The sequence below is a fragment of the Lactuca serriola genome, chromosome 4 (assembly GCF_051521515.1).
Source record: "Lactuca serriola cultivar US96UC23 chromosome 4, Lser_US96UC23_V15, whole genome shotgun sequence".
Classification (NCBI taxonomy): domain Eukaryota; kingdom Viridiplantae; phylum Streptophyta; class Magnoliopsida; order Asterales; family Asteraceae; genus Lactuca; species Lactuca serriola.
Genome location: NC_136411.1, coordinates 247,791,305 through 247,863,393, shown reverse-complemented (window position 1 = coordinate 247,863,393; position 72,089 = coordinate 247,791,305). Strand labels below are relative to the sequence as shown.

Genomic DNA, 72,089 nt, shown 5'->3' with positions numbered 1-72,089 from the left:
CATGAAGTAGTATCTCACATTATGTTATCCCTAAATCTTGTTATAGTATACTTGTTATAGTAATAATATTCTATGTATAATATTCTTTGTTATAGTATTCTTTGTATAGTATTCTCTGTTATAGTATTCTCTGTCTAGTATTCTCTGTCATAGTATGTAATAGTATCTCTTTATATAGCATGCAATAAATTGGTATAGACTCATGAATGAACTGACACCTGTGTGATTCCTTGTACTAGGAATAGTAAGTAGTATCTCCTACCTATACCTATTATAGTTACTAATAATGTATGTATATGACTAAATGAAGGTATGCCTTTGCTACCCAAAGGTACTAAACTGACTGATAGAACTTTTATGTCTACATACGTATACATAATATGTAACTAATGTTTAGACGACCTTATGACAAATAACTGATACCCTAAGTCCTTTAAACATTACTTACATAACTATACATATATATGTTGGGTTTTGAGCATTCTAACACTCCTATGGTGTACATGCAACCCTATAAACCTTGGATCTATGTTTTCTCTATAATACATGCAAAAAAGAACTTTCCAAGGCTTTAATCCTAACTAGCATATTATGAAGTTCTTATACTACAAAGTACTTGTTAGATGACATACCTTTTTATGTAGCTTGATGTCTTCAAGATTTAAGAGCTTAGCCCCAATAGTGTGGAAGCCTCAAATGGAATCACAAATCACCAAAACACCTTGGAAGACTTTAGAGAATATGGATACTTGGTTCTCTCTAGTGAAATTGGCTAGCCCTTCTTAGTGTACCACACACTAGTGCCAATTTCACCAACCAAGGACATCTTTATATAGTATGGAGGATTAGGGTTAAACCCTGATACCCATGACCTTTCATTTCCTAGGATCCATGGGTTAAACACTCCATGGAATATCCATGAAAGCTTAGCCCAACCTAAATGAACTTGGCCCATTCCATATATATAAGAGTCCATATTTAATTAGTTCCTTTTGATCACTTAATTAATTATAAATTAATTCTTGATCAATACTAATTAAATAATATGATTCCATATTAATATATTAGAACTTATAATATATTAATATTAATCATAAACATACTATTCTCAAAAGATTATCCATATAAATTGTGTCGGTGAAGTGCAACCCAAATGGACCATGTCGGGTCGGGTCAAGTACATACCAAATATAGTTATGGACTTAGACATTAATCCAACAGTCTCCCACTTGGATAAGTCTAAAACTATTATTGCGTATGACTTCAAATCTAACTGGCAATCGTAGCTCTTAAAGCCGCTGTCGAACTCTGATCTTGTCAACGAACTTGTCCATTAGATAAAGGATCATATATTCCTCCATTCTAGATATCATATGGACTGAGACATGGATTAAAATCATTCTCTCTATCCATTTGTTGTTTCCCGATTTCCGATTTATGACGACTGACTAATTGAACAAATCAAATCAGTCCTGGCCCGGCCGAGCACTTCCATTTGTCATCATCAAATCATCGAGGGGCCCACAGATATCGCTTTTACCCCGAAGGTAAAAGGAATGGAGAAACTTCGACTCATATGGCTTGTTCTACTACTTGTTGAATCATACACAAAGACACGTTTTATAGCACCGAGTTACCAAATGCATTTTCGTGCAATCAATGTACAACCAACTCATAGTAACAACTCATATCTCTAGGTTTGAAGAATATAAGATATTATCGTCTCATGATCACTCGTGATAAAATCCATGAAGTGATTCCAATGAGCACGGGTTGAATCCAATACTCAGAACTTATGAGCACTCATGAGTGTTGTAGCCCTTTGTCCAACACCTTAGACCTCTACAAGCCAACCCATGACAGTCTTAATTCATATCTACTTCCAACATATGACCGACTGTGGATAGTTTGAATAACTTAGTCATTCTGGAAGAATAACCTAGTTTATTCGAGAAGTCAAAACATGCAAAATGAAACACAAGAATAATAGAATCCAATATGGTATCAAAACCTATGAACATAAATAAAACACCTTTTATTTATCACCATATGATTACACATTATTCATGTATACTGTTTCAGCTATCAACTTTATTCTTGAATTTAAAACAATAGTAGTCCCATGCTCGAAGCATGTACACTATGTTTTCTAAACACTAGTCATGCCACACACCAAGTATGCATACTATGTTTGTCTATGATCTTTACTTTGTGATATAAATCAATTGAACATAACTCCAATGATTCTCTTTTCACACCCCCAAATCCTTACTGCAAATGCAAGAATTCCATATTCATGCCATTTACTGAAATCTGTTAGATTCTAAACTTATATGCATTGATCCTCTTGTAATGATTATGCACAAAGTTAGAAAGACTTGACAACAATCATTACAGAGTATTCCAAAGGAGATCAGCTCCTTGGAAACATCCTTCTTGCATTAAGTTTCCTAATCTTACACAGATTGAATAATTTCTAACTTTGAAACATTTCCATATTCCATTTTGACTATCACTTCTGAACAGGAGTTGCCTCCTTACAAATTATGTCGATATGGTCCTTTCAAAATTATCACTATACTTCCAACTGTCCTTGAGCACCCAATCTTTGGTAAACCTTAGATTGTCCTTGACAATTGTTTAATCCTTTTAGTCATATCCAGTTCTAAACCTTTTCCCTTCTTAATTCCCCAGGCATTTGGAAAATTTTAGAAAGGATGAATATAGCACATGTAATCGATCCTATATCCGAAGTATATGGGAATCGATTCATGATGTCTCACATAAAGACTAAACCAGTCTTTTGCTATAACATTTCCATTTCAATTTGCCAAGTTCTCATAATTCAGATTATGAAAAGGGATGCCGTAATCATAATCAAATTTTAGAACTCAACTAATGGACCCATATACAGAATTTCCTTATGTTGAGCCATTCCAACATGAAATTCATATATATATCCTTGACTAAATGATTAAAACCTCATGATCTAAGCTTATAGATTTGAGATGAAGTATAATTTCCTCTCCCTTAATTATAGCAAAACAACTCTTTCCCAATTGAAACCTTTTGTTTTCTATAATTAACATTGCTAACTTGCAGTACTTTATCATAATTATCATGCTCCCACTAACATGATGATTATTAGCATAACACTTATGCTCCCACTAGCTTTGACATGTACTCAGAAATCAGCTGACTTTCTTACCAAAGTTCAGATTTCTGATACTAGATTGATAAAACTTTATCAAAATCATACACCTTACCTTAGATAGCACACTTGTGTGTCTAAACAATTATGAAGAGGGATGTCTTAATCATAATGGTTAGACCTTTTTGCCACTTCTCACAAGTCCAGGTTAGTGTGCCGGTAAACCACACACGCTCCACTAACGACTTTGAGAATGCAAATATCACAATTGCTATCTAGCTAAAATCTACTTAGTGAAAGTGTTTCCTCACCATCATTTTCATGAATCGAAGAGAAACCTTATGACACTTAGATTTAATGGTGTATGTGTTCTTATCCATGTGAATTGTCAAAACCATAGACACAAGACAAGGATAATGACAAATACAAACTCATATGGACTGAACTCAATCTTAATTTCTTGCCACCTGGCAGCTCATGGGCCTGCCATTGCTTCCAAGTAGTTGTGCAACAAATTGAGAACTCTAAGAACTCATATGCAAAGCCAACTTTAACTGGAATGGGCACAGAATATGTCAACACGATAGGTTATAAACCTCAAGTCGTGTGCTAGTGAAGAACTTCAGGTTTATTCTTGATTAGTTCTTGAGACTTTCAAGACCTTTAAGACTCCTACTGTCCTCTTGACATATAAGATGCCCTTGTCAAACATCCAAGAGATAGTGCGGATTCTAATCAAGACAAACACTTCACACAATTGGCCTTAGTTGGTCTTTGTTTTATCCAAAACATCACAACTCACCAATTTCAAATGTACAAGAGTTTTAAACCTTCTTTAAGACATGTCACTCAAGTTACAATCTTAGAGTATAACTCTAAGAATTGTTTTTGGAACGAAGTATGAATCATCTTCTTGATTTAACCACTTCAACAATTCAAGTTCCTCTTCTTAGCTATAAGAAGGCTCTTAGAGGATGAATTGTGATAAGGTCTCTAAATCATTAAGATGATCACAAAACTAATACGAAAGTACTCTCTCCCATCTTTTCAGATTTGAGAAACTTTTATCCTTCTACCTAATTTGATTCTTCTTATTCGCTCTGCCATACATTGGAACCTTTTCCAATGTCTTAGAATCACACTTAAGCTTGTAAGTATAACCATATTTACTGAGCTATAGTAAATTATGACGAATAATCTTATCGATCTTTTGTGGTGGACTTAATCAGTGCACAAGACTGTGTACTCGATCCCTTAGTCCTTCACTTGACTCACACATCCATGTGAACAAGTAATTAGTCTTAATTTTCCAATACTTGAAAGTTCTCATTCATCATGCTATACAACTTGCATGATTCCAAGTTCCGGTCCAATTGAAACTTGGGTGATGAGAATCTTTCCTTATTTGGTAAATTTAGACATTACCACAAATGAAAGAATCAATTTCATACTTCCACTCTTGCTATTAATGGAATCTTATAAGCAACAAAAATTTCCACAGATGCCATTGTAAGGATATTTTAAAATAAATAAAATCAAAAATTTTCCTTTTATTTTAAAAACTTTGCGGAAGAACTTGTCCTTACAATCCATATGAAAACTTGTTGTTATCTATTCCTAAGCAATATCTCATAACTCCTAAGAAGTAGCTCAAGAATTCGATCTTCAAACTATGCGATAGAAATCCATCTACGCCATCAGATTCAACATATTCTTTCTTTAAGTTTCTTCACTTTTCTTTGATTCTTAAAACATCACCATGTGACCCAGTCACATCATGTATCAGGAATCTCAGAATAGAAACTTAGCAGAGTTAGATAGTGGAATTTACCTGTAGTAGAGTCAAACTTATTGACTTTAACATCCTTAGGTAAATTTGGCAGCTTCACAACCAATGCCCCTTCCTTTGGAAATATAAACATATGGACCCTTTGATAATGGTACAAGGGACTATCACAGACTTAGCTTTTCTCTTTACCATTTGGTCAACCGAGTTGACTATGGCCGATCCCTTTACCATTGGGAAGAGAATGCTTTTCTGGATTTCCTGTGTCACTATTGTCAATGTCCATCAAGTTTTAAGGAAGTTTATTTTAACAAATAGATAAGATCATTAAGGGTCTTGTCATAGTCTGTTTCATAGGTGTCCCAAAGGAACTCACTATGTGACTTAGAAAGTGATTGAACCACCAACTTTCTCAAGACTTTGACACCCAACTCTCCCGGCTTGTCAATATGTGACTACATCTCCAAGATGTGATCACACCTAGACCTTGCCTTGCCAATAGGGCTTGAGTGACCTTGAACTTGTGGGTTAGGGAGAATAATTGGAGGAGGTGAAAGAAGTATGATTTCCATGAGACATCATCTTCATTTAGGAAAGCTTGTTTCAAGAGATTTAGGAAGATCATAAATGTCTAAACCAGACATCTTTTGGGAGATATTCAAGATAGTTGATCTTAAGTCCTTAATATAACACCCAATATGAAATATTAAGGCTAGGACCCAACAAACTATTTTATAACTTAGAAGAGGGATGCCGTAATCCAAGATATAAAATATTTGAAGGTAGGTGAATGACGATTCACCAATTTCCACCAAGATAAACGAAATGTATTATTAGGTTTTAATTGGTTTTGAAACTCCTAGATCTATTGAGATTCATTGAACTGTTCAATGGCATGTTTCAATCTTGAGTGTGCCCTTCAGGTTTTGTGACTGGGATGCCGAGGATCACAAAACAAGGTGTGAAGTAACCATGCAAATTACTTGGTACCCTTAAGTGTTTACCCCTCAATCGATGTGCCGGTTAACCACACACGTTCCACCGATACTATGATAAACATTAAGTTACCCTTTGCCTACCTTGTTAAATACGAGTTAGTGTGCCGGTTAACCACACACGCTCCACTAACCGACTTAAACAAAGTGCAAAGTGTAATTTCATGGATTAGCACCTTATTCACATTTTCCTAAGTAACTAAGATTGGGTATTTATAAGAGTTTAGTTACTTAGTATTTATCATTAATACTTTTAATGAAGGGAGAATTATAGTCCTGTCAAACCCGTTCGGCTAACGACCCTCCACCAGTCAAGCAAGCGGTGGGTGAGAGTGGACACCCATTAAGTTGCCATTTTATGGCAACAACCTTATACCCACCTTATTGACCGGCTTCGTGAATGAGGCCTACTAGCGGTAAGACTGACTTTACTTTTATACATATATATATATATATATATATATATATATATATATATATTATTAACTTATAATATTATAAAGTATAAGGGTTGAATTTTAATTCTTTAAAATTCTAAGGGCTAACATGGAATTAAAGTATTCATAAGTGAAAACTTTTCAAATTCCAAAACTTGAGGGCAAGTTTTGAAACTATTTAAAACTAATTAATTCCATAACTTATGTGTTTAAAGTAGTTTTAATCCAAAAACTCTTCAAGTTCCATAACTTGAGGACAAGTTATGGAAGACTTTAAACTAATAAAAGAATTAACTTTTCTTTATTTTATAACTTATGGAATTAATTAAGGTTACACTTTTTTTAATTTATTATTTAATGAAGAGACTCTTGGTCATCCATAACTTGAGGACAAGTTATGGAGTCATAAAACAATTTAATGAGGAAAAAGACTCTTCATTTTGTAACCTATGACAACTTTTATGAGTTTTCAGATTCATAAATGTGACTTATAAGTTACATAAACACATTTTATGAACTTCTTTTAGATTAATTTGGATTAAAACCAACTATCACATAATTTTATTCATTAATCTAAATTCACTCATAAAACAAGGTAACACAAAAAACTTTTGGTGATCCATAACTTATTCTTAAGTTATGGAATCCTTTAAAACATTAACACCAAATTTTGTAACTCCATAAAAACTTTGAATCAACTTTTGGTGATCCACTGTTGTGTTTTGAGCATTCTAACACTCCTATGGTGTACATGCAACCCTATAAACCTTGGATCTATGTTTTCTCTATAATACATGCAAATATGAACTTTCCAAGGCTTTAATCCTAACTAGCATATTATGAAGTTCTTATACTACAAAGTACTAGTTAGATGACATACCTTTTGATGTAGCTTGATGTCTTCAAGATTTAAGAGCTTAGCCCCAATAGTGTGGAAGCCTCAAATGGAATCACAAATCACCAAAACACCTTGGAAGACTTTAGAGAATATGGATACTTGGTTCTCTTTAGTGAAATTGGCTAGCCCTTCTTAGTGTACCACACACTAGTGCCAATTTCACCAACCAAGGACATCTTTATATAGTATGGAGGATTAGGGTTAAACCCTAATACCCATGACCTTTCATTTCCTAGGATCCATGGGTTAAACACTCTATGGAATATCCATGAAAGCTTAGCCCAACCTAAATGAACTTGGCCCATTCCATATATATAAGAGTCCATATTTAATTAGTTCCTTTTGATCACTTAATTAATTATAAATTAATTCTTGATCAATACTAATTAAATAATATGATTCCATATTAATATATTAGAACTTATAATATATTAATATTAATCATAAACATACTATTCTCAAAAGATTATCCATATAAATTGTGTCGGTGAAGTGCAACCCAAATGGACCATGCCGGGTCGGGTCAAGTACATACCAAATATAGTTATGGACTTAGACATTAATCCAACAATATAGGCATGCATTTGACAATATAAAAGTTTAAAAGAAGTTTTGTAAAACATTTGAAGAGTTTAGTAATAAAACCGATGACTTGATGTCAATAGATAAAACGATTTAAAAGCAGTTTGTTTGATATAAACAGTTTAAAGCATAAGAAATCCTTTGTTTGAAACACAATTATGACAGAATTTGTAAGGTAATATTTAGTATAGAAAGCAAGTTTGATAAAGATTTTAACATGTAAAAGCATTTGGAAATCATTTTGAAGTAGTTTACTGAGCAAAACAGTTTAAAGCATAATAAATCCATTTGTGTACTAGTTATTAATCACATGTGATTGATATAATAACTAGTACGATTCAACTTCTATTCCCCCCCTACGAAAGCATTTCAAGACATTTAAAAGGTTAATTAAGGTATGAACTCACCTGTAGTAAGTGGTTTGGATGAACGGATGGTATAAGATGCTAAGTGTCAAGTGAAGACTTGAGCACACACACGAATCCTATTTAACATATATTGACACATATATGTCACCAATTAGTCAATTAACAACTACTTACTCAAATAAAGACATCCTAAAATATGGATAACACTTTGGTTCAAGTGCTAGGAGTACATTAGGGTTGCATCTAAGGAGTGTAGGGCTTCTCAAAGGAGTTTATGGTCCAAATGGTAACAACTCATGAGTTTATGGCCCATGGTCATTTCCCCATGAGTTTACAATCGTAAACTCATGGTATTAAGTGCCATTTCGTGTCTTGAGGCCTTATAAGTTATAAAGAAGAATCCTTACTTCAAGTCTAAGCCTTAGGAAGTCATGATGGCACAATTTCACCTCATTATAGAGTTTACGGCCCATAGACCATTCATCATGTTTTTACGGCCGTAAACTCTATGTATTCATGGTCTTTTTTATGTTTAAGGTACCTATTTCAATGGTGGTTGGTTCTAGGATAAGTTCTAGTCACGAGGAAGGAAAATAGGGCATCATTGCACACAAATAGGGAGTTTACGGCCTTGGGAGATCCTTGGCCGTAAAATCTCTTCCAACCCACAAATCTTGATGTTTCTAAGGTCAATACAAGATCATTCTAGTGTATAACAAGCTAGGATAAGTGTACTTACAATCTAGGAGCTTGATTGGGTGTTTAAGGTCCAAGAACACTAGTGTGTGTTCTTGGTGTTTTGAAGAACACTTGAAGATCTAAGTAAACATGAAGAATTCATGGATGAAATAGAGTATAACAACTAGATTAAAGGTTATAAACACAAATCAAACAAAGAAACACTTACATTTTGGAAGATTTGGAAGAAGAATTGGATGATACTTGAGAGAGAAAATGGTTCTAGACTTGAAAAAGTGATAAAATGACTAAGTGTCACTTATATAGTCTTTAGGGTTTACGGCCCTAATACCATTTTGGCCGTAAACTCAAAACTCTTGGAGTTTAGGAACTTAAATGCTGCACACTTTACCCTAAAGTATCCTCTCTCCAGTTATCTCTTGCAGTACTAGGCTTTAGAACACTCAAACTGGCTCCAAAAAGCTTAAAAGTTAGCAGAAACAGTTTTGACTTCAATTAAAGTGTTTGACTGAACATGATATAAAATTTCGGGTTGTCACATCATCCCCCCGGTAGAGGGAATTTCGTCCTGAAATTAGAGTTTAAGCAAGGAAGTAGCTACGAACAATCAAGTAAAAAGGGATGAGGATATTTCAGTTTCACTGATCCTCGCGCTCCCATGTGAATTCCGGTCCTTGCTTGGCGTTCCAGCGAACCTTCACCAATGGGATGCGGCTTTGCTTCATCCGCTTGACCTCTCGGTCCATGGTCACTATGGTTCTTCCACGTAGGTGAGGCTCTCGTTGAACTCGATCTTGTCGAGTGGGATTACAAGAGTCTCGTCGGACAGACACTTTTTCAAGTTCGAGACGTAGAAGGTAGAATGTATGTTGTTAAGTTCGCGGGGTAGGTTGAGTCGTAGATGCTTCTATGCTCTTTCTTACTACGAGGGTATATAAGTAGGTCATTTATAAGGACAATGACGAACTGATCCAAGTAAGGATAACATGCGCTATTCATCAAGTTCATGAATCCTACGGGCGCATTGGTCTTATCCGAGAGGTATCACTACAGACTCGTAGCGTCTGTATCGAGTTCGGAAGGGTGTCCTCGGGACATCCTCATCTGACACTCGTAACTGGCAATACTTGGATCTCAGATCCATCTTCGAAAAGTAATTAGTTCCTTGCGGTTGGTCAAACAATCTACCTATGCGTGGCAGAAGGTAACAATCCCTAATGGAAATCTTGTCGAGGTCTCCATTTATCGATACACATACTAACTAATTCGTCTTTCTTCTTGACGAACCAGACCGGAGTTCCCCAGGGTGAGAAGCTCGGTCTTATAGAGCCATTGCTGAGCAGTTCGTTATGTTGAACAGACAGTTCCTGTATCTCTGTAGGTGCTAGGCTATCGGGCGATTTGATTACAGGGGTAACATTTGATTGGATTCTAAGTTTATTCGCATGACAGCACGATCACTCGATGTCTTGAGCAGTCTCCGTCCTGAAGTTCATTTTAGGAGTCATATTTGGTTCATCAATCGCAGCTTCGTGTATACAAGTCGTATATAATTTAAGATTGAAAAGGAAGTCGAATAAATGATTCTTCTTTAAGCTCACATCCAAACAAGGAAAAGAAGTTAAAGTGGAATCATCAATTCTAAGGCTGTAGAACCTTGATTATATACCACCCTTGCGTATACTGTCTTCAGCGATAGATCAACCGTATGGGTCTTCGGGTTGAACTTGACATACTGTACGAGTGGTACTCCTGGGAGGTTTGCTGAGGTATCTTTGGGAAGGACACGAATCATAAGGTACTCTATGCATGAGTACCTCAGAGTTCTGGAATGACGGCTTCGCTAGGATGGTGGTTACGGAGAAAGAGATGTACGCACGAAACTGGTATTGTGAGGATCGAATTGACTCAACTCAAATGACAATGTCGGACTACTCGGAATTACTGGCGTTTAGACTATTTTAAGATTGTGTTACAAAACAAAGCGGTGCAACCTATGAAAGAGTTTTAGTACTATAGTTTTATCTACGATACTACAACTGTGAACAAGATATACTACTAAAAGCAAGTACAAGCAGCACGAGAGTCCCTAACATTGATGGGGTCTCGCAAAAGATAAAGCTCTAGTTGCACTAGTATTCATAAGTTTAAAAGTCTAACATTGATGCCACAGAACACACCATAATTTCAACGTGGATCCGGAGTAGTCTCTCCTGCAGCGGTGATCCTTAGTATCTTCCCGTCTGCGCCAAAGTTCTTTGATATTGGACAATCCTTCCTGAGGTGTCCTATCTCACCGCATTGGTGACATATCTGGCTTGCACCAGCATCGGTGGTGGAACTGATGTGTTTGATCAGAGTTATGTGGACACGGTTGCTTTCGTTGTTCTTCCTTTTCGAACAATTCCTTTTAAAGTGTCCAATTTCACCACAACCATAGCCAGCCTGGTTAACTCCGATGTCAGTGACTTGAGTGATGGGTCGTTTCGGTGCTCCACAGGTACGAGCATGGTGCCCTATTTTGTGGCAATTGCAGCATTGCATTTCATGGCAAGCCCCATTATGATGAAAACTACACTTGTTACACTTTGGGAGTTTTCCCTCGTATGGTCTAATCGGTGCTGAAATGGCAAGGGTTGTCACTTGTTGTTGTTGCATGGCAAGTCTTTGGGATCGCTTGCGCTCCTTTTGGGCTTGACGCTTTCGTTTCCTTTTCTCGATTTTACGACTTTGCAAGTTTGTAACTGTTATCATTTGTTGGCTTCCTGGATTGATACAATGATGGGAGTTGTCAACCCCTTTACCAGTTGTGTTTGCATTTCCAGAGCTGAGGTTTGCAAGGATAGTTGTCACGACAGTTGTTACCGCGACTTGGAATGTAGCGGCGTCGATATGAAGGATAGGGGTTTCGTTGCTCGGTTGACTATTTTTGGATGACATGATTCTGTTATATGAAAGAAAAGGAGTTCATGAGTGATTATGGTTGAACCTAGACGTAGTCCTATTATTCATGTAAAGAGTAGAAGTATGTTCTAGAGGGTTTGACCTACATCCATATGATGCAGTCCTAGTACAGAGTAGAAGTAAGTTCATAGAATGGTCACAAGATGTTTGCCGTCTAAACTAGGGTACCATTGGTTGGTGGATACATGATCCAAACTTTGAAAAAGAATTGGAAATGATCCCGAAGCTAAATTAACATAGTCCAATAACTTGACTAGAGTGAGTTTCAGATAGACCCCAACGATAGTATGATGTTAGTATTTGAACAAAGAGTGACACAGAAATTAGGCAACTGTCAATATCATTGATGTTCATGATGTAATAAGTTTGGGAAAATTGACCTTGTAAGAGGTCTTACATCATATTCGGAGTAGAAAAGTTTTGACAACATAAAGGCCTAACTAAAAGTACTTACGGTACTGGGGTAGTTACATAGAAAAGTGCTACATAGGGCATAGACCGGAACACGATTCCTTATAACAAGGAAAGAAAGTAAAGCATCTCCTACTGGTGACGGTCATCCCTCTGGTGAACCCTTAGTTCAGCCAGCTGACGCTCCATATCCAACATGTGCCTTTCGTACACCCTCTGGCATACTCAGAGCTCTATGACTTCGGCTCGAGTTTCTGCTAGTGCTTGCAGCAGGGTCTCATGGTCTCTCTCAGATCTCTCACGAGCATTTTCAAGGAGATTGGTGCGGATGTTGTGCATTCTTGCATCGGCATCAACCTCCGTGACACGATTGAGAGCTGTCCTGCCCTGGATTTCGTTTCAGGCAATTCTACGGACCAGGATTAGCAGAACTCTATCTGCTGAGCTTCCTTCGCTTATGTTATAGAAACTTTGGTCTCCATTGAATGGCATGGGCTGATTCTGCTCTTCGCTCCATGTCTCCAAACATTCTACCCAAGGAGGCGCCGGGCCTTGAAAAGTCGGACGAGGGCTAGGATTTGGAATGGGAGCTATTGGGGGTAGGTTCTCAACCTATGGCTCGGAGTTAGCACCATCCGAAAAGCCTTCAACATGGTGATCTTCCACAAATATTGAATGATCATCTTCTGGCTCTTCTTCAAACCATCCATCATTTCCTTCGTTCGGGAAGTACGATTCGTCGTGGGGATGGGGTCCAGCCATGTTATCTACGCGAGAATTGGGGTAACGAAATAATTATTAGACGTACTAACTAGATAATTATAAGATAATCTTCATCAGTTACTTCATTATTTTTAAAGTGCATACCAGTTATATGTAATCAACACAGGATAGGCCGTCGAATAAGTGACCTTAACTCCAAATTCACAAGGAACAGGGGGTAAAGCAAAATTTCACAGATTCTAAGTCTATAACATCCTAGTTACATATAACCTTAGTGTATCCACTTAGCAACTATTGACCTATTAATGAACATCTTTAGTTCTCAACTAAGTAATTTATAGTAACACAAAATACTCCTAATGTCTTCATTGTGGTAGTGTTGGTAAGTTTTTAGACTTGTTGCCCTATCACAACCATTCTTGGGCATATGCTAATCACTCCCTGGACCAGCATAGTTGATCAGGCTATGCCACTCCCAGGACTGACCATACATCCCCGAGCTTACTTGTGATATCCAACAATCGTAATACTTTTGTTTTTGTCATTGTGACACTGATTTTAGTATGAATGCAGACATGTATACTTAATTAAATATTTTATTATTTAAAAGTATCAACTCTTGGTCAGAGTAATTTTAATCCCATTGTATTTATAGAATGTACATCTTTTATGGGTTGATATACTCAATTCACTATAAACAATGCTCTGATACCAATCTATGACACCCAAAAACCAAGAACGGCGGAAACGTTCTGGGGCGGAGGACGTCATGTACAGTATCACAACAGTGTAAAGTAGTAAACAAGCAACCTAGGTTTTAAATAGCGTAAAGCGCCTGAAAGAGCTTTGGGCCTTGGGAGTAAAAGTGCTAAGCGCCAAGCGAGAGCGCCATCTTAGAGCACACGAAGCGCCCGTTATTAAAAAAATTAAAATATAGAAATTATATATACTTACAAAAAACATATCCTTCATATTGCATAAGGCATCAATTTCAAAAGTCAAAAGTCAATTTCAAAAGTTAAAAGTAGCATCAGGCATGATGATCAAAAAAGGCAGAACTTAAGTCCTAAATTCCTAATCCTTAATCATAAAAACTAAAAATACGCGAAACGGTCATCATCATCGTCAACTTGGACACCATCATCTCCTCCACAATCACTTCCGATATCCTCTTCCACCTCTTCATCCACCAAACTAAATCCAGATCGTTGACTAGATTCTGGAGATTTTCCCTTATCAATAACCGATGGCCCAACTCCGTCATTTTTCACTCTCGATCTAGTTAGATAACTAGGCTCATAAGCACCATATGCGTGAGCCACATCTCTCCAAGTAAGATCTTCACCAACAAATACTATATCATCATCATTCTCCTCTTCAAGTCTTCCCATCAACCACTCATTACTTTCATCAGTCTCTTGTAAAAGAATAGGATCCATCTCCTTATGTTTAACTCGACCAAGGGAAGTGGCTTGTTGCTGAGGTATTGGTTGGAGCATCTGTCATTGAGATTCAAGATTTGAGCGCAGTATAATTTCAAGCATCAGGGGCTGCCGTTACGTTGGGATTCAGGAAGTGTCATTTGGTCTTTATAAGTTGTGTGGTATTTTGGGGTTCAACTAGTTATGGAGCACTAGCATTGGTGAGCACTGGTTGCCATCAGATCGAATGTTAAAAAGAAAGAGGGGTTTGGGAATCCTTCAATTCTTATGTGTTATGAAGACGTAGTCGAATTTAAGTGGGGGAGAATCAATCAAGTATTTAGGAGCAGAAATAAGAGTGAATCTAGGAGGAGTCCGCATCCCCTTCAGGGAGGAAGTCAGTCGAGTGGCCGTCTAGGTTGAGGTTTGTGTGAGTTGGGAGTTCGGAAGACATTCCAACATTTGGTTCACGTTTTTCCTTGGCATCAGATAGCAGGTTTTGGGGACCAGGTTAGAGCTCCAGTTAGGACTCAAGTTCAGTTGAGTGTTAGGTCGAGTGTGTGTTCGATGTGGGATGGATATAGTTGGATTGGTGGTAGGACCTAGGTTGGCATATAGTACTAGAATGCTGTAAATATGCAGGTGTAGCCGTAGCATTCACAAGGTTGGCAGATAGTGCTAGAGTGTTGTAAGACTGCAGGGGGAGCCGTAGCATTCATTAGCGGTCAGATAGTGTGGAAAGTGTTGTAAGACTGCGGGGGTAGCCATAACATTCACTAGCGGTTAGATAGTATGGAAAGAGGTTTAGGACTACGGGGGTAGCCATAACATTCATTAGAGGTCAGATAGTGTAGGAAGTGTTGTGAGACTGCGGGATGACCCATAGCATTCACAAATTCTTTTAGATAATTAGGTTAGGGTGGGCTAGTTCGCAAGATTATGGGTAGATCATAGCATTAACTTTTCGTATTAGATTTGATGGCGACAGGTAGTCGGACTGTTATGATCAGGAAGATCAAAAGGAATAATGGAGCCATGAGTGGTAATATGGTTAGGCCAGATTTGGGTAGCTGAAGTCCTCTTCGGAAGTCGCGTGGGGTGATTGTGAGGTCACTCTTGACTCAGAAACCGAACATGAATTCAGTATTCCAGATAAGTTGGGGACCATGGTGGTCTCGGTTACCTTTGGAAAGCTGATAGGAGGTAGCGTAATGTTACATGAAGTAGTAGTAATATGGGGATTCATAGGTGTGGAGTAACTTATGGATCGAAAGTGTTAAGTGAGTTGCAGTTTGGATTTAATAATATAAGAGTAATAGATTTGACCCTGTTGCGAAGCTCTCATTTGAGTCTAACCGTTGCAGGGAGGGATCTTCTACTCAAAGGATTATTTAAGCCTTGGCCAAGTATAAGTGATTTGTAGGGATAATTAGGTCTGTGATTCTGTTTCCCATTGGGAACCCCCCCAGTTATCAAAAGTTGAATGGTTAGTTGAGAGATAAGTGGACTGGGTTCAACAATAATGATTTTGTACAGGGAGTCAGACCATCTCGATACTACAGATTTCAGATTGAGTAATGTGATCATAATGCGAGGAATTCGTCCATCTTCGGGTCATAGAACCTTGTGAGGGTTGGTTTTGATTTCCTTATGAAGGTTGGGGTTATGCTCGGGATTGTGGCCATGTCGTTCAAGATGTCTGACGTGTAAGGAATGGTAAGGAATGATTTCGAGGATGAAATCTAACTTAAGTGTGGGAGAGTTGTAACACTCTGTTTGAAATTAAATAAAATAAGTAAATAAATAATAAATTCTAAAACCCTGAGATGTAAATTATATTCTATTTTATATTAATGTAGCCAAAATTAATAATAATTTAGCAAGGTGTTGGCTTCGGGTAGTTAAACATCATAATTTTGGAATTGGGGATTTCAAAGTGTATGCCCGGACTGGTTTTGTAAAGATTTTCAGAGGCCAGGGAGTGTTTGGTAAGTAATGGACTTAAAATCTAAAGATTTTGGAGGCTAAGGGGCTTAATGGTAATATATGGACTTAAGTTGAAAATAATTTGTAGAGGAGTGGCTATTTGGTTAAATTTGGACTTAATTTGAAAGAAAAAGGATAAGGAGCGACCGATTGTGCCATTATGGGATGAAGTTTCATGTGACTCGGGGTTTATAACCCGTCATCCCTGGTAACCCTAAGCCTAAAACTATTCACAACCGCCACCCACCTTATATCCCCTATCCTCCGGCCGCCGCCTCCTTGTTTGTCGAAGCCGGAAACCGTCGAAGAACATCGGAGCATCGAAGCCAACCACCGCAACTAACCTACGGCCAAACATATGCTAGCACCATTAACGGAGGAACTTCCAGGACCAAAGACGACCGTGAGTGGCTGTCGCCACCCTTGATCTGACATTCTACTCTTCTGACTCCATACGCAACCGCAACATGACAGTTGCCGGTGTTACCCGACTGCCCTTGTTACTTTCCGACCCGTAGCTGCTGCCGCCGCGGTTACTGCCGATGAAGAAGAAGATCGCAGCTGTCGTTAATTCAGTCGTGAAGGATGTTGTTGCTCATCTTGGGTCGCGTCTCTTCTCCGCCATCCACAATTGCAGCGCCGCCAACCACAAGCGCTGCTTCCGTTTGTAAGCTCAGCCCACTGCCTTCGCCGTACGCCACCAGTGGTGGTGGTGTTCCTGTTTCGGGAGAAACGTGTGTGTGTTTCTACTATTAGTGTGTGTGTGTTTTAGTTTGTGGGCATTTGTTAGCTTGGCCGGACTTCATGAGAAAAGCCATCACCACCACCGTGAGGTGGTGGTTGTCACCTCTAACCAGTGCTTTCTGCCACAAGGGTGGCCGAGTGTGGGTGTGTGTGTTATTTTGTGTGTGTGTGTGTGTGTTCATTTGGATATTGTTGTATAGTTATATTTAGTGGCCGAAATAATCAAGGAAATTCATAACCACGACTGTGAGGTGGTGGTTGTCGCCTTCTGCCGCTACCATCCGTCGTGTTGGGTGGCGGTGCACATTGTGAGATCGGATTGCTAGTTTAGATGCTTAGACATGATTTGGATTAGAATCATAACCACCACCACGAGGTGGTGCCTGCCGCCGTGAGCCGCCGTCGACCACCACCGCCCGAGGTGGCAGTGGGTGGTGCCCGACTTAATTAACATTAATTAACCTAAAAACTTCACAAATGGACTAATTGGAATGAGATTGGGTTGGAAACCCTAATTAGGGTTTAGAAAACCCTAATTGTGTATATGTTAAATTTGGGATTTTCGGGACCTGCATGTTTGGACCATCAGATTGGAATTATGGATTAATCTCGACCACATTGTATGGTTGACCTTGTAGAGTAATGGACTTAATTGATTAAGTCCTTAATGGGTTAAGAGAGAACACTTAACCCTAATCGTCATTTTATGTGAAAACCCTAATTTTGTTTGGGTGTTGAGTTGGGCCTTTCTGTTGGGCTTTGGTTATTGGGCTATTGATGGGCCATCCAAGAACAAGTATATGGACTAGAATATTTGCATAGGCTTTTGGTTAAGGCCCATGTGAGGGGTTTGGGCCCAATTTGGAAAATTGGGTCGTAAATGGGCCATAACTGGGCCTTGATGACTATGAGATATCGGACCATCGGAATGCCAAATGTTTGGACTAGAGTAAATGGCCTTGGGCCTTAAGGTAAGACCATGTAGAGGTCTAGGGCCAATTTGGAAAATTGAGTCATATGTTGGGCTTTGGTCTATTGTTTGACTTTTAGACCTTTGGAGTGTGAGTTTGGGCCTTGGGCTTGAATCAAGCTAGGTTAGGGGTAAAGAAGTCTTTTTACCCCAAGCATGGACTTATGGTTATGTATTGGAACCCAATTATTAATTGGGTGTTGTTTTGATGTTGACAGTTCAGGAACCTGTCATCGAGGAGCTAGAGTTTTGTCTGCGGGACTTCAGCAGTGTGAGGTGAGTTACCTTCCTGTAAAAGTGGGTCGAATGCACCAATGTCGGACCACTAGTAGTTGAATATAGTTGAGATGATTGTCTTTGTGATAATTGTCTGGTATGCCACTATCTGTTATTCTTTATGTGCTAGTATGCTATGATATTATGTGATAATGGTAGGAGAGGTGAAATAGTCCCCGTAATCGGTCGAAAGGACCGAAGGGGTAGGCCAACACCCAGATATGCTAGGCAGTATGTGATTTATGTGTATATGCTATGATATTATGTGGTAGTGGTAGGGGTGAAATAGTCCCCAGTTACTAGTTGAAAGAGACCAAATGGGTAGGCCAGCACCCTGATATGCTAGACGGTTACCGGTTAAAAGAGACCGAAAGGGTAGGCCAGCACCCTGATATGCTAGGCGGTTACCAGTTGAAAGAGACCGAAGGGGTAGGCCAACAGCCGAATATGCTAGGCAGTATGTGTATTGTATGGTATGTGGTATGATAGGGGAACTCACTAAGGTTCGTGCTTATAGTTTTCAGTTTTGGTTTCAGGTACTTTTTCATCAAAAGGAAAGGAGCCGACTTGATCGCAGCGCATAACACTATTATTTTCACATTACGAGATCCTCGGGGAATTGCACTTTGATATTTTTTTACTATGACATGTTATGGTTTTGATTTTTGACACTTAGGTTTGAGTATGATTTGAATGACACTGATGATGTTTTTAGCCTACTGTTTTTATAACTTACCTAATTAAAAATGAAATTTTCGGATTTAAATTTTGGGATGTTACAAGTTGGTATCAGAGCCCTGGTTTGAGGTATTCGGACACACTCTCGGGTGTGTCTGACTCAAATCTACGGTTTAAAATATTTTTACAAGAAAATAATTTTTCTAAAATTAAACTTAAGAGTTTTTGACAAAGAACAAGAGGTGTGATGTGTGCAATCAACAGAGCTCAAGTAAGTTTTCCCCAAGATACCCATACATGTTTTATTATGATATGAAGTGTGAATATGTGAACTACATGCTAGATTAGGGCTAAGGATCTAGGAAGGATGTCTTGTAATCCTACTATATGTGCTTATTGAACTACATGCTAGTATTGATTAGTTAGTGATAGGATGGCCTGTTTAGGTTATGCCTGATTGTTTGAGCTTTTGGAATTGCCTGTTAGTATGGTTCAGATAGTTGAATAGAATGGTTTGATTGGAGTATGCTGGTTAGTTTGTTTTTCCGTTGTCCGAATGCTGCTTGCTTTGTGCTTTGTGGGACTCTTAGAAATGTGAGTTAGCTACTAAGTGAATATGATAGGTCACATGTGGCACACGCTGGATAATCTCAGAGTGACGGACTTGGCCCTACTGTGCAACTCTCATTTGAGTCCAACCGTTTTAGGATCGAGTCTTTTACTCAAAGGATTATCTGATCTCTGTTACACGTGGCTATATTAATGAGGTAGCTAGTTGACATTAATGGGAATCCTTCAGTCACTGAGGACTAGGTGAGTTAGGGAACCTAGGAAAGCCTAGGAAATGCTTTAGTGGGATAGTAGTGTGGTTTAGTGGGTACATCAGTTGAGGAAGTGACTTGGAGGATTCGGGAGATTTGCTGAGGAAAGTATGGATAGGTGTGGAAAGTAGTATTGGGCCCTTACTACTAAATGCATATGATCCACACTCGAATCAGTGAGAGTCTTGGAGAATCTGAGAAGCTTCAGGGAGGAGAGTTCTTGGATATGTTTTGATCATCTGTTTGTGGTTTTTCAGTCCGGAGATGAGCACGTAGGGAGGTTGTTCTGATTCAGGGGCGAGTGCTGAGCCAATTAGCAAGAAGTTACGAGCGTTCATCTCATCGAAGATTACCGGCGATATTGTGGGGCAAACCCCTGTGATCTTTGGTTCAGTCAAGGATAGGATTTTGGAGCTATTGGATCACTGTGGAGGTCTCGCGAGCACTACGAGAAGAGTTACCCGACATCATTGGGCGTGTCACTGATAGAGTGCTCTCCAGAATCGAGGGGCGAGCCTCAGTTATACATGCGGTTGATAGGTAGGTCACGGTAACCTGGGAGAAAGAGGTTAGTTTAGATATGCAGTTGGGGAAGAGGAAGCAGACTCTAGTTAGGCTCACCAATCTGATAAGTTTGACACTACCATAGCTGATGCCAATGACCCGAGGGGTCGTGGTAGTTACGCAAAGGAAGAAAGGGTACGTGAGGATGTACGCAGAAGGTCTAACTGTGGCAGGTGTGGGTGGAAACCCTAAATCCGGATTTCTAGGTAGCATATTTTAATTATTTATATCGAGTTAAGAATAGAGACTCGACGAGTAGAATCGCGACTTGGTGACGTGTTTAATGAAGGGAATCGACGAGTCGAAGAGTCGACTCGACGAGTCCGTGCTGTGGATAGAAACCCTAAATCCTCGGGCATGTGCCCTATTTAAAGGATCTTATGGCCCTCATTTGCGGCCACCTTCACCCTTGAGAGGACCAGAGCACTAGAGAGAATAGTAAGAGAGAGAGAGAGAGGAAGCCATTTTCATCATCTCTAGTGTAATTTTGAAAGGAAGAAGGAAGGAGGACAAGCTAGGCGGACTAAGGAACTTAGATTTACTACTATTCTATCAGTAGGTGCTACTAGAGGTATGGATCTATGCTCAATCTCGTGTTTATGGTGATCTACTTGAATCTAGGGTTTTCTTATCCCTTCTTTAGCTTGGATTCGAAGCTTATGAGGTCCCAAGGTGGAATGCTTCTTAGATCTGGACCTTAAGAGGTCTAGAGAGTCCCAACCATCCTGCTTTATGTTGTTCCATTGTAGATATAAACCTAGGTTGCCATTTTAGAAGCTATTTCACCAAAAGAAGCATTATGGACGTTGCATGAGTGTAAAGATTTGGACTTTACGTGATTATAAAGTATGGTAAGGTCAGATCTATAGGTTAGAGAAACAGATCTGACCTCAGAAGGTCATTTGTAATGACCCAAAATACAACCCAATTTTTTTTTGTTTTAATATTACTAAAAATCGAATCATCGAGTATCATATATAATAAAACCATGAAATAAGTAAATCAAATGTCATAGTAACTGTGTCAAAACAAAACTGTATCAATAATAACAATAACCGAAATAAACTCCCAGGATAAAACTGAAGCTGTGGTGTGTGAGATGCCATCATCCCGAGATCTTCCCTTTGCTAGCGGAAGTACCTGAAACCAAAACTAAAAACTGTAAGCACGAAGCTTAGTGAGTCTCCCTAGACTACCACATACCATACAATAACATATAAACACATATTAGGCCTTTCCCACTGCATCGGAATGAAGTCCGGAAACTGCATCAGACTGAAGACCGGAACTGACTGGGACCCCGTCCCCTGTATCGGACCGAAGTCGGGAACTAACTGCATCGGACCGAAGTCCGGAAATGACTGGGACCCCGTCCCCTGCATCGGACCAAAGTCCGGAACTGACTGGGACCCCGTCCCCCGCATCGGACCGAAGTCCAGAAACTAACTGAACATAGCATAAACATATCAACTAGCATGAACACATACACTGCATATTGCGTCGGACCAGAGTGCGGCACACATAACACAAAACATGCTTGAATCACAAAGACATCAAACACTCTAACTACTGCATCGGACCGAGGTTCAGAACTAACTGAACAACATAACATAATCATAGCATATAATATGAACACATATACTGCATACTGCATCAGACCATAGTCCGGAACACATAACTCATACCATGTCTGTATCACAAAGACACCAAGCATACTGAACTACTGCATCAGACTGTAGTCCGAAACTACTGCTAACTAAACGGGCTAGCATTGTGGCCGTAGACTCGTTCCTACTGGAAGGAAACTCGCCTCACACTGCTGAAGTCCCGTAGACTCAATCCCACACTACTGAAGTCCTGCAGACTCGACCCCAGCTGCTAGATGACAGATTCCCGATCTGTCAACATCAAAATAACGCCCAATTAATAATTGGGTTCCACTACATAACTATAATTACATACTTTAGATAATTACTACATTACCCCAAGCTTGGCTTACCCAAGCCCAAGGTCCAATCCATAGCCCCAAAGTCAACTAGGGATCAAAGCCCAACATATGGCCCAATTTTCCAAATTGGGCCCAAACCTCTACATGGGCTTCCCTTAAGGCCCAATTGTCCAGTCCAGTCCATCATGTCTCATTCTAAGGGCCCAATATCATACAACCCTCTAGGCCCAAACTACGGCCCAATTTCCAAATTGGGCCTTACCCTAAAGCTCAATTAATTACCCTAGTCCATTTGTTTATTCTTGGATGGCCACCCATTAATAACCCAATCATAAGGCCCAATAATATACCCAAGTGAAATTAGGGTTTCTCATAAAATAATAATTAGGGTTAAGTGTTTCTCACTTAACCCATTAAGGGCTTAACCCACTAAGGACTTAATCCATTAAGTCCATTATTGCTTAGATTAATTTCTGCCAATGATTATTATTTAATATTTCACTTATTAAATAATTCTTGTGTGTGTCCTGATAATTTCTCAAATATTAAGATTTTCTCAATTAGCTCATTAAGGACTTAATCCATTAAGTTCTTTACTCTACTAGATAAATGGCATGGAATAGTTTGGGCTTAATTCACAATCCAATCCCAATGGCCCAAAAGTGGGCCCAATAAGTCTAAGGCCCAATACTCATAATTAGGGGTTTTCACTCAAACATGGCCCAATAGGCCCGAAACCAATATCTAAGCCTATTAGGGTTTGCTAGCGGGGCACCACCCACTACCACCTCGGGTAGTGGTGGTTGATGGCGGCTCACGGCGGCGGCCACCACCTTAAGGTGGTGGTTTGGTTCATTTTCATTATTCCAAATTCAAGTTACATTTTATAAAGCTAATCTCAATTAACCATACACACACACACACACTAAACTAATCACACACACATCACGCACTAACAATGGGAATACAACCCCACACATGATTCTCATTTGCACTATGGACCCAACCACCCACCTGGTGGCTCACGGTGGTCCGGCAGCAGCAGTAACGTCCAACAGCAACAATAGTGGCACAACGACGTGGGAAAGCGGTGGAAGGAGGCGGAGAGGGGCATTGCAGATCGACTGGCACATGGGAGCAGTGGGCTAATTGGCTGCCAACGGAAAAGATCAGCAGCAACAACGGATAGCGGACCTATGGCGGCGGATGGGCTCACCATCGATCTTCTGATCACTCACGCCTCTTACAGCAACAAAACCCCACTCGGTCATCGGTCTTGGTGGCTATCATGGCAAACACGTCGTTACCGGCAGCAGGGCTGCGACGGCAGCAACCCACGGCGAAGCAGCAACGATTGAAGTCATTCCCATGGTTGCAGCGGCTGGGGACCTTTGCTCCGACTTGGTCTCCAACAAAGCTCTCGGTCAGAAAGGTGGGGCAAGGCTATTGGCTTCGGTGGTCCTACTCGTCGGCGACTGATCGGAGAAACAAGGGGGAAGGGTCGGTGATGGCGGCTGGAGGAATGGAGACATAAGGGAGGTGCAACCGATCTCCATTCGGGTTAGGGTTTTACACCCATGATGTTTGGGTTATATACAGGCTCATGAAACTTTGCCCCAAATGACAAATTAAACCCCTCATTTCTTTCAACTAATCCATATTTTACACTTTTAACCCTGCCTTCAGAAATCATTGCAAACTGAATCCAAAACTTACCTTTTAAGCCCTGATCCCATAAATTTCTTTCATAATAGATCCCTAAATCACCAATAAACCCTTAAGCCTTCAAATCTTTTCAATTTAAGTCCCGAATTTACACTTCAAACCCCTGACTTTTAAAATTCTTCACAGTTTAGTTCGGTACTTTCATTTGTTATTTTATTTAAATAACCGAGGCGTTACAACTCTCCCCCACTTAAATTAGATTTCGTCCTCGAAATCATTCCTTACTATTCCCTACCTGCTCACTTCTCAAGTAACATGGTCACCATCCTGAGCACACCCTAGGCTTCCCAGGGTAGCCATGACCAATCTTTGTAAATCCCTAAAATCCTCAGGCGAACAAATACCTCGCAACAAGATTACATGTACTCTGTCTGAAATTTGCTATCTCTAGATGATCTGAATCCCTAATAGACCACCCATACTGATTCATTACAGATGAAACCCGTGGTGGGTAACTTAGCATTACTCAGCAATCTATTACACTTACCATACCTGAGATCCTCAGTTACGATTACCGCTGGAGACCCAAAACTGTCTGAAACACTGATCTGCCTGAAAACACTGAACTGCCTGAAACACTGACTGCCCGAAACACTGAGCTGCCTGAAACACTGAACTGCCTGAACACTGAACTGCCTGAATCACTGTACTGCCTGAACACTGAATTGCCTGAAACAACATGCTGCTACATGGCTGCTTTCCAACATCTATCGAGACCTTCCTGGTCTCAATTCATTCCTCAGTCATCTGAAATGCCGGACTGAACTGCCTGAATCACTGTACTGCCTGAACACTGAATTGCCTGAAACAACATGCTGCTACATGGCTGCTTTCCAACATCTATCGAGACCTTCCTGGTCTCAATTCATTCCTCAGTCATCTGAAATGCCGGGTTCCAGCCCGGCTACGGAGCCAAAGGACTCCCTATTTAGTCGCCTCGCATGACTTCTTAACAAAATCCTTCTCTGGAACTAGTTGCCACTGGTTATCATGTCACTGAGGCTCTAACAACCTCCTGATCCAACCGATCGGGTCCCTGCGTCGAATCCTGACGTCACCAAACCCAAGGCTAAAAGTGATTGCTACATGACCATTGGTAGCCGTATGTCATAAATGACCTTAAGCAGTCCACTGCTTCCTTGCTCTCATAGATGTAGCGGTGCTTCTACAGTCTTATCTCTGGCTTCAGCAAATCTAACCCATCCAGATAATTCCGAAATCCAATCCATGGACTTCCATATCCTTACTTCTACACCCGAACTGGTGGGTACTACTGTTCCTTCCGCGTCCTAACAACGCGCTCATGCTATCTACCAACCAAGTGAATGCTACGACTACACCCGCAGACTTACAACACTCTATCACTATCTGGCTACTATTGAATGCTACGGCTACACCCGCAAACTTACAACACTTTGACACTATCTGACTGTTAGTGAATGCTACGGCTACACCCGCAGACTTACAACACTCTGACACTATCTCATTCGTTGATTGCTAATCCGAACACATCCGACATCAAGCATACACGCGACCTAACATCCAAAACTGGACCCATGTCCTGACTGGAATCCCCAAACCAATTCCCTAAGGCTTGCTGGCAAACATTCTGAGAACATGATCTCATCATTGGCAAGATTTTTTGATCTTCTATCTCACACTATCCTCAAATCATACAACCGCTTGGGCTTTCTTCCTTCCTGACAATTATGCGAAACTTATCCCATCTTCATAACCGCTCTTGCTTCGGAATCCTTGGGTGATTCTCCCCCACTTTGATTCAGCTAATGCCCTACTGCAGTCAAAACTAGAAAAATTCTCAATTTTTCCTACCCTACCATGACCAATATGCTAGAACTCATGCTTATCCTTGCTAGGGTTTCGACACCAGCTAATCCAAAAGATCACACAACTTCTAAAAAATCCTAATAAATCTCCGGTAATAACCCGCTAAACCCAGGAAACTCCGAATCTCAATTGCAGACATCGGAATCTCCCACTGCATCACGGCCTCTATCTTGGCCGGATCGACTAGAATATCCTTCTGATTAATAGGGTACCCAAGAAATTGCACCCCGCGCAACTAGTTGTGGTGAGTAAAGTAAGAAGGCTGATTTCAAGAAGGTGATTACTATTCTCTCAAAGTTCCAAAGTTTGTGGTGATTTGTGATTTCCATTTGAGACATCAGGACTATTGGTGCTAGGCTCTAAAACTCCAAGCAATCATCTACGACTACAAGGTAAGTAATTCTACTAGCTTTATTTGATTCAAGTGCCCCATGCCATGCTAGGTAGGATAAGAACCTTGGAAAAATAATTATTTGCATGTATCATAGTCAAACATAGATCCAAGGGTTATAGGGTTGCATGTACACCATATGAGTGTTAGAATGCTCAAAACCCATCAGTGGTATCAGAGCCTAGGCTTGTTTACTTGATACTTGATGCAAATAGCTTAAAAATCGAATTTTTTGTTTACTGCCGTATGAACTCGCCGAGTCCATGAAGAAATGCATGCTACTCGTTGATTCTGTTCATGCACTCGATGTAGAGGCTGGAGTGTCCAATTTTTAGAGTTTTGTTGCTGGAAATGGACTAGAAACATTACCCTAAACTGTTTTGGTGTTATAAAACTTGTTTTAGATGGTGTAATGTTTATGCTAATCCATTTACAATGGCTATTATCAAAAATTACAAGTTTTATGAGTAATTTATGATTCTTGGAATGTTCATATTCATGTTCTTGAACTTATGAAGATTAGATGATCATAGGAATTGTTTGTAACCTACTTGGTAGTTTAATTCTTGATCATTATGTGTTTTAATGGAGTCCATAACTTGTCCTCAAGTTATGGAAATCCAAAGGTCACACTTTAATAAAGTCCATTAAAAGAACACAAGAGTTAGAAAAATGAAGAGTCTTCATTTTAATACTCAATTAAATTCATAAGTTATAAGAAATGAAAAGTTTTTAAAGTTTACAAAACCTGCCCTCAAGTTTTGGAACAAGTAAATTCATGATTAAAACTTTAGTCCCAACCCTTAGAATTTTAAAAGTTAAATTTCAACCCTTATACTTTATAATATTATAAGTTAATAATATATATATATATATATATATATATATATATATATATATATATATAAGATCAAGTCGTCTTACCGCTAGTACGCCTCATTCACGAAGCCGTTCTATAAGGGGGTATAAGGTTGTTGCCTATAAAATGGCAACTTAATGGGTGTCCACTCTCACCCACCGCTTCCTTGATCGGTGGAGGGTCGTTAGCCGAATGGGTAGGACAAGGATTTATAAATTCTCATTAAAAGTATAATGATAATACTAAAGTAACTAAACATTATTAAATTCCCAATCTTAGTTATTTTAGGAAAATGTGAATAAGGTGCTAATCCATGAAATTACACTTTACACTTTGTTTAAGTCATTAGTGGAGCGTGTGTGGTTAACCGACACACTAACTTGAACTTAACAAGGTAGGTAAAGGGTGACTTAATGTTTATCATAGTATCGATGAAGCGTGTGTGGTTAACCGGCACATCGATTGAGGGGTGATACATTAAGGGTACCAAGTAATTTGCATGGTTACTTCACACCTTGTTTTGTGATCCTCGGCATCCCAGTCACAAAATTTGAAGGACACACTCGAGATTGAAACATGCCATTGAAGAAAGTTCAATGAATCTCAAAGAATCTAGGAGTTTCTAAACCAATTAAAACCTAATTAAATATTTCGGTTTTCATAGTGGAAATTGGTGAATCGTCATTCGCCTACCTTCAAATATCTTATAGCTTAGATTACGGCATCCCACTTCTAAGTTATAAAATATTGTGTTGGGTCCTAGCCTTAATATTACATTTGGGTGTTTTATTAAGGACTATCTCTATATATCTAATCTAATCTGTTCCTTCTTCTGTTCAGATGTCTTCCAATAACAATGATTCTGGCTTAAACCCTACTAACTCCTTCTCTCTCATGAATCTTTGTGGGAGAGTCATCTTTGATGGATCTAACTTTTCAGATTGGATCAGAAACATCAGGATGGTCACTCGGTATGAGAACAAAGAATATGTTCTCGACAAGGAGCTGAAGGTACCCGAGCCAACTGCTACTCCTAAAAAGCTTGCTGAATTTGAGGTACATGAGAGAGATGCTACAAAAGTGGCATGCATCATGATGGACACCATGACAGCCGAGCTCCAAAAGTCCTATGAGGACTATTATCCTTTTGAGATGCACTAGGACTTGATGGACCGCTACCATCAAAGTGCTCGTCAAGAGCGATATGAAATAATCTCCTCCATGATAACAACCCGAATGAAGGATGGTGAACCCATCACAGGCCACATGCACAAAATGCAAAGGTATGTGGACCGTTTACTGAAGCTGAATGTGAACTTCCCTGAGGAGTTAGCAATAGACATCATTTTGCACTCCTTTCCATCGTGTTATGATCAATTCCGCATGACATATCACATGAACAAGGAAGAAGTCACCCTCAGCAAACTTCAAGAACTCTTGAAGACCGCCGAAAGTGGTCTAAAGGGTAAGTCGGTTGTTATTACTCCTACTCCTACTCCAACTGCGGCCAATGTCTTGGGAATCGGGCATGGAAAAAGGAAAAATAGAAAGAACCCTTCTAAGGGTACCAAGGGTAAGACCCTTGAAGGCACCTCTTCAAGCAAAACCAAGAAAGGTTTTGTCACTCTTTCTGCTAACCCTAATGAGGCTGAATGATTCTATTGTCATGAAAAGTCGCACTGGAAGCGAAACCGCCCAAAGTACCAGCAAGATGTGAAGGATGGGAAAGTAAAACCCAACCATGCAGGTATATACACTATATTGTCTAATAACTCACCTCATTCTATGTCTTGGGTCCTTGACACAGGTTGTGGTATTCACATATGTTGTGATTTGCAGGGACTAAGAATAAGTGAGAATGTGGAGCAGGGAAAGATAAACTTGATCATGGGCCAAGGAGACAATGGGAGGCAAATTGATCTTGAGGAAATTCAAGAGTCAAGTGGTGAAGGAACCTAAAACCCTAACCCTCAACCTGAGGAGGAAACTCCTGTTGAGCCGACTGAAGAATCTATACCTCTGAGGCGTTCCATTAGAGTTAGGAATACACCTAAGGATTATTATGGTTTTCATATTACTGCAGAAGGTGAGACACTTATCAGTGATAACACACTGGTAAATCTGGATGAGCCTAACAGCTACACGGAAGCCATGGCAGGCCCTGAGGCTGCTAAATGGAAAGAGGCTATGGATAGTGAGATACAGTCCATGCATGACAATCAAGTTTGGAACTTGGTTGACAATGTACCTGATCGTAAGATAGTTGGGTGCAAATGGATCTTCAAGAAGAAGACCGACATGGATGGTAATGTACACACTTATAAGGCACGACTGGTTGCAAAGGGTTATTCTCAAACTCCGAGAGTTGATTATGATGAGACTTTTTCACCAGTGGCCAAGATTAAGTCTATTAGGGTTCTGTTAGCCATTGCTGCATTTCATGACTATGAAATATGGCAAATGGATGTCAAAACTACTTTCCTTAATGGTAAGTTGACTGAAGGTGTTTACATGGTTCAACCAGAGGGTTTTGTCAGTACAGAGTACCCCAGTAGAGTGTGTAAGCTCGAGAAATCCATTTATGGATTGAAACAGGCACCTCGCAGACGGAATCTTTGCTTTGATGAGAAAGTCAAAGATTTGGCTTTTCAAGGAGTGAAGATGAATCTTGTGTCTATATCAAGGCTAGTGGGAGTATAGTCAGATTTTTGGTAATGTATGTGGATTACATACTACTCATAGGAAATGACATCCCAACTCTGCATGAAGTTAAGTCCTGGCTTGCGAAGTGTTTCTATATGAAGGACCTCGGAGAAGCTGCCTATATTCTAGGGATAAGGATCTTAAGAGACCGGAGTAAAAGTTTAATTGGACTTAGTCAGAGTACCTACTTGGATAAGGTGCTGAAGAGATTCGGCATGCAGGACTCCAAGAAAGGAGAGTTACCCATCCAGAGTAACGCCATATTGAGTAAGACACAAAGCCCTAGTATTGAGGCTGAGATAGCAGAAATGAGTCGAATACCTTATGTTTCAGCTGTAGGATCGATCATGTATGCTATGACGTGTACTTGACCTGATGTAGCCTTTGCTTTGAGCATGGTTAGCAAGTATCATGGAAACCCTGGCAAGGCACACTGGACTGCGGTAAAGAATATCCTCAAGTACCTACGGAGGACTAAGGACTGGGTCCTTACCCTCGGTGGGAGTGATGACTTGAGAGTTGTAGGGTACAGTGATGCTAGCTTTCAGACTGACATGGATAATTTCTGCTCTCAGTCGGGCTGGGTCTTTACCCTAAACATAGGGGGAATTACTTAGAAAAGTTCCAAGAAGGAGACAATGGCTTATTCCACTTGTGAATCAGAGTATATAGTAGCAAGCGAGGAAGCAAAGGAGGCTATATGGCTAAAGAACTTCATCGGAGACCTTGGAGTTGTACCAGCTATAAAGGAGCCAATGGAGATTTTCTATGACATCAATAGTGCGGTTGCATTAGCCAAGGAACCAAGAGATCACGGGAGATCCAAACACATTGACAGAAAATATCACTTCATCAGACATCAAATAGAAGTAGGAATCCTCGTGGCAACGAGGGTATCATCGGATGAGAACCCAACAGATCCCCTCACGAAGGGACTGACTCGGGCTAAGCATCTCCAGCATGTTCGGAGCATAGGGCTGAAGGATGATATTAGTTTTAGTAGTTAGATAATCTTGAAATTTGTAAAATGTAATTGACATTTGATGATAAATAAAAGTTGTTATTTATGAGTAAAGTGTTGCTATCTCTTGTCAATCATTTACTATTATTTCTTTTTGCATGTTTTGACTTCCAGAATAATTATGTTATGGTTTATATCATATTATTCAAACTCTCCACAGTCGGTCATATGTTGGAAGTAGATATGAATCAAGACTGTCATGGGTTGGCTTGTAGAGGTCTAAGATATTAAACAAAGCGGGGCTACAACACTCATGAGTACTCATAAGTTCTGATTATTGGATTCAACCCACGCTCACTTGTATCACTTCATGGAATTTATCTCGAGTGATCGTGAGACGGTAATATCATATAAGTCTTCAAACCTAGAGATATGATTTGTTGCCTATGAGTTGGTTATGCATTGATTTCACGAAAACGCATTGGTAACTCGATGTTATAAACCATGCTTTTGTGTGTAATTCAACAAGTAGTAGAGCAAACTTATAAGTCGAAGTTTATCTGTTCCTTCTAGGATTAGAAGCGATATCTGGGCCCCTCGATGATTCTGTTTTGACCTATGTACCGGGCCCGGTCAGAACTAAATTGATGTGTTCAGTTATGTTCTATGCCAAACACATCGGAAATCGGGAAACAAATGTTGGACAATAAGCAAGACCATGTTCCATGTATTTGTCCGGCTGATATCTAGAACAGAGGATTATATGATCACTTATCCAAAATGGCGCGTTCTAGTTCAACAAAGTTTAAAGAGCTACGATTGCTGATCGGTTCCTGAAGTCATACTTGCAACTATAGTTATTAGACTTATCTAAGTGGGAGACTGTTGGATATAGTGTCTAAGTCCATAACTATATTTGGTATGTACTTGACCCGACCCGACATGGTCCATTTGGGTTGCAGTTCACCCGAACAATTTGTGGATAATCTTTTAAGAATAGTATAAATTATGATTTATTAATATATTATAAGTTCTAATATATTAATATAAAATCATATTATTTAATTAGTATTGATCTATAATTAATCTAGAATTAATTTAGAGATCAAAAGTATTACTAATTAAATATAGGCTCTTATATTTATATAGTGTGGGCTAATGCTTATTTGGAATGGGCTAGGCTTGCTTGGAAAGTCCATGGATACTCCATGGCGTTTTAACCCATGGATCTCATGGAAATGAAAAGACATGGGTATTAGGGTTTACATGGATGTAACCCTAATACACCACACTATATAAAGGAGGCTTTGGTTCTTGAAATCACACTAGTTGTGGTTAGTAAAGTAAGAAGGCCGATTTCAAGAAGGTGATTACTATTCTCTCAAAGTTCCAAAGTTTGTGGTGATTTGTGATTTCCATTTGAGGCATCCACACTATTGGTGCTAGGCTCTAAAACTCCAAGCAATTAACTACAACAACAAGGTAAGTAATTATACTAGCTTTATTTGATTCAAGTTCCCCATGCCATGCTAGATAGGATAAGAACCTTGGAAAAATAATTTTTGCATGTATCATAGTCAAACATAGATCCAAGGTTTCTAGGATTGCATGTACACCATAGGAGTGTTAGAATGCTCAAAACCCATCATATTAGAGATGAGAACATGAGAGGATTTTGATCAGAGATGTTATCCTGTTGATAGGAGGAGGCTAGGTCGGGATATTCGAGCACGATAGTTTATCCGACTTCATACGTGGTGAGTCTTCTCAGTATATATTACCTAGAGTGATAGCTATGTGCAGACCGAAGGGTCTTATGTGTTATGTGTATGTTTGAGATTATGTGCATTGTGCTATATGTATGTTATGTGTTATATAGACCGGACTAGAGGGTCCAATGACTCATGAGGCCAGAGGGTCCTCAATCAGACCGGACCGGAGGGTCCAACGAGCTACGGGGATGGAGGGTCCCGCTGAGACACATCGACCGGAGGGTCGTACTGTGATATAGCCTTGAGTGGCGTATGTGTTGTATGTGGTATTTTGGGGAACTCACTAAGCATTTATGCTTACCGTGTTATGTGATATGTGTTTCAGGTACTAGCAAGGATGGTGGGAAGGCGCCGACATGATCTGTACACACTGGAAGAAGAGTTGTTTGAGATTCTGGGATTTGTTTTTATTATGACATTTGACATTATGAGATTTTGTGAACTATTATATGAGATACAGTTGTTTTTTTAAATGAAAAATTGTTTTAAATTTTTACGTTGTTACATCAGGGCGAATTTCCCCCGCTTAGTTGTTGAGGCAGCTCACGTTTCATCGCAGATGCTTCGGAAGGAAGAGAGATTTGCGGTTTCTTCAGGCGATATTGCGGGTATGTTATATTTTTCTTTCCTCATAGTTTCTATCATGTTTATGGTTATTGAAATCTTACATCAGTTTGGGTAGGCACATATTCGGCTCATTTCTTTGCTCATGATTGGAGTATATCTTTAAATATTTTCATATGCCATTTGCATACCGTGAGTTATTAGTGGTTAGTTTAAGGTCATTTCACTTTTTGTTGGTTCGAGGTGTTCGGTGTTCACACGGATCGTAGTAGAGATCTGTCAAGGGCATTATGGGAATGTTTGCGGTCAGTGTCAACAAGATGGTTATTCAGCATCGTCAGGACTTAGTGGTTTAGTAGTTGATCTTGAAGTGACTGTTAGAAGCACCAAGGGAAGTGGCTTGTTGCCGAGGTATTGGTTGGAGCATCTGTCATTGAGCTTCAAGATTTGAGTGTGGTATCATTTCAAGCATCAGGGGCTGTCGGTTACATTGGGATTCAGGAAGTGTCATTTGGTCTTTAGAATTTCTGTGGTCATTTAGGGTTCAGCTAGTAATGGAGCACTAACATTGGTGAGCGTTGGTTACCATAAGATCGATTGTTAGAAAGCAAAAAGGGTTTGGGAATCCTTCAATTCTTATGTGTTGTGAAGACGTAGTCGAATCTGAGTGGGGGGGGGGGAATCGATCAGGTACTCAGGAGCAAAAATAAGAGTGAATCTAGGAGGAATCCACATCCTCATTAGGGAGGAAGGCGGTCGAGTGGTCGTCTAGGTTGAGGATTGTGTGAGTTTGGAGTTCGGAAGACGTTCCAACATTTGGTTCACATTTTTCCTTGACATCAGATTGCAGGTTTCGAGGACCAGGTTAGAGCTACAGTTAGGACTCAAGTTCAGTTGAGTGTTAGGTCGAGTGCATGTTCGACCTGGGATGGATATAGTTGGATTGGTGGTAGGACCTAGGTTGGCATATAGTACTAGAGTGTTGTAAGTCTGCGGGTGTAGCCATAGCATTCACAAGGTATTGTCTCTTCTAGCCTCTTCTAACCTCTTTTTCTTCTTTTTTCTTGCTGAAATCTTGGTTATATATTGTTGGAATCTTTTTTTTTTTTTTTTAACTTTTTTTCATATTTTTTTTTGTTTATTCCTGTTGAATTCTTTTTTTTTTCGATTTTTTTATACTGAATAATGATAATTTCTTGATGAAATATCATTATTTTTTGCTAAAATATCTTTTTTTTTTGTTAAAATATCATTATTTTTTTGCTGAAATATCATAAATATTTGCTGAAATGTCATACATTATTAATTTTTCGATATTAAAAAACTATTGCGGCTTATAAAACCAGTTTATTTTAATTTTTTAATCTCTACAGCAGCATGCAAATGTTATAAAAAACAAACACGCTTCTTATTACAGTCTACAACCGTTTGGTCCACCTCTTCTACTACAGAGGGTTGCAGAGGTGGTCTGGAGACTTCATGAATTGTTTCTTCAAAAAAAAGAACAAACAACACTTAAATCAATCCAATGAGATCATGGGGAGAATTTGAAAATCATGAGTTTCATTCACTTTTTGACCAAAATGGTATCACCTTTCCTTTCTCCTATCCTCATACCTCCCAAAAAATGAGATGTCTGAAAGTATGATCCGCTCCATCAATAATATTATTTGCACCCTTTTGTTTCAAGCTCACATCCCCACAACCTATTGTTTCGTAGCCTTATATATGTCCATGCACCTCTTAATCCTTACTCTTCCACCTCCATCAAAAATAAAATTCGTTTCACCAAATTATTCAACAAAACCACCTCTTATTCTCACTTTCAAGTCTTCGGGTGACTATATTACCCTCACATTAATCTTCCCCATAAACTCTCACCTCGCTCTGTGATGACCACCTTGATCATGAATCACCCATATTTTGCCACTTCCTTAAGACTTCTTCACATACTTTATCTGAACCTCCCCTTTGATGGTGGTTCACAAACAACATAACCTTAACCTCTTAATTCTTACTCTCTTGTTGTTATCTACCCTCTCCGACTTCCATAAATCAAATCGAGGCCCCTCCTGCCCTCCTCCTAGCCACATATGGTCACTTGATCTCAATGTGGCATCTTAAAACCTTTTAATTATCTTAATCTTCATGTATCGAGTCCTCCATATCTAAGTCCCATATCATGATCTCTATGACCCAAAATGGACCATTGCCATGAAAGAGCGATTTAATGCTCTTATTTCAAACATAACTTGGGTTCTTGTTTTGAGGCTTCCAAGGGATAATGTTGTACACTCTATGTGTTTATTTAAAAAAGAAATACAACACAAATGGTTCTCTCGATAGATGTAAGGCACGGTTAGTTGCTAATAGGAAGCACTAAATACTCGACATTGATTGTTATGAGACCTTTAGTCTGGCCATTGAAATGAATACCATATAATCAATCCTTAACATTGGTCAATTCATCATTTAGACGTAAAGAAAGACCTTCTTTATTGTAAACTCAACGAGACTGTCTACATGCACTAGCCTCTAGATTTTCATGATGAAGAGCATCATGATTATTCTTGCTACCTTCAGAAGTCTCTTTACGGCTTGAAACAAGCCCCTCGAGTCTGGTTTCTAAGATTCACCGAGTACATCAACCAAATCATCTTTGTTCATAGCAAATCTGATTCCTCCATGTTCATTAATGACATTACACTAACAACGTCATCGATAGATCTTATGCAACACACCATATCAGTGTTATCATTTGAGTTTGCAATGAAAGATATGGGTAATCTATCTTACTTTCTCGACATCTCGACATCCTGAGATAAGACCAACCTTTTTCTTTCCGAACAAAAATATGAATTGGAGCTTTTATAGCGAGCACACATGTCGAACTACAATCCATGTTACACCCGGTCAAGTCTTAGATGAAACTCGACCATACCGGTCCTCCTGTGGCCGACTCCACTTACACCGCAATGTGGTCGACGGTCTTTAGTATCTGACTTTTACATACCTAGACGTATCCCTCTTGATTCAGTATATTTTCTTCTATACGCATGATACCAGAGAGCCTCATCTGAATGCTCTCAAATGCATCTAGCGCTACATACGTGGAACTATTGACCAAGGCTTTCATATACACCTGTCTACCAACACCGTCCTGCTCGCTTATTTTGATGCCGACTCGGGTGGGTACCATGTCTCTCATCGTTCAACCAATGGGTACCATGTTTATCTTGGGGACAAACTTATATCATGGTCCTCAAAATGACAACGATTGTTTCCCGGTCAAGTGAAATAGAGTACATAGGCATTGACAACGCCATGGCAGAGATGTTGTCTTTAGAATCTTTTGCATGAGCTTCATTGTCCTCTATCGAAGGTCACCATTATCTATCTTGATTATATTAATGCCTTTTATCTACCGACCATTCCCGTTCAATATTGGCATACGTTAGACATAGAGATTGACATTCAGTTTGTGCATATTAGGTCGCCACTGGACAAATTTACGTTCTAAGTGTCCCTTACAGTCTGTAGTATGATGATATCTTCACCAAATGACTCTCATCTTCTCTATTTACTAAGTTTTGTTCCGGTTTGAATGTTCGTCCTACCAACCTCCACCCCCTCCCCCCAAAATTGTAGGGGCATATTAGTGTACATTATCATCATTGTAGTTACATGTTGTATAGCCCACATATACTAATACAATAAGATTAGTCTCATGTACACCTTGTATCCTCTAATATATTGAGTAATAATACGCATCCTAATTATGAAAAAAATATTCCAAAAAAGTTAACATATTGGCAAAAAAAAATGTCTAATAGGTGGATTGATTTAGTATCAAATATTTGTCCTTTTTTTTTTAAATCACGAGGAGATAATTGGCCACATAATGGTTCAATGTGAGGTGGCGACTACTATATGGTCTCCTATTGGAAATTGGTGGGAATTAGTTTCTTATGATGTCTACAGTTAAAGGATGACTTTCTTAGGTGGACTTGGTGAATATGTTAGCTAGCTATGCAAAGATCATCATTGAAAGCGGTTGTATACACTATGTTATGGGTGCTATGGAATTTTATGATTTTTTTTTTTTTTGTGGTGTTTGGGGCTCACAAACGGAGGAAGGATATTGTGTTCGATAAGATCGTTTATCGTTCGTAGATAGAATTTTTAAATTGAAAGTCAAATGAATTTCCTGACTTCTGAATCCAATATTGATTATTAATATTCTGTATTTGTTTTTGTTATTTCTAGCTTCACGTAAGTTGTATATTGCAAATTTTAATATGAATGAATTTTAGCCCATCATCATTGTAAGCTTGGTGAAACAAATCCATTATCTTGTTATGCAAGAATATGCTATAATTTCATGCAAAAACCATGAATGTGAATGTTTATGTAAATAAATTTCCGTGTAACACATGGCACAAACAAATATATCCTAATTTTTAAAACATATATGAAGACCACCCAATCAATCTTGGTTGGTGCTTGTCAAATAATTCGATCTATTCTATTATTTATTACACGAGTATATCGACACTTGTTAGCATTATCATAAGTGTATTTTGGCATATTTTTAGTCACAGTGTTCCTATCGATAACATATTAATTTATCAAAAGAATCTCCTTATATGATATATTATTATTTCCTTCTCGAATAAACCTTTTTTTTCTGAACCGTCGAATTTTATTATATTTAGTTTTTTGACATTGTCAACTCTTCACTTTTTTATTTTCTGCATTTTGTTTGAGTTATAATCCGTTCCATGATCCAACATTGTCAAGATCAATATTCTACGGATGATTGTTTTACGTTTTGTAAGATCGTAATCGGAAGATACTATCAAAATGAACTGTTCTCAAAATTTGTTCGTAATATATTGTTAATTCGAACATATTATAACTTGATGTTGATTAAAATATCGATGATGGACTGAATTTTAATTTCTTAAGTAGTAACCATAATTGCTATAGATGCAAACCAAAACAATTAGGAAATACACATCTTAAGCAAAAAAAAAAAAAAAAAAAAAAAAAAAACCACTCTAACCATGTACAACTAAACCTACAATATCACAATGGGATTGACCAATATGTGGTGATGTTTTGAAAATTCGAGATTAATGGATGAAGTGTTGTGCTCTATGAAGTTGCATGTGATCGCCAATGCTCGATTTCATGTTAAATGTAAAGAAAAAAAAACAGGCTTGGTTTTAAGTTGTCTAAACAAGTTTTTAGGCTCTATGTCTGATTTTTGAGGCTTGACTATATGTCAAACGCTAAAGAGGTGGGATCAGATCGGTATAAGATCTTGCAATCCAAATCAGGAATCCAAGATCCCAAATCCTTTTTTAGAATTGATTTTAATGTGATTGTAATCACTTTTCGTCTATAGGATATTAAGCTCGTAAGATCAGGAACAAAATCTTAACAACCATTCCCTAATCGATCCAATATTTCAAAATCACACGAACAAAAACCTGTTTGGATCAATTATTGTGCTATTCATTCTAGACATAATTGTTAGTTAAATTACAAATCATTAAATAGAAAGTACGTTTTCATTTCGGGCAATTAAGCTAAAATATAAACCACTACATCAAGATTCAATGACCAAAAGAGGTCACATCCAAACAATTCTTCTCTATTTTTCTGTTTGGAACTTAAATGTTTTTAAATAATTATTATACTACATAAAACCAGGGAACATTCTGATATATTTATATACTCCTCCAATCTAGATGCAATAAGTGTTAAGGGTCACAAGGACACGCCAGGCGAAGGCATTTTTCCACTATTGTGACCTATTTCCTGGTAGAATAAAAATTGTGTCATGGGAGATAATATTTTTAAAATATCTTATTTTGGGTTTATATTTATTGCATCATATTTGCTAAAAAGTGGGACTAATAATTACCAAACTTTTTACTAGAGTTTGATGGAACCCTAGTTTACTAACCAGTGAAGGTTCTAATATATTTTAGAGTAAATTACACGAATGGTCCCTATAGTTTGGGGTAATTTGTATATTTGGTTTCTAACTTATTTTTTAACTCGGAAAGTCTATATTGTTTGTTTTTATTACGTCATTGGTCCATACTGTTTGTTTTTGTTATGCACTTGGTCCCTATCTTCTTTAAAAAAACTATTATTTAAATAAGAAAAAATGATGAGATATGTAAGGTAAGATGAGGAGGATGAGATTGGTGGTATGTTTATTTAAATAAATTAAAAAATCAATGGCAAAATAAGTTTTTTAGGTAAGACAAGGACAAAACGCGTAACAAAAACAAACAGTAAGAACCTTCCAAGTTAAAAAAATAATTTAAAGACCAAACATGCAAATTACCCTAAACCATAGGAACCATTCGTGTAATTTACTCTATATTTTATAATATGTTGGGACCCACACCACCCGATTATAAAAGTGGAATAAAAAGTTTGAGTAAAAAAAATGACCTTCAACATTTATGACAAGATAAACATCAATTTCGCTTTTTTTTTTTTTTTATAGCAAAACTACATTGAATTACATAATTCATAAAAAATGTGTTTTTTTTTTTCGTCAAATGAATAAAAAAGGATGCAATATTGCAAAAAATTGAAAATTTAGATTTCATAAAAAGAAATACATTCGGAAATTCCATTTTGAAACATGTGTGGTTATTTACTTATTTTGTGATATTTGTTCAAAACATGGTTATCATGTTGATTCACATTCACCCCTCCTATTTTCGTTGTGTTTGTAATTAACCCTTAAAACAAACTATTTAAATATCAAATATGATCCAATAAATATAAGCCCAAATTACGAAACCCTAACAATCACATTAAATGATTAAATGATTAAATTCCACATATTAGTCAATTTAGTTTACCTTCATATTCGTAAACCCATAGTGATTCTCATTTGCGAGTTCCGAACCAAAAACAATTTCTGGTTTCATGATGTTTGTTAACGTAGGCATCCCAATGTGATTAGGAATATCAAATTCCCTTCGAATTGAGAAATCTTGATTTTGGGTGAATGTAATTCCAATTTCACTTGGATTTGGTAATTTGAATCCCTCATTGTATATCATTCCCCTTTGCATTTCTTGTTCTTGTGAATATATAGGTGGCAACCCAAACCCGTTTCTCATAGTAAGCGTCTGCAAGATTTAATCAAAACAGTTACTTTTCCAGTATTTGAGTTATCAGATGCTATAAATTTAGAACACACAATGAGTTCTAGTTTATATACCTGTACTTTCAGTTGAAGCTGTTTCAGATATTCAATGGCTTCATCGAGCATTGATGCCTTATCAGTCTATGGTACAAAAGAAGATAGAAGATTTAAATCGTTATAAACCAGAGTTAAGGCATATACATGACGAAAAAGTTTCTATTTCCATGTTCTATTGTCATCAGTGTGTGATAGATCATTAGAAATTTGATGAGGTTATGAAGTTTTGATATACCTTGTTTGAATTTGGAACCAAGGTCTGCAAAGCTTTCAGTTTCTCGTTAATTCTGCTCCTCCTTCTCTGAAAAAGGGATTTTTCATATGTATATCAGTATACATTGAAGGGAGAAGAAGCTCAAAATTCAATCATATTCATAATGGAAGACAGACCTTCTCAGACAGATTATGAATCTCTGCTGCTCTTGTCCTCTTTGACGAACGTGGAGGGTTTGAATTTTGACGCCCCTCGGACTGTTTTTGTACCTTTAGATCGCAGTAAGGTATTGATGAGATATAAGAATGGAAGATAAAGTACAAAAAAAAGAACGAATCTTCTTCAAATGGAAACACACTCAGTCCTCAGTAGATCGAAAATCCAGAAACATCCGAAGTATAACTAAAATCGGAAGAAGAAGAAGAAGAAGATGAAGCTAAAAATTGAAGTATGTTCTTTCAATTTCAGTAACACAGGGATCATAGAGACAGAATCCACCACCGATTTCAAGTGAAAACAAAAATCGTACCTGACATCCTATATCAAATCCAGCCACATCGATTGTCGGAGGAAAGTTTACCTGATTCGCCTCCGTTGAATAAAAAGAGCTGAGATCAGAAATCCGGTTGTCAGAATCGAGAAAATCAGTAGGAATCGACGGCGGCGAAGGGAGCAACTGTTCATACTTTCCCTTAGTTGACGGATTGTTGAGGAAAGTTTGGAGGAAAGACGACATATCTTCGGATTCAAGTGAAGAAGAAGAGGAAAAAGAGCGATCGTTGTTGGTTCCGTATAGATCCGCCATTAATTAACACCAACAACAAACCCACGCTCGAGTAATGATTGCAAAGGAAACGTACAGAGAAATGCAAAGGATGATGAGATTTGTGACAATGAGAATTTCCTGTTTCTGCAAAATTGAAATTTGAATTGTTTCTTGTGTGTTTGTTCTTGATTTGTGTGTGTTTGTACTTCAGTACTCGAGTCTGTGAAAATGGGGTTTTATAGGGCTTTAGAGTTTAGAGGGAGATTAGAGAGGGTTTTTAACCAACTTGATTCCCTTCTCCCGCCTTAATTGTTTTCTTTATATTTATTAAGTCCTTAAGGTTTCCTAATTATCATATTTGTTCCCTCGTTTATATAAAAATAAAATGTATTACATTTGTTAAAAAAAAATTGAATTTCCATTCATATCAGAAAAGAAAAGCCAATGATCTATTTTGACATGGAAAGAAAGCAAAGCACACTCATGATATAGGAAGAAAAATTTTATAGTATTATCTTATAAAATTCATTTATATGGATGGTTCTATTTTTATAGATAACTCAAAGATTTTCGAATTAAAAGATAACTAATGATCATCGAATTAGATTATCAAGTAGCTAATATGAATCACTGAAATCGTAGAACTTATGAAACGAATCTTATAAAAACTATAAGTCTTGATTGGAACTCAACATGATGAATTTAGAACTCTTAATTATAGCTTATTTTATATTTTTTGTATAGTATAGAGACTCTTTTGTAATTTTGTTATATATATATATATATATATATATATATATATATATATATATATAGAGAGAGAGAGAGAGAGAGAGAGTCCAATCATTTAATGAGCTTAAAATTTATAAACACACAGTGGCAAACTTGTAAATAATCCAAAATATTAAACCATCCAGGGCACTTGTATAATTTTATCTCACATCAAATCTCGTCAGCAAAATCATCATTTCCCTCTTCAAACATATCATCGTTTCCCTGTAACACAAAAAATTTTTGCAAAACGATTCAATCATCGTTTTCGAACAAAAACCATAAAATCAGTCTCGCGAAGAACAAATCGAAGAAAAATGTCTTCCGACAAAAACCTAAATGAAACAATTTCGTCACTGTTGACTATGAAAGGTAATCATCGACATTTTTTCTTCGAATTTTACGATTTGTCATCATTTCAAAACTTATCAGTTGATTACTTGAAATTTTCGTAATCGTTGTTCATTATTAATTGATTTACAACTAAAAATTTTGTATTCACACTGTTCATTCTTCATTCTTCGGATGACTCTTTTTGCTTTGCTTCCCCATTTCGCATGTTGCATATAAGTGATCCTTATCAAACTTTAATAGAGGAAGCCCTCGCACGTGATCACCAAGAACTAGCTTGTTGATGTCTTTGAAGTTAAGGTGCGAAAGCCCTCGATGCCATAGCCAACTTTCATCAGAGTGAGCATTCGTTAGCAGACATATAGCAAGCTTCCCTTTTATGGGATTTAAGTTTAAGGGATACATCTCCCCTTTCGTGGTGACTTCAATAGAATTGTTTTCGTCTTTTTCTCTATAATTTTTTATCCTTCATCATCAAAGGATACTTTCAGGCTAGTTCCCACAACTAATTGTGAAACACTATTTAGATTGTGTTGCAAACCTTCCATATAATCCACCTTCTGGATTGAAAATCTCCATTTGTGATCATCCTGTAGCCTTTTATCGTTCCAAAAGAATTATTGCTATAATTTACACATCCACCATCTTTGAGAGCACGAAACTCTCTCAGCTCTTCCTTTCTTCCTGTCATGTGACGTGAGCAGCCACTATCAATATACTATTGATTGTCAAATTTCTCGTCACGTATAACCTGCAAAAATTAGGCAGATTTAGGAACCCAAAGTTGTTTGGGTCCTGGTGAGCCTTTTAGAAAACAAGGAAAAGCAATAGAAAGATCAACCATATACATTTGTTTTCTTAAAGTGGTCTCATCTTTCCTTTTAATAGTGAAAACTTTGATTTTATTATCTTTCACATTCGTCTTGTTTGAATCAGTTTGTTTATCTTTATGTTGATTCTTAACGAATTCTTTCTTATCCTTCCTAGGGTTAGTGGTCGTCTTCTTCATTTGAACTTCAATATCTGAGACGAACTTTCCTTTCCCTTTAACATCCTTGATAGGAGTTTTCTTTGGTTGAGAGTAAGGAGGATTGGGTTTCTTAGCGAACTTTCTAGGTGATGACGACATGTGAGCGAGACTCCCCTTTTGTTTTTGTGAAGCACAAGAATGAAAGTGTGAACACAGTTTGGATTGTGCTTGAGAACATACTTTCGTCTTTTGATTGGAAGCTTTTTCTTTACGTACATAGTTGGAGTTCTGGGATTGCCAAAACTGCTTCCTCTCGTTGAGATTTTTCTGATATCTCCTATTTCGTTGACGTTTTTGCTCTGCAAGTTTCTTGGATGATTTGTGAATATTCACATTCGGGTTCGCCTTCCTGGCATGAGGTTCGGTTCTCACTAACTGAGGTTCGCTTGTTCCTTTTGAAAATTCACTTTGAATGTCCTTGGTGCCACTGTACTAGCTTTATTGAACCTTGATGGTTTGTTTATTGGTTTAGCTACGTATCTGTCTTTCACTATCCATGAGGTTCGTTATGACAAACCTTTCATTTCATCTGCATTGTCGATTGGGGCTGACTAAAAATACTCATCACAGCCATCAGCGTTGTCTTCATCTACTAAGATTGTTAGCTCAACAATATGATCCTTGGTAACTCCAGTGGTAGCGTACACTTGATTTGGGACGGTTTATATCTTTTGGTATACCACAACCATCTCTTTCAGTACTTTGATCTTGTCATTAGACAATCGAGTGAACTCAACAGAGTTTAAGGATATAAGGACTTTTGTTGGTTCAGGTTCGATTTTAATACATTCAGAACAGTCAACCTCGTCCTCTACAGATATTTCACTCATGTCACTGTCCTTATCAAATTCAGATGTATTTTCAGCATTAATCTTGTTATCTGAACTCAACTTAGAACTCGATGAATCTAATTTCTCTACAGTTTCGGTCTTTATTTTCAATTTGTCATTTTCATCTAGTAAGTTTCTGAGCATGTCCTTGTGGTCTTTGGACTTAATAAATGACTCAATTTTGTCTAGTCCAATTCTGTAGGCTTCAAAGCTTTCTTCTGATGAGACAATTTATTCACAATTATAACAATCAGCATCTATTTCGTCTTCCTTAAATTCAAGGAAAGACAAAATCATTTTGTGAATCTTTTTGCCAATCTAAATGCAACTGAGTAATATTGGAATAAGGACGTTTAGCAATCAAGCAAAAAATATTCCTTCGTTTCAAAAACTTTAAATTGTCACAATGCAAATAAATCAATTCGTCTCTTGCCCTAACCAACTCTAATTCCTTCAACTCTATCCACATCCTTCGCTCCTCATTCTTAGAAGACACCCTACTAATTTGATCAGTTAGGTTAGAATTCGTGAGGCGAGTTTGTTTTAGGCTACCAGTTAAACTAGAGAAGGTGAATTTTAAATCATTTAATTCTTATTCATAGTTAGATACGAGTATTTTAAGGGATTCAAGGATGGAATGTACCTTCTTGATCAACTGATCACACTCGTTGATCTGCTCTCCGACTGGTTTTGCGGTAAAGCATTTTTCTTCCCTCTCCTTCGCTTCTTCACACCCACCATATGTTGTGCAGCCTCTCATTTGTGACACACTAGCTATCACCATCAAACATCTGCCAGCAACCTGTGACAACCCAAAATTTCCATTTTGTACGAACATTAACTATTCAATAGAAGCTAGTCCAGTTTCAATGAATTTCAGGCTTTTCCGAATAAGTTTGTGTACATTAGGGTTTACATTTAAGGAGATATCATGAGAGTGGATGCTCATGGGTTTGTGAAACTTGAGATTTTAAAACTTCATAATGTTAGAGTCCAATTCCAGAATAAAAATATTTTCTGCCAAAAATATTTCAGGACTATAAATAGATTTCTGAACTAAATTCATTCATTATTCACATTTCCAACTAGAGAAAAGTCATATTCTCTCTCACGGATCTTCGGGTTTTCATCCCAAATCGTGAGTACACTTCTCTAGTTGTGCTATAATGTTTGTTTTATGCTTATTAACATAGATTGTGTGTCATATATATGTGATCCGGGAGTTTACCACCCAAGAACGTTCTTGGGGAGTAAACTCCAAAATGAAGCTTTAAGGCTATCTAGTCCCAATTCGTTGTTAGGCAACTAGTTTAGGATAATATGTAGGATCATTTGAGACTAGAAATCAATCAAGAACACATAGTTTTAGGAGTTTACGGCCCAAGAGTTTCTTGGACCGTAAACACCATTTTCAAGGGCTTAATGTGCCCTAATCACCCCCTAAGGCTTTAGCCTTTAACCCTCAATTAATTGTAGCTAAATTGGGGACTTTAACACATCAAAAACACCCCTAAAAGGGAGTTTATGGCCAAGAAATGCTCTTGGGCCGTAAACTCCAAGTAAGGGCACCAAAGTGTGCCTAGGGTTCCCCTTAGCCTTAAACAAAAGCCTAGAAATTATCCTACTTGTGCAAGAGACTTGAAAGAATTAAAACATCCATCCCATGAGAGTTTACGGCCATAAACTCTAAGGGATATGGTCTTTTGGCCGTAAACTCCTCAAAGGAGTATAATCTATGCCCTAAACTACCCAAAGGATTAAACCACCAAGCTAGGCTTATTCTAGAAATCATTTAGCACCTTAAAACACCCAAAACCACCAAGATTTGACTTCACGGCTGTAAACTCAAGGGTTTACGACCGTAAACTCCTTGGGTGGGGTTTATTGGGTAGTAAACTCTTATACAAGGTCCTTGGAAGCTTTAAACCCCTTTAGCCTTGTCCCATAACAACTTAGATGCAACCATTAGGACCTATAACACTTATACAAGGTGTTTACATGTTCCTAAGTGTCCCAACTTATTTAATTAAGTGATTATTTGGCTAATTAGTTATATATATGCTCATTATATGATAACTAGGCTCGTGCGTGTGAACAAGTCTCCGTTTGCCACCTAGCACGGTATCCGACACTACAATCCAAACCACTCACCACAAGTGAGTTCATACCCCTTTGATTAACCTTTGAAATGCTTTTAAATGTTTTAAATACTTTATGGGGGGGGATACAAGTTAAATGCTTATAGTTATTGCTCCAATCACATGTGATTACATTAATCACATATGATTAATAACTAGAAAACCAATGATTTTATCACTGTTCAAACTGTTTATCAAACTGTTTTACTTCAAAATGTTTTACAAACTCTTTTACTTACCAAATATACTTCTTATAAATTGCATGCCCATATATGTATAGATATATAAGTAATGTTTAAAGGGCTTAGGAAGGCCATCCGCCCTATTTCCTTTTTCTCGATTTGGATGTGGTCTGGTGGGATTTCGGGTAACCGTCCGAAGGTCGTTTCAATATTAGTTATATATCAAATATACATATATAGACATAAAAGTACTTCCATATTCATGCGTACTATACACATCACTGGTAAGTTACCATCGGGGTAACACAGGATCATACTACTACAACTTCTAGATCAATGAGTCAGTTCATTCATGAGTCTATACATTACATTACTATGAGAACATATACATTACATTACTACGAGAACATATATAACTATACTAGAAAGAGAACATATACAACTATACTAGGAGGAGAACATATACAACTATACTAGACGAGAAACACTACACTACATATACAAGAATACGTTAACAATTGTGATCCACTGTATCGGAGCATGCCTTAAATGTCATGGCCCGAGTTGTAGCCAAAATTCTATTGGAGGGAGAGCATGAGTTTGCGTATAGATCTATACTGGATTGACTATCCTACACCTTGCTGCTAGCTACAGCCGGACCTGCAGGTCTGCGGGTGCCAAACGTCATTCCGTTATTACGACCATTCATATGTCGTTGTTAACAGTCGATAGTATGGTGCAATTTATCACAATATACCTTAATATAAATCCGGTTTAAGGTAGTTAGTACAACAGTAGTTCCTATAATACAAAACTACAGTACTACAATGATTTACCCATTACATATTTTTAGTGATTATTTCACTTAAACATTAATGTACAAACTATATTTGTTAAATGAAAGTTACACTTGGGAAATTATACACTTTTACAACAAACGAGCATACAAAACAGTTAAGCCTGGGAAGAAGGCTACTTTAATAGAAAATATAGGTTTTTCTGGGAGATTTCAAACTTTTACAAACACTTACATACATTTTACAAACTTATACTTGAGACACGTTTAAACGTTTTGATAACAAACATCGACACTAAAATACTTATGAACTCACCAGCTTAATGCTGATAAACTCTTTCAAAATAACTTGTATTCTCAGGTCATCAGTAGACAGGTACCGATGCCAGCTTTTGAGAAGATGGAGCGCATTCAAGACTCATCATATTATTTTGATTTACATTATATTTTTGGTGGCTAAAAACTGTACGGAACACGCTTGTATTAAAATTATATATTTAATGCAATGGATGATGTTGTTTGCTTATTTACATTTACTGTGTTGTGATACTGTACATGACGTCCTCCGCCCCAGAACGTTTCCGTCGTTCTTGGTTTTGGGGTGTGACAGATTGGTATCAGAGCATTGTTTATAGTGAATCAAGTATATCGACCCATAAAAGATATACTAAACTATAAACCCATTAGGGATTAAAGCACTCTGACCCAGAGTCTATACTTTAAATATTAAAATATTTAATTAAGTATACTAGTCTGCATTCATACTAAAATCAGTGTCACAATGACAAGAACAAAAGTATTACGATTGTTAAATATCACAAGTGAGCTCGGGGATGTATGGTCAGTCCTGGGAATGGCATAGCCTGATCAACTATGCTGGTCCGAGGAGTGATTAGCATATGCCCTAGAATGGTTGTGATGTGTTAACAAGTCTAAAAACTTACCAACAATACCACAAGAAGATCAGTAAAACTTAAACTTAAAATACTATAGGTGTATTTTGTACTACTAGTTACATGTATACTATATTCTTATACCTCTCTTCTCGCGTCGATTTAAATGGCTGGATTCCATCACGGCGACCCGTACTTTCTAAATGAAGGCAATGCCGGGTGGATCGAAGAAGAGCCCGAAGATGAGCATCCAATCCCTTTGGATGAACACCTCCACCGCCTCCTCCGCCTCCGGTCATCGATACTGCAGCCCTGAATGTTGTCGTAGCTGCAGCAGTGGCAACTGCCATGGCTCAGTATCACTCATCTGATGCCAGCAGAGGTGGAAGCCCTGTTGAATCAATTCTGATTGAAACCCCTGTGCGCTCGAGAGAGTGCTTCTACAAAGATTTCACCAATTGCAAGCCGAAGTCCTTCTATGGCACCGACGGAGTCATTGCCCTCTCGCAATGGTTCGAGAAGACTGAATCAGTCTTCGAAATCTGTTCATGCCCTGCTGCGAGCAAAGTCAAGTATGCCGCATGCACCTTTGAAGGAAAGGCCCTGACATGGTGGAACGACCATGTTAAGGCACTAACCCTCGTCGTAGCCAACGACATGGGCTGGGAAACGATGAAAGACCTCATGATTGAGGAATACTGCCCGAGGGGTGAAATCCAGAAATTAGAGCAGGAACTTTGGAACCTGACTATGAAGGGCACCAACGTGGTTGCTTATACTGCCCGATTCAGCGAGTTGGTGCCCCTCTGCCCCAATATGGTTCCCACTGAGGGGAAAAAGATCGAAAGGTACATATGGGGGATAGTGCCTCCTTATCAGGGGAATGTCCTAGCATCAAACCCCGCTACCTTCGACAGTGCCAAGCAACTGGCACAGCGACTCATTGACCATGGAGTCAAAACCCCTGCAACAACAACCACCCTAACCATCCCGGAACCCTCCAAACCTGCCGACACTAAGCGGAAATTCTGGGATGAAAAGAAGCAGCAACAAGTTGCCAAAAAGCAGCAAATTATGGCAGTGCATGCCACGGTAACCCCTGCTGCTGCTACTGCTCCGGGGAAGCAGTATGCTGGAATTTTGCCTAAGTGTAACAAATGCAACTTCCACCACAACGGCCCCTGCCGTGAAATGCAGTGCTCTAACTGCAACAGGAAAGGACACACAGTCCGTTTCTGTAAGTTCCTGGCACAACTGATCACCCAAGTCCCCGGCTCTGGCGTGAGCCTGACCTGCTATGGATGTGGCGAAGCAGGCCACTTTAGGAGGGACTGCCCCAAAGCGAAGAATGCTGGAGGAGCAGGGAGGGTACTAGCTATAGGCCACGGGGAAGCAGTTGCTGACCCGACAGTGGTGACTGGTACGTTCCTCCTCGATAACTCCTATGCATGTATTTTGTTCGATAGTGGAGTGGAGCGAAGCTTCGTAAACCATAAATTTGCTCGCATGCTTAAGCAACAACCACACGCACTCAAAGAACAATTCACTGTAGAAATGGCTAATGGAAAAAATGAAAGTACGAATAGCATATACTTAGGTTGTACCCTAACTCTAGATAACCATTTATTCCCAATCGACATCATGCCGGTCTCAATAAAAAGCTTCGACGTTATCATTGGCATGGATTGGTTAAGTCTTCATCGCGCCGACATCATGTGCTACGAGAAAGCAGTCCGTCTAAACCTTCCGTCTAACGAAACTCTTATAGTCTACGGCGACAAACCTGGTGCGAATCTTCGTATAATATCAAGTATTCAAGCGCAGAAGTATCTACGTAAAGAATACCATGCATTCCTTGCTCACGTCGTCGACACGAGCCTCGAAACGAAAGAACTAAAGAACATCCCAGTAGTGAGCGACTTCCCCGACATTTTCCCAGAAGAGCTACCTGGATTACTTCCGCAACGACAGGTCGAGTTCAGAATCGACTTAGTCCCAGGAGCTACCCCAGTAGCCAAGTCGCCTACCGCTTAGCACCAGCTGAGATGCAGGAACTCTCTGGTCAACTTAACGAACTGCTCAGTAAGGGCTTTATAAGACTATGTTTCTCACCTTGGGGAGCACCGGTCTTGTTCGTTAAGAAGAAAGACAGATCATTCTGTATGTGTATCGACTACAGAGAACTCAACAAACTGACGGTCAAGAATCGTTACCCTCTGCCTCGCATAGACGATCTATTTGACCAACTGCAAGGGGCGAACTATTTTTCCAAAATTGATCTGAGATCCGGATATCACCAGTTACGAGTACTAGAGGAGGATGTGCCGAAAACAGCCTTCCGAACTCGTTACGGACACTACGAGTTCGTGGTGATGCCATTCGGATTGACCAATGCGCCCGCAATTTTCATGGATCTGATGAATAGAGTATGCCGACCTTACTTGGATCAGTTCGTCATCGTTTTCATTGACGACATCCTGATCTACTCCCGAAGTAAGGAAGAACATGGAGATCACCTGCGACAAGTTCTAGGGACATTACGAAAGGAGAAACTTTATGCGAAGTTCTCGAAATGTGAATTTTGGATCCGAAGAGTCGAATTCTTAGGACACGTGGTAAGCGAAGAGGGAATCCACGTGGACCCATCCAAAATTAAAGCCATTGAGAACTGGTCAGCACCGAAGACGCCTACTGAAATTCGTCAATTTCTGGGCCTCGCTGGATACTACCGCAAATTCATATAGAACTTCTCCCGAATAGCGAAACCTCTTACAACCCTGACCCAGAAAGGCGTGGCCTTTGACTGGGAAGAGAAACAAGAGAGAGCGTTCCAAACGCTCAAATGAGCCTTATGCACCGCGCCAATACTATCCCTCCCCGAAGGGATAGAAGACTTCGTAGTCTATTGCGATGCATCAAATCAAGGGCTCGGGTGTGTTCTGATGCAACGAGGTAAGGTCATCGCCTACGCCTCCAGATAGTTGAAGACACACGAAGTTAACTACACGACCCACGATCTCGAACTAGGAGCAGTGGTGTTTGCTCTAAAGATCTGGAGACATTACTTGTACGGAATGAAAAGCATTATCTTTACCGACCACAAGAGTTTACAACACATTTTCGATCAGAAGGAGCTCAACATGAGACAACGACGGTGGGTCGAGCTACTCAGTGACTACAAATGCGATATTTGTTATCATCCGAGTAAAGCCAACGTAGTAGCAGACGCCCTAAGTCGGAAAGAATATTCTGGTTGCAAGGTCAAGTCATTGTCAATAACCATCCATTCGCACTTGTCTATGCAAATTCAGGCGGCCCAACTTGAAGCCATGAAACCTGAAAATGTGACGAGTGAATCCCTTAGAGGAATGGACAAGAATTTAGAAGCCAAGGGTGACGGAGCCTTATATTTCATGAACCGGATCTGGACACCGAAACACGGTGGTTTCCGAGACTTGGTCATGACCGAGGCGCACAACACTCGGTATTCCGTCCACCCAGGTTCAGATAAGATGTATCTGGATCTTAAAAAGCTATACTGGTGGCCTAATATGAAAGCAGAGATTGCTACCTTCGTAAGTAAATGCCTTACTTGCGCAAAGGTTAAGGTCGAGTACCAGAAGCCCTCTGGTTTACTGCAACAACCAGAGATTCCAGAATGGAAGTGGGAGCGGATCACTATGGATTTCATAACCAAGTTGCCCAAGACAACGGGTGGACTTGATACCATATGGGTCATCGTCGATAGATTGACCAAGTCTGCACACTTCCTGCCTATCAAAGAAACTGACAAGATGGAGAAACTTACGAGAACATACATTAGGGAAATTGTACGGCTACATGGTGTACCTATGTCCATTATCTCCGATAGAGATAGTAGGTTCACCTCAAGATTCTGGCAATCACTACAACATTCCTTAGGAACAAGGCTGGACATGAGCACAGCCTACCATCCACAGACCGATGGACAGAGTGAGAGGACCATCCAAACACTGGAAGATATGTTGCGAGCCTGTGTGATTGACTTTGGGGAAGGCATGGGATACTCATTTACCCCTTGTCGAGTTTTCCTATAATAACAGTTATCACACGAGCATCAAGGCTGCTCCATTTGAAGCTCTCTACGGCCGAAAGTGTAGATCTCCTTTGTGCTGGGCTGAGGTGGGTGATACCCAATTAGCCAGGGGGCAAGCTTCCGACAGTACTCTCACCGGTCCGGAGATCATTCGGGAAACGACAGAGAAAATCATTCAGATTCGTGAACGATTAAAAGCCTCTAGAGACCGACAGAAGAGCCACGCTGATAAAAGAAGAAAACCTTTGGAGTTTCAGGTGGGAGACAGAGTCCTTCTCAAAGTCTCACCCTGGAAGGGCTTGATACGCTTCGGAAAGCGTGGGAAGCTTAATCCGAGGTACATAGGGCCTTTCAAGATTCTCGCAAGAGTCGGCCCCGTAGCTTACAAACTCGACCTACCCGACGCACTTCGTAACGTACATTCTACATTCCACGTATCTAACTTGAAAAAGTGTCTGTCCGACGAGACTCTTGTAATCCCACTCGACGAGATCGAGATCAACGAGAGCCTCAACTTCGTGGAAGAACCAGTAGAGATCATGGACCGTGAGGTCAAGCAGACGAAGCAAAGCCGTATCCCTATCGTGAAGGTTCACTGGAACGCCAAGCGAGGACCGGAATTCACTTGGGAACGCGAGGATTAGATGAAACTGAAATACCCTCATCTTTTCGCTTAATTGTTTGTAACTTCTTATTTGCTGAAATTCTAATTTCGGGACGAAATTCCTTCTAACGGGGGGATGATGTGACAACCCGAAATTTCCATTTTGTACGAACATTAACTATTCAATAGAAGCTAGTCCAGTTTCAATGAATTTCAGGCTGTTCTGAATAAGTTTGTGTACATTAGGGTTTACATTTAAGGAGATATCAGGAGAGTGGATGCTCATGGGTTTGTGAAACTTGAGCATTTTAAAACTTCATAATGTTAGAGTCCAATCCCAGAATAAAAATATTTTCTGCCAAAAATATTTCAGGACTATAAATAGATTTCTGAACTAAATTCATTCATTATTCACATTTCCAACTAGAGAAAAGTCATATTCTCTCTCACGGATCTTCGGGTTTTCATCCCAAATCGTGAGTACACTTCTCTAGTTGTGTTATAATGTTTGTTTTATGCTTATTAACATAGATTGTATGTCATATATATGTGATCCGGGAGTTTACCGCCCAAGAACGTTCTTGGGGAGTAAACTCAAAAATGAAGCTTTAAGGCTATCTAGTCCCAATTCCATGTTAGGCAACTAGTTTAGGATAATATGTAGGATCATTTGAGACTAGAAATCAATCAAGAACACATAGTTTTAGGAGTTTACGGCCCAAGAGTTTCTTGGACCGTAAACACCATTTTCAAGGGCTTAACGTGCCCTAATCACCCCCTAAGGCTTTAGCCTTTAACCCTCAATTACTTGTAGCTAAATTGGGGACTTTAACACATCAAAAACACCCCTAAAAGGGAGTTTACAGCCAAGAAATGCTCTTGGGCCGTAAACTCCAAGTAAGGGCACCAAAGTGTTCCTAGGGTTCCCCTTAGCCTTAAACAAAAGCCTAGAAATTATCCTACTTGTGCAAGAGACTTGAAAGAATTAAAACATCCATCCCATGAGAGTTTACGGCCATAAAATCTAAGGGATATGGTCTTTTGGCCGTAAACTCCTCAAAGGAGTATAATGTATGCCCTAAACTACCCAAACGATTAAACCACCAAGCTAGGCTTATTCTAGAAATCATTTAGCACCTTAAAACACCCAAAACCACCAAGATTGGAGTTCACGGCCGTAAACTCAAGGGTTTACGACCGTAAACTCCTTGGGTGGGGTTTATTGGGTAGTAAACTCTTATACAAGGTCCTTGGAAGCTTTAAACCCCTTTAGCCTTGTCCCATAACAACTTAGATGCAACCATTAGGACCTATAACACTTATACAAGGTTTTTACATGTTCCTAAGTGTCCCAACTTATTTCATTCAGTTATTATTTGGATAATTAGTTATATATATATGCTCATTATATGATAACTAGGCTCGTGCATGTGAACAAGTCTCCGTTTGCCACCTAGCACGGTATCCGACACTACAATCCAAACCACTCACCACAAGTGAGTTCATACCCCTTTAATTAACCTTTGAAATGCTTTCAAATGTTTTAAATACTTTATGGGGGGGGGATACAAGTTAAATTCTTATAGTTATTGCTTCAATCACATGTGATTACATTAATCACATATGATTAATAACTAGAAAACCAATGATTTTATCACTGTTCAAACTGTTTATCAAACTGTTTTACTTCAAAATGTTTTACAAACTCTTTTACTTACCAAATACTTTTATTTAAACTTTGTTATACTTCTTATAAATTGCATGCCCATATATGTATAGATATATAAGTAATGTTTAAAGGGCTTAGGAAGGTCATCCGCCCTATTTCCTTTTTCTCGATTTAGATGTGGTCTGGTGGGATTTCGGGTAACCGTCCGAAGGTCGTTTCAATATTAGTTATATATCAAATATACATATATAGACATAAAAGTACTTCCATATTCATGCGTACTATACACATCACTAGTAAGTTACCATCGGGGTAACACAGGATCATACTACTACAACTTCTAGATCAATGAGTCAGTTCATTCATGAGTCTATACATTACATTACTATGAGAACATATACATTACATTACTACGAGAACATATACAACTATACTAGAAAGAGAACATATACAACTATACTAGGAGGAGAACATATACAACTATACTAGACGAGAAACATTACACTACATATACAAGAATACGTTAACAATTGTGATCCACTGTATCGGAGCATGCCTTAAATGTCATGGCCCGAGTTGTGGCCAGAATTCTCTTGGAGGGAGAGCGTGAGTTTGCGTATAGATATATACTGGATTGACTATCCTACACCTTGCTGCTAGCTACAGCCGGACCTGCAGGTCTGCGGGTGCCAAACGTCATTCCGTTATTACGACCATTCATATGTCGTTGTTAACAGTCGATAGTATGGTGCAATTTATCACAATATACCTTAATATAAATCCGGTTTAAGGTAGTTAGTACAACAGTAGTTCCTATAATACAAAACTACAGTACTACAATGATTTACCCATTACATATTTTTAGTGATTATTTCACTTAAACATTAATGTACAAACTATATTTGTTAAATGAAAGTTACACTTGGGAAATTATACACTTTTACAACAAACGAGCATACAAAACAGTTAAGCCTGGGAAGAAGGCTACTTTAATAGAAAATATAGGTTTTTCTGGGAGATTTCAAACTTTTACAAACACTTACATACATTTTACAAACTTATACTTGAGACACGTTTAAACGTTTTGATAACCAACATCGACACTAAAATACTTATGAACTCACCAGCTTAATGTTGATAAACTCTTTCAAAATAACTTGTATTCTCAGGTCATCAGTAGATAGGTACCGATGCCAGCTTTTGAGAAGATGGAGCGCATTCAAGACTCATCATATTATTTTGATGTTGTATTAAAATTATATATTTAATGCAATGGATGATGTTGTTTGCTTATTTACATTTACTGTGTTGTGATACTGTACATGACGTCCTCCGCCCCAGAACGTTTCCGCCGTTCTTGGTTTTGGGGTGTGACACAACCTCAGATCCTTTTTCCTTCGCAACAAATTCCCTACCATGTGTGGGCTTGCGAACTTCTTCAACTTCCGAGTCACTAGACCAAACTTCTACTCCACCGAACTCGTTCTGTGCGACATCTTCCTGCACAATCAAAGCAGGCATAGATTTGTTATTAGTTTTCTTCTTTTTGATTTCCTCCAACTTAAGTGTGAAGTAAGCTTCATCATCTTTTCCCTCTTTCTTCTCATTCAGTCTCCTCAACATGCATTCCTTCGCTGGATAGTTTTTTTCCATGAAAATCGTGACATCCCCAAAATCACGGCCAGAAAAGACCGTTTTCATTTATGCTTTTAAAATAATTTCATAGTATATTCATTGATTTAAAAGAGTTGCGGAATTTGTCCCCAAAACAAAACATGATAAAATAAAGTTTATCAAAGCATTTCTTAAAGGAATGTATTTTCATTATATATCAAAACTTGGTATGTCATGTTCCGATACAGACACAAAAGCATAAACAATAAAACATAGACCTTACACAGTTATATACAACTACTGGTCTACAAACAAAAACATCTTCAAAAGTTCTCCGACTTATGCTCTCGCGCCACTACCTGTAATACAAAGAAACTGAGTGGGTCAGGCTTGGGAGCCTGGTGAGCATATAGGGTTTTCAAACCACTATAAATAATTATATTTAATTTCACCAACAAACAATAACCCGATTATCCATTACCGTTATCCTCACTTTACGTCCGTATGACAACAACTATTACAAGGGACCTAATCTAGGATTTTCATCAGGACGGACACTACTGCAGAGGGGTTTCCTCAACAATGAATGTCCTAAGGCAACCATGAGGGGGATAGAATACAACAAATGAACACCCAAGTTCACTACACCTACAGGTTATGAGCCTGCCAATGTTCCACTTTACTGTCTAGAAAATTTCGTGGTCGTCATCCATATTCTGCTGGACGACTAGATCATAATCAAATCGAGGCCTCTCATCATTTTATTTCATCACACAACAACTGTCTATCCATGTTCTACCCAACATATTAGTAGATAAAAATATATACATTTATATACAACTTAAAACATGTACAAATCATTCATTCAATAATTATTACAAATAAGAAAATAATATACAAACACATAACACATATTTTGTAGAGATTACTTTGTATCTATGTGTTAGAAGAAAAGGAATATACACTCACTTGATAAGATGATGATTGGACAACACCTCGTCTCTTAAATTAATCGTTTCCGATACCAGGATGCTTTCCCAAAAACCGGGCTTTAGGCGGACAGAGTTTCGACTTTAAAATATAATCTTCTCGCGAACTTCGGAGCGTCGGGACTTGCTTCGGATGTCGAGATGATACCGGGGCTTCGTGGTGTATATTTTGCACATAAAACGAGAGAGTAAGAAGTGAGAGGAATGAAATGAGCCACAAAACTCGGCAGCCCTTGAGTTCTATTTATAGGGGCTGATCCCTGCGATTACGTTGGACGTAACTTTAGAGTACGCTGGGCGTACTCCCTCTACAAGTAGTACGTTGGGCGTACTGGCCCGTCGACATGTACGATGGGTATACTCTCCAAGTACGCTGGGCGTACTCTCCAAGTACGTTGGGCATACTAAGTTGATTAGACCGGATGTGTCACTGCTTACGGACCCGGGGCACTCGAGTGATGCGTCAGGTCGACGCGGGCCATTTCAGTCCATGAATCATGAGTATGTTGTGCGTACTTCGCATTTCCAAACTACTAAAATTCATATCTTTCGCATATGAGCTCCGTTTTTTACGTTCTTTATATCCACGCGTAGGTGAGACTATGCTCTACAACTTTCATTTAGAATATGTCAGCTAATTTCGACTTTATTTTTATTATTATATTTTTAACAGGCCGAGACAAGAAAAGTCTGTTAAAAATTCGTAACTTTTTCATCCAACGTCCGTTTTCGTCTGTCTTTTTACCGTTGAACTACTATTAACGAGATCTTCGATTCTCGTTTAGATTGTTTCGGCTAACCATCACTCGATCTAAAATTCGAGTTTCGGGTTGCATACTGCTAAGTCAAAACTTAGAAAAATCATAACTTCCTCATACGAAGTCAGATTTAGACGTTCTTTTTATGCACGCTCTCGGTTTAACGTATTCTACAATTTTCATTTAGATCACTAAGGTTAAATATCGCTCTGTCGTAAATTCACTATTTACGTCATTTAGCGTCGTGTCGGTTCTGTCGCGAAACTTCGACATGTCATAACTTCTTCGTTATAACTCGGATTTCGGCATTCTTTATATATTCAGAAAACTTGCCACGAGCACTACAACTTCAAGTATCGATATCGGGCTTATCTAATATTTTACTTTGTCGCTTATTTTTATTCCTTAATCCATTTAAATCACACAATTAAGCAGTAAACACATAATACTCAAATAATACATTTTTATTATTTCAAAACGAGTTACAAAGGTTAACCTAGACTGTTATATCATCATTAATGCGTAGCCTAGAAACACGGACGTTACAATTCTCTCCCCTTAGGATGATTCTGTCCCCGAAATCACACATCAACAAACAAATGCGGATAGCGACTTATCATGTCACTCTCCGTCTCCCAAGTAAGATTTGGCCCATTCGTATGTTTCCAACGGACAAGCACTAACTCGACCATCTTGCATCGCAACTTCTTAGTCTTTTGGTCAACGATTGCCTCTGGTTCTTCAATTAACCTCTTGTTCTCATCAATTCTCAACTCCGAAAGTGGAATCATGTCGGGAACTTCTCCCGTGAACTTCCTCAAATAACACACATGGAAAGTGTTATGAATTCCATTCAGTTCTTCGGGTAATTCGAGCTTGTAAGCTTGGTTCCCAACCCTCTGAAGAACTTTAAACGGTCCAATAAACCTTGGACTTAACTTTCCCCCTTTGCCAAACCTTATAAGTCCCTTCCACGACGAGACTTTAAGCAAAACCGAATCCCAAACTTCTAAAGTCATCGGTCTTCTTTTCTTGTCAGCATAGCTCTTTTGACGATCCTGAGTTGCTAAAATTCTCTTCCTGATTATTTTCAGCTTTTCAGCAGTTTGATGGACTATCTCAGGTCCCATAAACTGCTTTTCCCCAACCTCAAGCCAACAAGACAGTGTACGACACTTCTGTCCGTACAAAGCTTGATAAGGTGCCATCTTTATGCTCGAGTGGAAACTATTATTGTAGGATAATTCTACCAAAGGTAAATGTTCATCTCAGTTACCTTGGAATTCCAGGGTACATGCTCTTAGCATATCTGCAAGCATTTGTATCGTTCGTTCGCTCTAACCATCAGTCTGTGGATGGTAAGTTGTACTCAAACACAACTTAGTACCCAATTCCTCTTGTAGACTTCTCCAAAATCACGAGGTGAAACGGCTGTCACGATCTAACACAATCGTTAACGAAACACCGTGAAGCCTCACAATTTCCTTCACGTAAGAATTCGCAAGTTTATCCATAGACCATTTCTCATTGGCTACTATGAAATGCGCACTCTTAGTGAAGCGATTAACGACCACCCAAATCATGTCGTGACCATTCTTTGTTCTGGGCAGTTTAGTGAAAAAATCCATAGCAATGTCTTCCCATTTACCCATAGCCACAAGTAATGGTTCTAAACTCCTGTATAGTTTCTGATATTGTGCCTTGACCCACGCACATGTCACACACTCCGCCACGTACTTTGCAATATCAAGCTTCATCGTTGGCCATCAGTAATAGGGTTTTAGGTCCCTATACATTTTAGTGCTGCCAAGATGAATTTAGCACATAGTTTTGTGAGCATCTTCCATCAGAAGATCTCTTATTCCTCCTGACTTAGGTACCCAAATACGATCTTGGGATACCTTTAGTTGATGACCGTTTGAACCAAATACTAACGTTTTTCCCAAACATTCCTCCTTCCGGTCATTCTTTTTAGAAGCTTCCTCTTGAGCTTTCTTTATACTTTCCACAATGGTTGAGACAACTTCTATTCTCAACGCTCTTGGAATTTTTCTCTCAAGATTAACTTTCCGACTGAGAGCATTAGCGAAAACATTTGCTTTATTGGGATAGTAAAGTATCTCACAGTCGTAGTCCTTAAGTAGTTCCAGCTAGCGTCGCTACCTCATATTCAATTTGTTCTGACTAAAGAGATATTAAAGACTCTTATGATCAGTGAAAAGTTTGCATTTAAAGCCATAGAGGTAATGCCTCCATATCTTCAGAGCGAAAACTACCGCTGCCAGCTCCAAATCGTGAGTGGGGTAGTTCTTTTCATGATCTTTCAGTTGTCGAGACGCATACGCTATCATCTTTTCTCTTTGGTCAAAACACAACCCAACCCAACACCAGACGCATCACTATAGACAACGAAGTGTTCAACTCCATCGGGTAGAGTAAGAATCGGTGCTTCACATAGCTTCTTCTTTAGCAACTCGAATGCTTCTTTGTGCTTATCACTCCAAGAATAAGTAGCTCCTTTGTGGGTCAAAGCTGTTAGTGTAGTAGCGATCGAAGAAAAGCCTTGGATAAACCTTTGGTAATATCCGGCTAATCCTAAAAAGCTTCGTATCTCCGTGGGACTTTTTGGTTGTTCCCACTTTATCACAACTTCAATCTTTGCAAGATCAACCATTATCCCTTCTTGGTTGACCATGTAAAACAAAAACATCTTCACAAGTTCTCCAACTTATGCTCTCGCGCCACTACCTGTAATACAAAGAAACTGAATGGGTCAGGCTTGGGAGCTTGGTGAGCATATAGGATTTTCAACCCACAATAAATAATTATATTTAATTTCACTAACCAACAATAAACCGATTACCCATTCCCATTATCCTCACTTTATGTCCCTATAACAACAACTATTACAAGGGACCTAATCTAGGATTTTCATCAGGACGGACACTACTGCAGAGGGGTTTCCTCAACAATGAATGTCCTAAGGCAACCATGAGGGGGATAGAATACAACAAATGAACACCCAAGTTCACTACACCTACAGGTTATGAGCCTGCCAATGTTCCACTGAACTGTCTAGAAAAGTCCGTGGTCGTCATCCATATTCTGCTGGACGACTAGATCATAATCAAATCGAGGCCTCTCATCATTTTATTTCATCACACAACAACTGTCTACCCATGTTCTACCCAACATATTAGTAGATAAAAATATATACATTTATATACAGCTTAAAACCTGTACAAATCATTCATTCAATAATTATTTCAAATAAGCAAATAATATACAAACACATAACACGTATTTTGTAGAGAATACTTCGTATCTATGTGTTAGAAGAAAAGGAATATACACTCACTTGATAAGACGATGATCAGACAGCGCCTCGTCTCTTAAAACAATCGTTTCCGATAAAATCGGGATGCTTTCCCAAAAACAGGGCTTTAGGCGGACAGAGTTTCGGCTTGAAAATATAATCTTCTCGGGAACTTCGCAGCGTCTGGACTTGCTTCGGGTGTCGGGATGATACTGGGGCTTCGGGAGGTATATTTTGCATGTAAAACGAGAGAATAAGAAGTGAGAGGAAAGAAATGAGCAACAAAACTCGGCAGCCATTGAGTTTTATTTGTAGGGGCTGATCCCTGCGATTACGTTGGGCGTAACTTCAGAGTACGTTGGGCGTACTCCCTCTACAAGCAGTACGTTGGGCGTATATCGAGTACGCTGGGCGTACTGGCCCGTCGACATGTACGTTGGGCGTACTCTCCAAGTAAGCTGGGCGTACTAAGTGGATCAGACCGGATACGTCACTGTTTACGGACCCGGGGCACTCGAGTGATGGGTCAAGTCGACGCGGCCCATTTCAGTCCATGAATCATGAGTACACTGGACGTACTCCGCATTTCCAAACTTCTAAAATTCATATCTTTCGCATACGAGCTCCGTTTTTGATGTTCTTTATATCCACGCATAGGTGAGACTATGGTCTACAACTTTCATTTAGACTCCGTCGACTAATTTTGACTTTATTTTTATTATTATATTTTTTACAGGCCGGGACAGGAAAAGTCTGTTAAAAATTCATAACTTCTTCATCCGACGTCCATTTCCATATGTCTTTTTACCGTTGAACTACTATTAACGAGATCTTCGATTCTAGTTTAGATTGTTTCGGCTAACCATCACTCGATCTAAAATTCGAGTTTCAGGCTGCATACTGCTAAGTCGAAAGTTAGAAAAATCATAACTTCCTCATACGAAGTCAGATTTAGACGTTCTTTTTATTCACACTCTCGGTTTAATGTATTCTACAATTTTCATTAGATCACTAAGGCTAAATATCTCTCTATCGTAAATTCACTATTAGCATCATTTAGCGTCATGCCGGTTCTATCGTGAAACTTCGACAGGTCGTAACTTCTTCGTTATAAATCGGATTTCGTCATTCTTTATATATTCGGAAAGCTTGCCACGACCACTACAACTTCATGTATCGATATTGGACTTATCTAATATTTTTACTTTATCGCTTATTTTTATTCCTTAATCCATTTAAATCACACAATTAAGCAATAAACACATAATAGTCAAATAATACATTCTTATTATTTCAAAACGAGTTACAAAGGTTAACCTAGACTGTCACATCATCATTAATGTCTAGTCTAGAAACACGGGCGTTACAACAATAATTACAGTCATAGCCTGAGTCACCTACCAACTTGCTCTCCTTCTTCTCTTCTTCTTTCTGATGATCGCTTTTAATTTCCTCTTTTGCTTTCTCTGAGTTGTAGCTTCCCTGCCAGTTTCGGTTCTTGGTGGTAGGGAATTTCTTTCTGGCAAACCTCTTGGGGTTAGACACCATCAAAGCATACTCTTCATTATTCAAATCACACTTAGAAAGATCTAACTCTTCTTCTTCTTCAACAACATTCTTACTCTTTGAGATAAGAGCCAAGGATCCCATGCCGGAGTCTACTTTCACTTCTTTTGTTACAAAATTTTCATGTGACTTGAGAATCCCCACGAGCTTTGCCAACGAGTAAGTCTTGAACTATTCATGAGCTTTAACAGTTGAAACCACCGCCATCCATTTGGGTCTTAGGCCATTCATGAAAGTGACCTTCTGCTCGATCACCTCTCTGCCAATTTCGTGCTTAATCATCTTACTGAGAAGATGGTTGTAACGATTGAATGTTTGAACAAGACTTTCCTCAGGCTTTTGCTTGAAGTCACCAAACTCCGAAAGAAGAAGAGTTTGGATGGAATGCTCAAGATCCTCATCGGTGGAATATAACTCCTTAAGCCTTTCCCAGATCTCCTTTGTAGTAGTACACGAACTCATCAGACGAAAGGTATTAGATTGTAAAGTGAATCTGATCATCCTCATTGCTTTTACATTGCTAATCAGTTTGTCCTTCTCATCTTAAGATACTTCTTTCACATCTACCATTAGCTAATTGTACTCTTTATGTGTCTTGATAGTTATACTGGTTCCGAAGTGAACGAAAGGACCCAAAGTAATGGCCTCCCAGATCAAATACCCGTTATCTTCTGAGTCGAGAGAATAGTCTTCAAAATGAAGAGCCCGGACTTCATATTCATGAGTGTATAGGATTGAAATCCTTGTGGTCGAGCCAGTGATGTTAGAGATGTTGATGGGATTGGTTAGAGAATCGCCGTGAGACATGGCGACTTGATCTGCTTACCTATCAAGAATCAGACCTGTAAAGATTGAGTTAGGGTAAAATCGAAATCAAGGAGCAACGTCAATAATGTCACACCCCCAAACCTGAACGGCGGAAACGTTCGGGGGTGGATGACTTCATGTGGTAACGTAACAAATGAATACATAGTAAAGAAAGCAATACAACCATCATATATATAATTGAAAGTTTACATTTGTCAAAAGTTACATGTTCAAAACCAATTACAATATGATGACAAAATACGAGAATAAACTGGCGCCGCAGCATCCCTTTGTCAAAAGCAAAATGAATACCTGAAATTACTGATTTCCTGGGACATACAAGAAATTTTGAAAGAGTAGATCAGCATTTAAGCTGGTGAGTTTCATAAGTATTTAAGTGACAATGTTTGTATGAAATGAAATGTTTTGTCTTTGTTTGTTTGTGTTTAGAAAATCCTATATTTTCTACTAGTATAAAAGTGGCCTTCACTCAAGACCAATGTTTGTTTCTAAAAATGTATGTAAGTGTAAAATAACCAATGTGTTTGAAAACCTTGTAAATCAATGCATTTTTAATACCCCATGTGAGTTTTATAACCATACTATTGACTCGGAATGCCTATACACAACGTTCTTCAGGCGTTGGAATGTTATGACGTTTGTCACCCCAAACGGTGGACTGCAGCTAACAGTCAGGGCGCGGGTTGTCAAGCCCGTATAGATCTATACACAAACACCATGCTCCCCCTCCAAGGGATTCTGGTATATAATACAGGACTTGAAATGTGTACTCGAACGTACATGAAGTTAGTGTCTCACAAAACCGTGGTAAAAAAAACAGATCTACTTGTTAAAATGTTACGTTTGTTCTTGTATACGAAAGTGACTTCTTGAAATTCATGTTTCTAGTACATAAGAGTTAGAAATTTGTTCGTAAAACTATACCTATTATAGTTTTCTAAAAGTGTGTCTCGTTTGTTTAGAAATACGTAGAAAAGGAATCATTTGTTATGAAAGCATAGATTTTTGGATGTAGAGTCTAAGATAGACAAGTATAATCTAAGAAAAGTTTAGTTTATACATGCATTACAACAAATTTATATTTCAAAAGATAGAATGCTATTTTAACATATGTTATATATATGAAAGTTCCTTATAAAGTTTGTAAATCCCATGTGATTTGGATATATAAAAGCATATAAAATAGTTCTTTATGTAACACACGATAATACTCGTGTGTTTTACTTGTAATCCCCCCCTTGAAAGCATATAAAAGAATTTATAGAACATTTAAAAGGTAAATTAAGGGGTATGAACTCACTTGAAAGTTTGAAGATAGCGAGATGGAAAACCGGGCAGAGTTTCGTCTCGGGAAACGGATTTTTCTCGGGATTCTCGAGAATCTCGGGAGTAAAATCGACCCTTGGGACTTGAGCAAAAAGATCAGAGCTTCGGGTTTGAACGGTCACGGAAAACGAGGCAATATCGTGAGAGAAAGGAGAGAAATGAGCAAGTTTTTCGGAAGCCTTCGCATGCTATTTATAGGGGGGTCTGAGAAGCCTCGTACGCGGGGCGTACGCTCGTACGCAGCGCATACGCGTACGTCATGCATGACCGAAGCCTCGACTGCCTCGGCTTCGGATGGGACGGATCAGTCTGGCGGGTCGGATGGGACGGCGGGTCGGGTCGGTCGGACGGGCGGGTCGGACGGGTCGGTAGCCTCGCATAGGGCGACGTGGATGATCAGAGGCCAAGGCCCTCAGGTACGCAGCGCGTACCTCGGATGAGGACGCTGACTCCTCTTCGGATAATGCTTGATTTTTGAATTAAATAAATATAATTTTATTTAATAAACTTCAAAAATTCATATCTTCTTCATACGAACTCCGTTTTCGATGGTCTTTATATCCACGCGTAGGTGAGACTACGCTCTACAACTTTCGTTTAGACTCCGTTGGCAAATTCCGAAATTATTTTTATTATTTATTTTATAACTCATCGTGTTTAAGGAATTTCTTCAAAAATTCATAACTTCTTTATCTGACGTCGGTTTTTGCCAGACTTTTTACCGCTGAAATACCATTGTCGAGACCTTCGATAATCGTTTAGGTCATTACGGCCAAAAGTCGCTCGATCTCCGATTCGAGTTTTTAGCTGTCTGTTGCTAAGCTGAACTTGGAAAAATCATAACTTCAATATACGAAGTCGGATTTGGGCGTTCTTTTTACGTACGATCATGGTTTAAAGACATTTAAACATAGAAGAAATTTAAATAGAACTATTTGGACATTTTATTATGAAAGGTAATTTTATTAACTCAAAAGTGGTTACAAAACTTGACCTTTTAGGTCATTACAAAGAGTTGATATATCGGGTTGTCACATCATCCCCCTGTTAGAGAGAATTTTGTCCCGAAATTTAAAGTAGTGAAGATACTAGTGAACATGAAAGAGATGAGGGTACTTTTGTTTCATCTGATCTTCGCGTTCCCATGTGAATTCAGGTCCCCGCTTGGCGTTCCAGCAAACCTTCACGATGGGTATGCGACTTTGTTTTGTTTGTTTGACCTCTCGGTCCATGATTTCTACTGGTTCTTCCACAAAGTTGAGGCTCTCATTGATCTCGATATCGTCAAGTGGAATAACAAGAGTCTCATCGGACAGACACTTTTTCAAGTTTGAGACGTGGAAGGTGGGATGGATGTTACTAAGTTCACGCGGTAGGTTAAGCTTGTAAGCCACAGGGCCGATTCTGGCAAGAATCTCGAAAGGCCCTATGTATCTTGGATTTAGTCTCCTACCTGGAATTCCAAAGGTTTCCTCCTTTGGTCAGCGTAGCTTTTCTGTCGGTCTCTAGAGGCTTTCAATCGTTCACGAATCTGAACGATCTTCTCTGTCGTTTCTCGTATGATTTCTGGACCGGTGAGAGTGCTTTTAGGAACCCTTCCTCTAGCTAATTGGGTATCGCCAACTTCAGTCCAGCATAGAGGGGATCTGCACTTTCGACCATAGAGGGCTTCAAACGGAGCAGCCTTTATGCTTGTATGATAACTATTGTTGTATGAAAATTCGACAAGGGGTAAATGCATATCCCATGCCTTTCCAAAGTCAATCACACAGGCTCTCAGCATATCTTCTAAAGTTTGTATCGTTCTCTCACTTTGTCCGTCTGTTTGTGGGTGGTAGGCTGTACTCATGTCTAGCCTAGTCCCCAGGGAACTTTGTAGTGACTGCCAGAATCTTGAAGTGAATCTACTATCTCTATCGGAGATAATGGATATCGGAACACCATGCAGTCGCACTACTTCCCTTAAGTAAGTTCTTGTAAGCTTCTCCATTTTGTCAGTCTCCTTGATGGGTAGGAAATGCGCGGATTTGGTCAATCTGTCGACAATGACCCATATGGTATCGAGTCCACTTGTCGTCTTGGGTTACTTGGTTATGAAGTCCATAGTAATCCGCTCCCATTTCCATTCTGGTATCTCTGGTTGTTGTAGTAATCCTGATGGTTTCTGATACTCGACCTTAACCTTAGCGCAGGTAAGACATTTACTTACGAAGGTAGCAATTTCTGCTTTCATGTTAGGCCACCAGTACAGTTTCTTAAGATCCAGATACATTTTATCTGAACCCGGGTGTACGGAATACCTTGAGTTGTGAGCTTCGGTCATGACTACGTTTCTGAAACCACCATGTTTCGGGGTCCAGATTCGGTCCATGAGATAGTAGGCTCCGCCACCCTTGACTTCTAGATTCTTTTCCATTCCTCGCAGGGATTCACCCACCACATTTTCAGGTTGTAAAGCTCCCATTTGTGCCTCCTTAATTTGTGTGGATAAGTGGGAATGGATAGTCATAGTCAGAGATTTTACCCTCCGACCAGTGTATTCCTTTCGACTGAGGGCGTCAGCTACCACGTTGGCCTTGCCAGGATGATAACAAATTTCGCATTCGTAGTCATTTAGTAACTCAACCCATCGTTGTTGTCGCATGTTGAGTTCCTTCTGATCGAAAATGTGTTGAAGGCTCTTGTGATCGGTGAAAATAGTACTCTTTGTTCCGTATAAGTAGTGTCTCCAGATCTTCAGAGCAAATACCACTGCTCCTAACTCGAGATCGTGTGTCGTATAGTTCACTTCGTGTGTCTTAAGCTGTCGGGAGGCATAAGCGATTACCTTCCCTCTCTGCATAAGAACACAACCAAGTCCCTGATTTGACGCATCGCAATACACTACGAAGTCTTCTATCCCTTCGGGGAGGGATAGTATCGGTGCGGTGCGCAAGGCCTGTTTTAGTGTCTGGAATGCCTTTTCTTGTTTTGCTTCCCAGTCGAAGGCCACGCCTTTCTGGGTTAATGTAGTAAGAGGTTTCGCAATGCTAGAGAAGTTCTTTATGAATCTACGACAGTAGCCAGCTAGACCTAGAAATTGACGAATTTCTGTAGGTGTCTTTGGTGCCGACCAGTTCTCAATGGCCTTAATTTTGGAGGGGTCCACGTGTATACCTTTCTCGCTAACAACGTGGCCTAAAAATTCGACTCTTCGAATCCAAAATTCGCATTTAGAGAACTTCGCATAGAGTTTCTTCGTTCGCAGCGTTTCTAGGACTTTTCGTAGGTGCTGACTTTGCTCTTCCTCACTTCGGGAGTAGATAAGTATATCATCGATAAAGACGATGACGAACTGATCCAAGTAAGGACGGCACACCCTATTCATTAGGTTCATAAATACTGCTGGTGCATTGGTTAATCCGAACGACATCACTACAAATTCGTAGTGTCCATAACGAGTTCGGAAAGCTGTCTTTGGAATGTCCCCCTCTAGAACTCATAATTGGTGGTATCCGGATCGTAGGTCTATCTTTGAGAAGTAGTTCGCTCCTTGAAGTTGATCGAATAGGTCGTCAATACGGGGTAGGGGATAGCGGTTCTTGATAGTAAGTTTGTTCAGCTCTCTGTAGTCGATGCACATACGGAACGATCCGTCTTTCTTCTTTACAAACAAGACCGGTGCTCCCCAAGGTGAGAAACTTGGTCTTATGAATCCTTTTTGAAGGAGTTCATTAAGTTGACTGGAAAGTTCCTGCATCTCTGCTGGTGCGAGACGATAAGGCGACTTCGCTACTGGGGTAGCCCCTGGAACTAAGTCCATTCTGAACTCGACTTGGCGTTGCGGTGGTAATCCTGGTAGTTCTTCTGGAAAGATATCGGGAAAGTCGCGTACTACCGAGATGCTCTTGATGTCCTTCAGTTCTTGACTTGTATGAACGATGTGCGCTAGGAATGCTCGACCATCCTTCCACAAGCACTTTCGAGCTTGGATGCACGAAATGATGTGAAGGTTTGTACTAGATTTGTCGCCGTAGATAACTAATGTTTCGTTGTTAGGGAGATTAAGACGGACTGCTTTCTCAAAGCACATGATGTTGGCGCGAAGAAGACTCAACCAATCCATGCCGACTATGACGTCGAAACTTTTAATTTGGACCGACATGAGATTGATTGGGAAAGAATGGCCGTCTAAAGTTAACGTACAGCCCATGTATATGCAGTTAGTGTTTTCGGTTTTTCCATTGGCCATCTCTACAGTGAATAATTTTTCTAACTTGCTAGGTTTAGGTTTAAGTAAATGAATAAAGTTTTGACTCACGAAGCTTCTCTCCGCTCCACTATCGAATAATATGCATGCATATGAATTATCGAGAAGGAACGTACCAGCAACTATAGTTGGGTCAGCTATAGCTTCGTCGTGGCCTATTGCCAAAACTCGTCCCACACCGCCGGTGCCTCCTGCCTTAGGGCAGTTCCTCTTGTAGTGGCCCACCTCGCCACAACCGTAGCAAGCCTGCCCTACACCCGCACTGGGAACTTGAGTGATCGGCTTTGCGGGGTCTTTGCAAAAACGGGTTGTGTGACCCTTTCTGTTGCAGTTGGCGCACTGCATTTCCCGACAGGGTCCATGGTGGTGGTAATTGCATTTGGTGCACTTTGGGAGGTTACCTACATAAGGCTTTGTTGGGTAGGTATTTGTAGGAGCTGTAGTAGGTACAGTGGCAGCATTTACTGAAACCAGTTGTTTCTTTGCGGATTCTTGGGAAGACCCACCCTTCCCTTTATTCCACACTCTCTTTCTGCTATTGTTGTTGTTGTTGTTGTAGTTGTTGTTGTTGTTGTTTCCTTTCTGAGGTTCTGGTGCAGAAGTGGTTGAGTTCTGATAACCTCCGTAGTCAATCAGAGTTTGTGCCAGTTCCTTAGCACTTTCAAAGGTGTCAGGTTTGGAAGCTAACACGCTTGATCGTATTTGGGGCGTCAGTCCCCAGATGTACCTTTCTATTTTCTTGCTCTCGGGAGCAATCATATCTGGACAAAGGATTGCCAGCTCGCAGAATCTGTTGGTATAAGTAGCGATGTCGGTACCAACCATTCCGAGAGTCCATAGTTCGTGTTTCGAGCTTTTGAATCTCTCCCCGTGGGCAGTATTCTCTCATCATCATGGCTTTCAGGCTCTCCCAGCTTATGGAGTTTGCCACGATTAGGGTAAGTACTTTAACGTGGCCATTCCACCAAGTTAAAGCTTTATCAATAAGGGTGAAAGTTGCAAATTTGACTTTGCTGTGCTCGGGACAGGAGCAGATTTCAAAGACTGCCTCCGTCCTTTCAATCCACTGCCTCAGGGCCATCACACCACCAGTTCCATAAAACATCCGGGGTTTGGCATTAGTGAAGTCCTTATAGGTGCATTCTCGAGGTGGTCCATGACTCTCGCCATGGTTGGATGGGTGTGTGCCAGATCCCGAGCCATTAGTACTCGAGTTATTGATCTGTGACATGGCAGCTGCCACTGCTGCGGTGACTGCTGCTTGGAACATAACAGCATCAAATTGAGGTGGTGGAGGTGGTGGTGGTACAGGTGCTTCCCCACCGTTGTTTCGCCTTGGATTCCTACGCGGAGGCATCCTTCAACTATAGGTTGAAAAGACAAGGATAAGAATTTCATAGAATAGAAAATGTATGTGTCTCATGAACTAAATCGCTATAGCTCAACAACAGATGATAGTATGAGTCTTAAAATAGAAGAATGAAAGTTATTTGTAAGACTGAAGGTATGAAACAAGTATTTGGTTTCACAAAGACCTTTCAAGGTTTGAACGAAATACTTAACATAGTAATAATAGTGTCACTTATATTAATATAAAAGTTGTTACAACAATCATGAAAATTTGACCCCTAAAAGGGTCTCCGATTACAAAGTATGAGAAATTTAAAGACTTTTAGCCGATGTCCTAAGCTATAACAAAATTTGAGTCCTTGACAAGCACTACTTGCGATGTAGGTTGCGCTTGGAGCTTGACTCCGCATCTGATTGCTTCGACTCCATTAGACGCCTATCAAAAGCGGCTTGTTGTTCCCTCAGTTCGGCGAGGGCTGCAATCATTTGCGCTTGAAATGCTTCGGTTTGGAGTTGAGCATTGTCTTGTATCTTGTCCAGCCTACGGATGTCAGAAGTGTGAACCTGCACTTCCACGTTGACATCCCGGAGTCGGCTAGCTTGAACTCCGGACTGATAGGACTGATTGGCTAACTTACCCACCATTACCGGGAGTGCTCGATCAGCCGAACCTCCGCCGCGAACATCATAGAAGTCCCGGCACGTGCCGTAGGGAGGGCGTAGATTTTGCTGTTGGCTCCAATGGTGGAGGTGACTTCCCCAGACGGGAGTCGGTCCTTGAAAGTTCCTTACGAAGACAGGAGGTTGAATGGGTGGTGGATCGATAACTTCCGGCTCTGAGTCGGTACCGGAGTCATCACCCACTTCTATGGGTTCCTCGTCCTCTTCGGGATCATCTTCGATCCATCCTCCGTTGCCTTGGTTGGGAAAGTAGGGGTCGCCAGGGTGGTGAAATCCAGCCATTTGACTGTACGAGAGATAGGGTTATAAGAATGGAATAAAGTTGAACATGCAAAACATGTAAGTTAAACTAGTTTAGATACCAAATATTCCTATAGTATTTAAATTCTTGTGTTTGATTCTAGTAATGGTTTGGTAAGTTTTGACTTGTTGCTTACTACGATCATTCCTCGATATACGTTGGTCCAATCTTGGGCAAATATAGTTGATCACGCTATATTTGTCCAAAATCTGATTACATATATCGAGTCTCAATCGTAGTGTCAACTTGTCTAAATACTTGTATAGTTAGATAACATGAAAATAATTTGTGGTATGCATGTAATTGT

General features: G+C 39.3%; 1 protein-coding gene across 2 annotated transcripts; it reads right to left on the bottom strand.

Annotated features, from left to right (window-relative positions):
- Positions 1-38,802: 38,802 nt before the first annotated feature.
- LOC145096910 (uncharacterized) lies at positions 38,803-41,666 on the bottom strand. 2 transcript variants are annotated; one of them, XM_079034296.1, is made up of 6 exons: positions 41,280-41,666; positions 40,876-40,968; positions 40,721-40,786; positions 40,504-40,569; positions 40,139-40,411; positions 38,803-39,071 (listed from the first exon to the last, which is right to left on the bottom strand). In XM_079034296.1, exons 1-6 carry the CDS (start codon positions 41,502-41,504, stop codon positions 39,021-39,023), a joined length of 774 nt encoding a protein of 257 aa, XP_078890422.1. In that variant the 5' UTR covers positions 41,505-41,666; the 3' UTR covers positions 38,803-39,020. The 2 variants fall into 2 exon arrangements, with proteins under 2 accessions (XP_078890422.1, XP_078890421.1); XM_079034295.1 differs by having other exon boundaries at positions 41,229-41,655.
- Positions 41,667-72,089: the final 30,423 nt, after the last annotated feature.

Bases quoted from the DNA above. Each gene is read 5' to 3' on its own strand.
- LOC145096910 (XM_079034295.1), bottom strand. From the start codon at position 41,504: ATGGCGGATCTATACGGAACCAACAACGATCGCTCTTTTTCCTCTTCT. The intron at 40,787-40,875 runs GTCTGTCTTCCA...TCCCTTTTTCAG, and splicing joins TTCATAATCTGTCTGAGAAG to AGAAGGAGGAGCAGAATTAA. The intron at 39,072-40,138 runs GTAAACTAAATT...TTATTCTACCAG, and splicing joins ATGGGTTTACGAATATGAAG to GAAATAGGTCACAATAGTGG.